Raw genomic sequence first — 72,089 nt, forward strand, 5'->3', positions numbered from 1 at the left:
GTCTCATACAGATGCCTAAGGCGGATAGATATGATACTATTTGCAAACTTTAAAGTGCCTTTTTTATTTAAATGCACACCGTTATTTGCTATCAGTGATTCAGAATCAGACCACATGCCTCTATGATGCCAAAACGATAATTTGTCTATATTCTTTATGATCAATTTTACATGTGTATTTACTTCATTAACACTTTCGTTGTAATTATATGGCCGATTCGCATTAAAACGGTGAAAAAGTTGACCGACAATAACATGTTTTACATCATAACCATCAATGATAAACTCTGAAAATGAAGTTATATCTCGAGCTAATAGCTTTGGGTCAACACTATCATGCTTAATATCATTACCCCCAACTTGCAAAAATACAACATCGGGTTTATCATCAGCTATAACTCTTAATAAGAATGGTTGAATCATACATTTTGGACCTTGACGTACAGTGCCGCCACCAGAACCAAATAAGTTTACTAACATATCTCTTTCATAAAGAGACAAATTTGACCAGCCAGTGTGTTTATTGCATAAAACAAAATCATTTAACCGACGAATGAAAGAATGGCCAAAAACAACTGCACATTTGTCCATAATGTAGCAAAAAGTGAAGTTAATTTAATTTAACAACTCAAATTATAAATACACAAAAATATGGTTCGCCTTTACCTCTAATTGCTGAAACAAATCAATCCAGGCTGGAACTTCCAGAAAAATTTGAATTTAACACAGATAAGTTCAAATTATACACAATATTGATTTAAATTTCACTCAATGTTTTAGAATCACAAGTTATCAAGATGAAAGTTCGTGATAAAAGGAAGTGCACACATGGCACGTAAACTTGTGTTGACCCCGCAAGATCATTGACCAATAAGAAGTAAGGAATCAACTCACATGGTTTTCTACACGTGAAAAAGTGTTATACAATTTAGACAATTAATCAAATAGCAATGTTATACAAATCTGACCCACTGGTCACTTCAGAGACATCGTAAAATTTACAATATAAAGTTCTCATTCTTTTTATCAGTTAAAGCTATAAAACTACAAAGTTAATCTTCCCTGCTGTCTTAAATTATTTTATTCCGCTTCTTAATTAGCAAATAAAATTGGTTATCCCAGGAAGAGATAACCTTAGTCGTCTTTGACACAACTTTTTGGAATTTTGGGTCCTCCATGCCCTTGAACTTTGTACTTGGTTGGCTTTATTACTATTTTGATCTGAACGTCACTTATGACTCTTATGTAGACTAAACGTGCGTCTGGCGTATTAAATTATAATCCTTGTAACTATTGGTACATATATTTTCTTATAGAAAAACACAAATAAAAAGACTAAAAAACGAGAATATCATAAACAAATATTTAACAAAGAAGTACAAAAAGACATATATCAAATTTAACAACCTCAATCATTGCTTTCTTATTTTTGAATTTTATTTACGTTTGTTAAATCCACCCCAAAGACTCAATTGAAAAAATGATTAGAGAGAAAATGTTAAAAGAAGAAAACCCTTACTTTAATCTTTTTGACATAATAATTGTTGTCTGGTTAAAGAAACACCTGTACAGAATTGCAAGAAACGGAAGCTAATTGCTCCTTATGATTAATTTAATGGAAAATGTATTACTTTTTAACTATTATTTCATGCTTCAAATATTACATTTTGTACATAAAGTGAAACATAAAATGCTCTGATCCGACTAATTATTACTCAGCGTTCACGCGAACTTAATCATATATACCTCCATATTATGTAAGCATTTGTCATGATACACTCTCGAAGAAAGTATAAATTGTCGAGCAGGTGGTGCAGTTAGCTAGAAGTAACGATTTAGATAATATCACTAACGTTCTTTCTGACAGAACTCGAAGAATATTCATAAAAACCACACTTTATATTTATATATACAAGGTGTTTTTGAAAGAATGAGTTTAGTTTGATTCTGATACCAGACATATATTTTTTAAGGATGGACACAATTTTCTTCTACAAAAGACTTATCCATGTTATCATTGACACTCGAATCCGAACAGTTTGTTAAAAAATAATTGTCGTGTAGAAGATGCCATAAAAATGTCGAGCACGATAATTTTCTCAATCAGACTCATCAAAATACTAGATTTTATATATCGAGTTCGTATGTTGAATGAACTCTGAGTGTCGAGTTTATAAACCAAGTATTCTGGTCTCTCAGCTTTTGCTCCGATGATTATTTGATTTACCAGAAATCCGTATGCGTCTTAACGGATGAATAAAAACTTCCAATGGACCCGAATACAATTATTGTATGCAGTTTGAAAGCCGAAAACACCTGAATTGCACAACTGGTATCAATCGTAACTACTTGGTCATTCTCGTTACCCAACATTGAAGGCGTAACTAGAATGGCTGAGAAGTTAGGATTGTCTCATTTTATCACATTACATCAGTCTTTTTAATTAATCAGCATGGAATGTCAACAATAATATGGTTAGGTTTTGCGTAAGGATTGTGATGGAAAATAATATCATTTTAACTGCAAATTCTGTAACAAAAACATTGTCTTAAAATAAATAGGGAAAAAATGTTCAATGACAAAGTAATTGTTCGTCAAAGTACTGTTATACAACACGTTTCAAGTAAATACAAAATGCGGCATTTAACACTGTGTTAGTTAGCTACAAATAAAAATGAAAATACCGAACTCCAAGGCAAGTTAAAAAGTTCACAAAAACTGATAAAAAGTAAATGCTATCCATCAATCATGTTGTTGATATCTATCCCAGTCTTATAGATGGATACATATTCTAATGCAACATCGCTTGCGCCAATGACATCAATTGGTAATTTGATGGTCCTAAATTTGTTTTTGTCTTTGATCGCAATGGGCAATGAACATCTAGAAGAAATCATGTGAAAATTAGTTTTCCTTAAACGATTGGTGTACTTTTAACGTGTTTAAGCTTAGTTAAATAATAAAAATAGAAATATTTAAGGAATGACTGTAATATTTTTTTCTATCTATGAAGAAATAACATAAAAAATTTGGTGCACACAGAATAACACGCGTAGAGGGTTATTCAACAGTGTGCACCACGATTGTTATGTTATTTCGAATAGACAGAAAAAAATATTACAGTCATTTCTTATAATTTAATTCTAAATTCCATTTTAAACCGTAGAAAACCACCAAAGATGTTGATGATGTCACGGTCACATGACTAAATTATTTCTATCGGCTGATAACAAAATAACGTCAGCCAATCAGAAGACGCGTTACGTCCAAAATTAAATTATATAAAAATATTTGACAAATTGTTTACATGTCTGTTTTAAACATACATATGATCCCATTTGATTATGGACTTTCCGTTTTGAATTTCCTCGGCGTCCGTTTTTTTCTTAATTTTACTTTTTATTGTTGACAACGTCAATTATATCATCTTCTATCAGAGCGATAAGGATTGCAAAATGCAAAATAGTACTCTTATAAATCTACGAACAATTTATACATTTAAGTGCGAACGGGAAAGTTCAATTGTACTATATATTTGATCCATATAAATTCCATTTCCATAAGATAAGATAAAGATAAATAATAGTTTATTAAAGTGTCACATATTGATCTACATTAAAATACATAAATACGATAACATCATAAAAAAAAGGATCAATACCCAGCCTATAAAGACTTACGAGACACTGTATATACAAATAAACAGTTATACTGAAGGAATATGTTTTTATAAAAAGGCATAGTCATGCATTACATGATTTAAAACTCATTAAATATGTACACACAATTATAAAATATCTATTCATGAATGCTTCAAAATAATAATGTAGAACTTACTAATAAAAATGAACAATAAATACAAAAGAAGTATAATTACAGTTTAGTTCGCATAAGAAGTCTTTTACAATACGCTGATTGATGACGTCATAACAATAATCTAAGGTAAAAACAGAATTTTGCTTCCTTGATTTGATAAGGTCATTGTGTCAGTTTGACATTGACAACATACCGTCTGTATCCTTTTATACAGGATCTGTTACCCTTCCGGAGCACCTGAGATCACCCCTAGTTTTTGGTGGGGTTCGTGTTATTTATTCTTGAGTTGTCTATGTTGTATCGTGTATACTATTGTTTGTCTGTTTGTTCTTTTCATTTTTAGCCATAGTCATAGTCATAAATTGATATATATAAAACCAGAAACGAGAAACACTACATGTAATAAACCACATGAACAAACGACAACCACTGATCATCAGGTTTTTGATTTAAGACAGGTGCACGTGCTATCAAATGCAGCGGGTTTAAATGTTTTAATAAGTACCAACCTTATATGAATCAAAAGTGTAACATCACAACATAGAAAGGCACACTATTATATATAAATTGAAATGATATAACTCAATCAAAAGAAAAACGACAATTATATTTCAATTATTGGTATATTTGTCTTCATCATAAACTATTTCCCAAAATATATTAAGATAAACAAGAACATAACAACATAGTGTTGTTGAAAAATGGCGTATATACACGTGTTAACTAATGGAACTGAACAGTAGTGTTGTTTAAAACATAAAGAAGGGAACTAAAACGTGAAAAATAGTTTTGTACAAATGCAGCATACACCTATACACGAATGGAACTAAACAGTACAAGATAGCGTTGTTCAAACATATTTTAAGCTGTGTTCGAATGGAATTAAAAAGTACAACTTAGAGGTGTTTAAAATATTACGTTCATGTGTTCACGAATGTAGCTAATTAGTGACTAAATATGTTTAAATTAAACTAAATCGTAAAACATAAATTTGTTCAAAACATAACGTTTCCGTGGTCACGAAAAGAAATTTAATGACTTGAAAGTAAGAAGATGTGGTTAGAGAGCCAATTAGATAACTAATCAAACAAATAATTGCCACAGTACAGTTTTCAACAACGAACAAAACACACATGATACTCTGATTTTGAACGTTTGTAAACTGGACTTCCTATTTGATGTTTGAAATAGAAACAAAAATAAAAGGAATACAAATGTTATTTCTTTCAAATTTAGGAAGCCAAGGATGACTACACATGCAATCGGAGCCAAAACCGATGCTCCTGCCCCGAGCGTACACCCACATGCCCTGTCCATTACGTCATAATGCCACTCCCTATATATGTTTGAATTTTTTCAGAATACTACGTAATTAGATGCTACTGTACCTGTTTTACACTACTAAATATGTCTGTTTTTAACAGTCAGGGGCATTACTTAAACAAGTAACAATTAAAATTATAAGTAACTTTTCTAAATATTGGTTTTAAAGGTGTCCAATAAAACTCATTTAACTAGCTTTAACAAATTTTCTCAGTCGTCTAGTTATTTTTCCCATAAAATATAAAATCTAATCCTTCTGAAACACTTCTTGGTCTAAGACTGGTCTCTTGGGACTATCAAATTATCATTTTCATCCAAAAACTTAAAGGTAGACTGATATAAATAGATTTATACTTGTGAATTAGTTAAGAGTTGAAGTTATCTATAATTTATAACCAAAAACAACTAAAGATCTTCCTTAAATAAGTGTGATTACTAGTTCTTTCAAATAAAAATAAAAATGATTTAATCAAGCAATTTTTTTTTGTAATTATTTCCAAAGAAGCCCTTTGTCTTTTTACTCCTCTCGAATCTAATAGATTCATTATTTTATGATATAAAAAAAAGGTTAAAATTGATGAAATCTACATTTAGTCTATGATTCTATTGAAATTTAAAATAACTCTATTAAGTAATTTTTTTTTTTAAATAAAAAAATTACCTATATAAGTAACTTAAAAAAATACTTTTTTAAGTAACGCCCCTGGCTGTTTAAAGAGACACGTGACAGGAATTAAATGGATTATAAACGGAAACTATATACTGAAAATGCGTTGGTTTATTTTATGCGATATATTTCAATAAATATGTTTTATAGAAAATACAATGAATCTACTTTATCTTTCAGAATGAAACCAGTTTGTTCGTTCATGTTAACTTTAGCTGTTGTCAGTTTTGTCATTTCCCAAGGAGTTTTAACACAAGAATTATTTCAAAATATTCTAGAACTAGAAAGACGTTTAATATCAGAAGAATTATTTAAAAGTGACAAAACATATGCAAACCATGGAAGATTTCATACAAGTAAACGGATTTGTCGACTGCTTTGTGACCTCTGTACAGAGCAAAGCCGAAGACTCGGTACTTTATGTGTCCATCAGTGCCACAGACCAAAAAGAATTGATGACGCAATATCTATATGTAGAACACGTGTTTCCGTTTGACGTTTAAATAATGTTTTAGAATACAAAAAGCGAAACGAATTTGTTTCCGTTAAATAGTTTTTCGTCGTCTGCGAATAAATGAGTGCAACGGATTGGAATTCATTTTAAAGTATATAAGGCTATGTTTGCCAATTTGCAGACATTAAGAATAAAATGTTGACAATCATGGACTTACTTAGTGTAATTGAAAGAAGAAAAGAACTTACATTATTATTAATAGTTAACGGTATTGTAGCAATTATTGTAAATGTGTGTAACTATTAATCGATCGACAAATACGATAATTAATTTTATAACATACATGTACATATCAATTATTGATAAATAAAAGGTTTATGCATTTTAGTTTGGGGATTTATAAACAATGCACATACGGTATTATCCTGCTTTTATCAAAATACCCAAAAAATTCGTTTAATTTTCTATAAAACTGTCATTGAGTATTTTTTTCAAATTTCAGAATCCTGTAAAGTAGGTCAAACTTTTGAAGTAAATTGTTTCAAATGTTATTGCTCTACCTGTTAAACCTGAATAAAATATTGATACACAACTGTCTAATGGATATATTGATAGAAAATTGATGTTGTAAATGATTTACAATATTTCTCAATTCGCTTTATTTTTAACTTCATCATAACCCATCTTCTTTTACCCATTCCCTCCCCACAACAAAAAAGAATTATATCTTCACCAAGAAAAGGAGACCTCACACGTGTTTGTTTTGAGTTTTACTTTACCCATTTGATTGAGATGCTTTGAAACCTTCTGAAAGGTTGGACTATGTAGTTTTCGAGGGTATATTACGACGATAAATCTAGGAACAGGAAGACATCATGACAGTCTCCTTCGACTCCAATATTGATTTTTTAAGAAAATAACGTCCAACTTCCACAAGCAAATATGGCTTTGGAAGAATGGATAGTTGAAAATCCGTTTTGGTCATATAGTCCTTTACATGTTTAGGTCTTACACATTCTTGGATTTAAAGCTTTTCGGGCATACGAAATGAATGAAGTGCTATTTATATAAATGCATATTACTAAATCATTACATCAACCCTTTAATTGCCATCCTATGTGCAATAAACTCATCATAGATACCAGGATTAAAATTTCATATTTACACCAGACGCGCACTTCGTCTACAAAAGACTCATCAGTGACGTTCAAATCCTAAATGTTGAAAAGGCCAAATAAACTATGAAGTTGAAAAGCATTGAGGTCCAACAGATCCTAAAAGTTTTGCCAAATACAGCTAATGTAATATATTCCTGAGGTAGACAAGCCTTATAGTATTTCAAAAATTCCAAATTTACAATGTTTGTTTTCAAAAAGCATCAGAACGTAAGGATGCCGTTCTTGTTAACATGTTGTTTGTTCTAAAAAAACAGTCATGCAAAACCAACTTAAATTCACTTTTTTCAAGGAAGGGCGAAAGATACGAGAGGGACAATCAAACTCATAGATCAAACACAAACTGACAACGCCACGCTAAAATGAAAAAGACAAACAGATAAATAATAGCATATATGACACAACATAGAAACCTAAAGACTAAACAACACAAACCCCACAAAACACTGGGGATGGTCTCAGGTGCTCTGGAAGGGTGAGCAGATCCTGCTCTACATGTGGCACCCGTCGTGTTTCTTATGTTATTACAAACTACATATACAGAGATGTCTGAACCAAGTTAGGAAGATAACAGGTGTTTTCCATTCGTTTGATGTGTATGATGTGTATGATGTGTATGATGTGTATGATGTGTATGATGTGCTTTTGATTTTGCCATTTGATAACCGACTGTTCATTTTGAATTTTCCTTGTAGTTATGTTATATTACTTTTTCGTAACATTTCGAAGACATGCATTTAGGTTATTACAGATACCCTTTAAAACAAAACATGACAGTTCATTTACAGCATAGAAAAAATAGTATTCTTGAATAGTTTATTAATATACACAAGGAAAAAAGTATTGCAACACCATGATTTTTTAAAACTTGAAAAAATTAGCCTCTCATTTTGGATGAAACATGATAAAGTATTTGTAAAAAAGTATTGCTCTTCAACTTTGTACTTGTTTGGCTTTATAAATATTTCGATATGAGCGTCACTGATGAGTCTTATGTAGACGAAACGCGCGTCTGGCGTACAAAATTATAATCCTGGTACCTTTGATAACGTAGTTAATGATAATATTGGCATTAAAACGAACAAAAAATGTATGAAAAAAATCTGTTTTTTTTCTAACCAAAATTTTTATAACAAAATGATGTGTTTTTTGTACAAAAAAAATCATTTTACAACTTTTACTGCAGGCGAACTTTACAATGTCAGACATTTCAAAATTAATCTTTAAATGATTGTTCACAACATGGTTGATCGTTATACGCCAGAGAATAACCGCTTCTTAACGTCTTCTGATTACTGCCATAAGTCGACTAATTTGTTGCTAAGGTAGCAGCAACCATTCCTGACGAAGGGTATTGTTTATTTCATGACGTGTTTGTACTTGGATGTCATTTAGTGCACTTTACGCCCAATAGTGACTCATATGTGCTCGATATGGTTCCAATTCGGGATACGATCGAGCCCAGGAAGATAAACCGAATTCCATTGGAATAATGGATCTTCCTCCACGATGCTAATTTCCAATTTTGGCGTGCTCTGCACAATAAGGGATACGAGCAACTGTGTGTCTGTTCGTAGACAAAGGTCCCCGAAATGGTCTTATCGCATGATAATCAGTAGCGATGAACCGATCTCGAACAGTTCTTGTTTAAAGTGTCCTGTATGGTCATCACTCTCTTTTTAGGATTGTATTGTTTGCAATGGGGTTCCTTCTGACCAACCTTCATTATGCTTGATTTTCCCTAGCAGATGTTATAGGGGGTCTTTTTTTTTTTTTTTTTTTTTTTTATCTCGGAAGGTCTATAACATCGTTTGTTGCCTGATTTTAATTCTCAAAACGACTTATAGTGGAATGGTGATGACCAACAATACGTGCAATTGTCACAGGGGAATACCTGCTTCTCTCATGCTGATTATCTGCCATCTTGCTGCAGTTATGAGTTGTGGATAACCAATTACAAGGTGTCAATCACATAACTTTATAAACTTGGTTATTTAAAGTGTTGAAAACACTGAGGATAAAAACATCTGTTTTATATTGTTAACGAGTACAGTAGCTGCATGTGCAGATAAGAACTTATTGAGTCAATATTTATTGATTAAAATCAGGTGAGACTTAAATAATATTTAACTAGTTCTATTTCAACAAATTTTAATTTGAATTTCAATTTGGTGTTGCAATACTTTTTTACATGTGTATATAAGAACTTTAGCAGTATGTCTACAATGACAGAAAACCTTAGGATAGCAAATACAACTGGTGATGATAGCGATCTTTGGTGGAATGACTAAATAATTTTTTTTAAAAACAACACGTTTAATAATTGCAATGCGTCCGAGGCGCTTTTCTGGATTTACCTTAATTAGGAACGCTGAAAGCCAATCATTTGAAATCCGAGGATGTATAAATACCGAAACCGTCAAAGAGCTATATGACAAAAATAAATGTTGCGAATTGGTTTCAAAAATAAGGTACAAGCAGATAAAATACAAACACACATATTCCCTAGTACTTCCACGTCATATCAAACAAGAATATATTCCTGCCTAAGTGCTTTTCCTTATTTTTACGACTGTTGTGATGAAAAAGAGATGTAACCACGAATATTTTGTTCATATTCGGATGGATTTCAAAACAATAATATAGCAATTAGAGAGTTGTGGTTATGATATACTACTAGTAATAAGAATTTATACCATTTTTCTGAATGCTAGTATGCCATACTATGAAGCACGCCTAAATACCTCCCTGCCCAGTTGAACTATATAGATATTATACAGTAGACCTTTGATTTAACATTTGGAGGATTTTATCAATGGGGGATAAAGGAAACAAGGTGAAAAGAGAAAACCGCTTCCTTTGATCTTTTTGACATAATAATTGTTTTTGGTTAAAAAATACAAATGTTCAGAATCGAAGAAACGGAAGTTAATTGCTACTAATGATGAAGAACTGTAAATTTTCATCTATTGGAAAATGTATAACTTTAATTTTTAACTACTTTTCTTGTATCATATTTTATCTTACCTCCTATACATTTCTAGGAAAGTGATTGGTTAAAATCGCCATCGTGGAGACGGTGTATATTTGATATTAGGTTAGTATGGAGGTGGGGCTTATCTCATACACGGTTAGTAGTGGAGTTACGTCCCTTTATTCCATATAAGGTAGTAGGGAGGCGGGGCTTATTTCATTCATGGTTAGTAGTGGTGTTACGTCCCTTAATAAAAACAAAACGGTACTGAGAAAAAAATCGTAAAGGTTCAACAGACGAAGAAATTGATGATTAAGATTGAAATAAATTCATAAAACACATTTATTGTTGGTATCTGTTTTTGTATGATCAATGGAAGTGGTTTATTAATGCTAACAGTATTGAAGACTTGCTCATGTTGATAGGTCTAAATTTCACACGTTAAGATATCCATAGAATTTTGGGAACTAATTCACTACTTTACAAGATGAAAATAAATAGCAGTAACATATGTACATTTTGTAAAGAAGGACCAGAGACCATAGAACATTTATTTTGGAGCTGTCCGATGGTTGCCAGTCTCTGGCATGCACTTAACATCTGGATTTTTGAATAACAAATATTGAACTGCCTTTGAATATTATGATTATTTTATTTGGTATCTACGAAAATGTTAAATTGAATTTTGTTAAAAATAAGATTATTCTACTTTCAAAATACTACATTTACAGAACAAAACTACAAGAAGTTTTGCCAAATCTAAATGCTTTAAAAAACCATTTAAAGGAACACTTGAACTTAGAAAAATACATTTCATTTAAAAACCTCTCTGTAGAGGAATATAACAAATACTGGAGTCCCTGGGCCCCTATCATAGAATAAATAATAAATGTTAAAATTTGATTGAAACACCACTTATGTATATTGCAAGAACACATAAGATTTCAATGTTATAAGATATTTATTTATTTTCAACCTATTATTGCACCATCATATATATTCAATTGTTGTTTTATTATTTAATACTTCCTTTGTGTGAAAATGTCATTCTGTATACCTTTGTTCATGCATGTTGTGCTAATCTATTTGTTACAATAAAGAAAATTCATTATAAAAAAAAAGATAAATTCGTAACATAGTGTGCTAGTGACCTAATACGGTATATATGGGTCAGTAAATTCCATATGTGGATTCGACCTTCGCTCTCACCCCATATGGAATTTACTGACACCATATATACCGTATTAGGTCACTAGCACACTATATGTAGCTAATAATATTTTGTACAGTATGAGGAACATAAAATGCTCTGATTGTCTTATTCATTACTCAGCATTTATGTGAACTTAAACATTCTTATTATGTAGGCAATTAATATACTCTCGGAGTGATTATTACTTGTCGAGCAGGTGACGATGCTAGATAGAAGTAATGATTTAGATCAAATCGTTAACGTACTTACTGACAGAACATCAAGAATATGACTAAAAACCATCAAGAAGGGAGTGAAGCGAGAACGGGAAGAGGATTTTATACATGTAGCTAAAAAATATGTATCCAAAAAGAGTTAAAAAAAAATATGTCGAAAAAAAATTGAAAAGGATGAAATATGCCTGGTTTTTCGTTCCTTTGGAATATTTACCACTGCACATCAAAAGGAGCATGATACCGTTTCACGCAACATTGTTTATCTGAATACTAAACGCATATATTAGTATGGGTAAACGAAACTTGTACGTTTCTATCTTCTATACATTATTTAACGTTCATTTTCACATTCATTCAACAATTTAGCTTAGCCCCGATAGGTAAACTATTCCATTCTAGACATTTATTCCTAGGCAAAACATACTGTTTTTTTGTGTCGCACAAATGACGTAATTTAACGTCGTTTGAAGCCAAAGGGTTATATAACGGTTGGAATGAAGCAGCATATTCAGACATTACTCCCACCATATAGAATCGTAAATTGTTTCCATCTCAGCTATATAGCCATTACGAGGTCTAAGCATGACAAATAAATCACAAGTTGTAATGACGGCATCTGTTACATCCCACCTGAAAATAACCAGATGCTGTTTTAATAAAATTCCATAACTACAGATTATGTGTGACTAAATTACTGTACGTATTATAAAAATAATCAGGTGAAGAAAGTGTTCTTTATATCTGTTTTATTTCCTTTTGTTGTATGCCTATTTATACCTAATTTATCTATTTCTATCTTGTTTTTTTTTACCATGAATTACTCCTCGAATAAACAACTGCTTGGTAAATTGACACTTACTTTGTATTATATGGAAACGGCCGTTACCGTATTTTTAACAAATACGTAGCGCCTCTCTTTCGTTTCGAAATAAATGTTTTGTTCGAGATCTAGGCAATTTGAATTTTACTGTGTATTTACTTACAAATAATTTGCGAAAGAAAACTTTGTTAAATAACTGATTACTGAATGAAAACTAATCAAAACACCATCTCTCTCTTTGCGGTTTGTATAGGCAGGGAGAAAGTATCTCTTAACTTTTTACACACAATTCTAAAATTGAAAGCAAAGTCGGTAGGTGGTATTGAATTATTAAAACAGGGATTGTTTTTAAAGACAAAAAAGTACATTTAGGCATGTTAGACGTACATAAAGTTATAAACATTTGCATCTCGAAATATTTCAATAAATTTGCCACTTTTATAGAAAAATTGAATTAATGAGCTTCGTAAATTCGTTTATGCAATTCAAATTAGAAATAATTTCTCAGTTGTAATTCAATGTTTTATTTTCGCTATGCCATTTCTTTTATAACATTTGCATAAGACAGACGTATTATAAACATATAAATTGTAGAATAATTATCACTAGCTTTCTAAACAATTAAATATAATCTATAGGATATTTTTTTTCTATATAATTATACATGTATTAAAAGGTTTTTTCCTAACGTTTGTTGACTGCTTTTTATGAAAATAATAAAAACTCCAATGCAATCAGTTTCTTCTTTTGTAAGTAGGTTATATTACGGAACACTGATACTTTAAAGAACAAGAGGGAGATAAAAGAATAATGGGTAGAATGCGAACTGTTACATGTAGTCAGACTTCGCATTCAAAAGAAATGAATTTAAAAACCAAAAAACTAAAAGCAGCATGTGGGGTCTTTCATTTCGTTAGTCTTTATTTTTAAGACCATGTTCATGTATGAATAATTTATTGTGTCTGTTGTATTCCAGCACTATATTTGTTCTATTCTGTACTGTGGGCTTATCTTTCTGTAGTCTTTATCTTTTATACCATTTATACTGTACATTTTGAAAGGTAATAAATAGACATGTGCAGCAGGATAAGCTCACCATTCCGGGGCACCTGATTTCAACCAAATTTTTTGGTTGTGTTTTGTGTAATGTTTTGTCTGTTTGTCTTTTGGAATTTTCAGTTTATTTTCAAGTTATGACTTTAAATGTCCCTCTGGTATCTTACGCCCCTTTTTTGTTTATTATTGTTTTAAAAACCAATCAAGACCATTATGAAAGGACAAAACTACATCAATGAATTTGAATTTGCAATCATTTTAACATCATGCATTTGTATTTATGAATGTATTGGTTCTGTTTTAAGTTCCTTTAATTTTCAAATCAACAGTCATTGTTTCTCTAAACATGTAGTTTGAGGTCTGGTATGAAAATTAGATTAAATATTGCATGTATTTTACCAACATCTCTGTTGAAATCTCTACTTAAAATGCCTTAGTAGTTCTATTCTACTGATTTCATTTTTTCTCTTTTCCCTTGGACATTGCATTTTGAGTTTGTCGATTCTTTAATAAAATTTTAAGATTTCAATTTCTAAATTAATCTTCAATGAAAAGTCATTTATGTGTAGCGTTGTATAATGCAAGGACATTCATCTTGTTCACTATATGATAATAACATGAAACTTTGAAAAAGAGAAAGCTATAGTAACAAAGAAAAAATCCCGATATTGAGGCACGAAAACAAAATCCAATATGGCCGTTAAATTAAAGATGACCGATATATGGTATTGAAAAAATTACACCATACACTTGATTTGTAAATACAATACTTTCTTCTTTTTCAAAACTGAAGCTACAGAATGACACGAAGCGAACGAGACGGTTGAATATCTATCAGATGTTTGTGCTGCTGATTTATGCCATAACATTATTATAGTTAAATGATGAAATATTTAAAGTCTTTGACAGATATAGTTTTTCAGTTTATGTATGTGCTGTAGGGGTAAAATTATCTTTTTTTCCCATATTTCAATTACAAATTTCGGTGTTTATCAGAAAGCTAACACAGTGTTTCTTAGATTTTAAACCATAAATATAAATTACTAGTACACTGTACAAAGTTTTATGCTTCTACGATGAAGTGATCAATTATTCTAATATATTGGACTTTCATCAAAAAAGATAAAGCTTCTGCGATTGGTTCATAAAATTCTACGAATGTTTGAAAAAGAAAATAATATCTTGAAAACTTTAAAATCAGACAATATCTACTATTGATTACAAAACTAAGTTCTGTTTTTAATAAATACGGGAAATGAGGAGAAGTTGTAATAATAAAGAAATATCAAACAGTAAACCTTGAAAAGGTTTTAACATTAAAAAAAGCCTTGTGTCCGTACGGCATGTGCATGCTGTTAAAATATAACCCCATTTTACTGCTAAGTTAATAAGGGGACACAACTCTTATAACATTTCAATGATGATCATCACCGAACAAAAATAATTATAATTGTGAATAACAGTTGTGTTTAGTAAAAAAAAACTTTTTCTATTTACACAATTTCAATCTAATTCAAATGTATGTTATCAAATAGGAAATTTGATTTCATACATTTGAATTAAATTAAATTGATATAAATAGCAAAAGTATTTTTACTAAGCGAAACATCAATTATAATAAAAAAATCAATGTTATGTTATGGTATTCAAAACAGAAAGATTAGGGATAAAGAATTAACCGACTTATTGCAAATAAATTAAATGTTCGTCAGATTTTTTCCCTTTCAAGTGCTAAAATGTAAATATTTTTATACTGTAATCAGTCTCTGAGCTGTCAAAATCGTTTATTAAGTAAGAAATCGTCAGTTGTTTGCACTTTTTCAGTTGGCTGTTTACCTACAATTTTGTAAGTGTTTACGAGATTATTATTTTTGTAATGTTTTTTCTTCTGTCGAATATTATGCGATGAACAATCACCAAACATACAATATATAGAATTTATTAATAAGAATTGGACATTTCTTTTTATAATTTAATAGGGTTTTAAAAGCTTTCGCATATTTTGTTAAATAAATAAATAAAATGCGCTTCGGTCAACATGTTATTCATAAATAAAGACTAGTTAAAACGAATATATATCACTTTGAACCTATATATCATAGTTTGTATGATAATCAGACAACTTTGTTCTCTGCACATTAATTCTTCAATATTGACAAAGGGTAACCGTGTGGAAGATGTGTGTTCTGATAGAATCATATCATATAATTGTCAATAAACATTTTTACGGCAAATAGAACAGTATGCGTGAGGTGAAATTACAATATGTAGGATGTTTTTGATTAGAAAGAATTGCAAGTTGTTTATTCAAAAACAGTGTATGAATATTTTTTTTTATTCTATGAATAATTTTAAAGGCCAGTTCTTTCAATTCGATCTATTAAGATACTTGATAGTATTTGTCTCTAGTTATTTCCCGTCATATCAATGTTGTAACATTAAATCATTAGAGAATCAGATTCTGCAATTTTAACTCGATAACTACAGTACTAGTATAATCCACGTCATCTTAAGTTGATAACTGTCGAAATATACACGGTATTGTGGCAGAATTCATATTTCAACAACAGCAAACTGAAACTCATATCAAAAGCTGTAGAGAAGCAATATGAAAATCATCTTGAATAATTTGGTCATATAATTATAAATTAATAATCTCAACAATAATAATTTTGTCGCCTCGAGCCGGTACGGCGAAAGTGAGAAAAGCAGTCGAATGATAATCTGTTTATCGCTATTTTACCTATGATGTAGTATATTTCAATTACCACGTGCGCTAAAAATGTATCTCTTTTCAAAGAGAATTTTTTGGGAAAATATTCTGTCAGATAATTATCAATTAAAGTAGTAATTTTTTGGGGCCCTTTATAGAATGCTGTTCGGTGTGAGCCTAGGCTCCGTGTTGAAGACCGTACCTTGACCTATAATGGTTTACTTTTATAAATTGTGACTGGGATGGATAGTTGTCACATTGGCACTCATACAATAACTTCCTATATCTATATATACATTTTGGTCAGTCCTGCATGATATATTTGCCGCTGAATGTAAAGCAATGAAAAATCAATGAATTCTTATATATGAAATGATACTGTTTGGAAATTTTAATATTCAGGATATTTTTTATAACCAATTAATGTATATATGATAGATTAAAGATGAAGAATTAACCGATTTATTTAAAAGAATGTGAGGTAAACGGTTAGCTTATATAAGTCCTATCAATCAAACTAATATTGAAATGTCCAAAACGTGTTCGGATTGGTCAGTTCTCTACCGTTTTTATTATTGAAAGGAGAATATTATTACCACCGCAGGCGGTCTCATTGAACAATCCAATTTTATCCTGCAATTGGGTGTCCTACTATACAGATACAGCCCTACAGATATCGCTATGCTGTATCTGTATACTATACAGATATAGCTTTAAAGCTCCGCCCACTGCCGGACTGAGTATTGTTTGAACCTGTGTGACCTCAGAATGTGTATACCAGTTGCATTCCAATAACGATGACAATTGTCGATTTCAAAACTTGAATGTGTATGATTGTGTTACAAAATCAACCATGTCTATTTCAGCATGCATGTTTAGTGAATGTCAAGTCTGAAGCGTAGGACAACTCGTACACTTCTGTTTCAAATTTGACAATGTTTTGTTATTTGTTTTTACTGTTGAAATTAGTTGTTATGTTAAAATAGATAATTATTCACCTTGAGCGATGTATTATTGTTGACCATTTGAGATTCTTTTTTGCGAACCCGTCTTCAGCGTAATGTGTGATTTTGATATTACTACGCGGGCCTCAAGGGATTACAAATCGAAAATAAATGCTAAATATGTTAGTTTTTGTCTCTTTCAAAACACAAACAATATACAGAATTAATTGCAGGATAAAGACAATAACTGTTTAGTGTCTTTAAATATCAGCTGTATTTGTACTCGGCTCGAAACAGGTGTAGTAGCTCGCTAAAAGCTCGCATACACCTTGTTTCCTAGCCTCGTACAAATACAGCTGATATTTAAAGACACTAAACAGTTATTGTCTATGTATTTTTTGTAGTATTGAATGTGATATACAGTTGCTGACTGTAAAATTGAAAATGCCACGCCTTACAATATTAAATTCATATTCAAATGTAAACACTACTTCTGCGAGGCGGTCACCGACAAAATCTTATTTCTCCATATTTCTCATACGACAGATAATAACAAAATATTGTTCTTGTTCTTCTATGTTGATAAAATATAAAAAAAAAACTAATACGGTCATTGCCTTTTTATATGAAGGTTTTTACATAAAGTTTGAACTTGAAATTATTGTTTTGTTTCAATATCGTATGAACACTTTTTTTGTTAACCAATTTGACATTTTTAGTCTTAGATTGGAAACTAATGCTTACTAACACGTCCATGTTCGTGTATAGAATTGTTTTCAAGAATTGAAGTGCAATTTGACTATTTGATTTATCTTAGTTTCGATAAAATGCATTCCCAAATTTTAAAGATACACATGTCATTCTAGTCACATCAAATTTTGTAACAAAATCAAAAGGAAAAATATACAAAACCTACTCTCAGCATAAACACTAATGTCACTTCTGACATGGAGGTTTTTAAGTAGTGGTTAGGTTGTAACATGGTGAACCCGACTTATTTATTTTACCTGTTGAAACTAGTATGCGCATTGTGATTATATAAATATAAGTTTCAATTCATTGTTTTATTTTCTATCATTATTTGTTTTTGTGTAAAAAGTAATGATACTTATTTAAAGGTATCCACCATTCAAATTGTATAATATGTCATGTTTCCGATCCTATCTAGATACAACAAAATGTATTTTAACTTCACTATAAATATAAGAGCAAGGAAGAAACAATAGTTCATGTAGTTGTTAGCTCCCTTGTGCAATTACACCACAGTTCCAAGTTAGAGGAGAGTAAGCGCCTTCAAACTAGTTAAACCGCGCCGCATTATAAATGTATTTTTCCCATTTCCGGCGCCTGAAAATCAATGGTTGTTGTTAGTTGTTAGTTTCCTTCATTGTTTTGAACATAGTTCAAACCGTTATATTTTTTTTCATTTAAATGCTTTTACATTTTTCATTTCGTGTTTTGAACGCATTACAATTGTAACGTGTTATTTTCAATATCTTTGTGGTCCTTTAAAGTGGTATGGTTTTGCTCATTCGTGAGGTCCGTAGAGTATTGCCGTATTGCTGTTAACTCCTTTGTAATTTGTTAGACATTTGTGTCATTGCAAGTCATACTAAATATTCCTATTTTATAAATACCGCATGTGATGTTGTAGACTTATTATTGACGATGGACGAAAGATACCAGGAGTACATTCAAACTCATAGATAAAAAAAAAAGAAACTGACAACGACTTAAAAGAAAGGATAAACAGACAAACAATAGTTCACAAAACACAACATAAAAAACTAAAGACAAAGCAACTCGAACCCCATCAATAAAGGGGGGTGGTCTCGGGAGCTCCGCAAGGATGATCATATCCATATGTGGCTGCCGTCGTGAAGCTCGTGTATGTACAATAGTGCTATATAAAGTTGTGTCGAGGAACTTCTGAATGCTGCGGCTTTAAGTGTGTTATCCTATACCTTTATCAAATAGTCCATTTCTATGTATGTTGGCGTTTTTTTATGAAGAAGTTCATTGGTTCTGTTTTCCGGTGTTCACCTCTTATAGTTGATGTGATTCCATCCGTTTTGGTTTTTGACCCTGATTCGCTCTCCCTTAATCGATTGTACGACTTTTGAAAATGTGTATACTTCTGTTGACATTATTTACCGTTAATATTTAATCGTTATTTTGGAAACTTCTGGTTTTTTTTCATATTGCGTCAATCTTGAATATTGCTATCTTTACATTAACGTTTACCTCGTGAATGTTCTTTTATTGTATTTTAAAATCGAAACGTCTGGAAATGTATGAAAGGTTACAAAAAAAACAAATCCAGTCGAATTGCGCAATATGCTGATAAATAACCGTATCCTGGAGCATCAATTCCTAGATGTAGTTTACTATCTATCTAAATAGACTCTTCACTTGATATGTGATTACTGTACATGTGCACACGACGTGTGTCACATATACAACTTCTGGAGTACCTAAGATAACTCTGTCTATTTTGATTGAGGTTGGTCCTGTTAAGCCTTTAGTTTTATATATCAGAAAAACGAATTGTCAGTTGTATATATTTTTTTTAAATTCGTGTATTAACAATGTTCTTCAATTCGTTAAGCATACAAACCGGATATAACCAATTTTATTAATTTTGATAACCCCCAGTTTGAAAAAAATTGTCTCGTGTCTCGTGACTATTAAAAAAAGAACTAATCATTTGCTAAAATTTTATCTAATTAGTTTAATATCTTCAATAAATCAATTCTTGGAATTGACCTTTATGTTGTTATGTCTTCAAAGAAGAGATAGTATAAAGTTTAATTTATACATACAAGAAATAAACTAATAAAAAAGGATTGATTCGTTATTAAATAATGGTTATTAATAACTGTCTCGTACAATTGACCAAATTCATGATTTTTTAGCCATATATAAGACATATCCTTAATTGTAACTTTTCAAAAGAGATCTAAACATCTGTCAAAAGTATATTTATTTGTTTGATATCTAAAATAGATCATTCATTCGAATTAAACGTAATATGTTATAACAATATTTTTAACGTTTTAAAGATAATTTGTCCAAACTCTGGTAATAAAGTAACATATAATTTAAAAATGATTGATATTTTACAGTAATATTGACTTTTGAAAAATGTATGTCTCTCATAAAACTGACTTAAATCACGATCTAAATCAATATTTACGATATAAACTTCTGAAAAAAGGAAATAATAGAAGAAAAATGGGATAATATTGACAGAATATGAATATGATGATTTGGTATGACGGCCAATGAGACAACGTTTACTCTCAGTCTACTCAACAATGCATAAAAGGTTAACAACTATAGGCCAAAGTACGGTCGTCAACGCGGTTTATTTGCTTACACCGAAAAGGAAGCTTTAAGGGAGTTCGCTTCTCAGTTTCGAAGTAATTAACTTTTCAAAAGACTAGCTTATATTAATAGGGGATTAAAAAATGAATCCAACGAGCAAATAAAATAAATAGGTCACCGTGCTTGTTTTTTGAGATATAAGCCGTTGAAATTTTGGCGGAAAAATATTCTCTCTTGACTTTTCATAGCTTTATCATTGACAAGTTGAAGATCTTAAAAACTGTTAATTAAAATTTTATAAGACTTTTACAGATGGCTTATCTTTATACATGTAAAAGATTTACAAAAAGACAAATGGGGGTCACCGGGCAAAATATTTCAAGGCATTCAAATGGATAAAACCAGAGGATTCCGAAATCTGACAAAAAATTGAAAACATGTCAAGCCAGCTTCCTTAAAGAGCCCAACAATGACTAACGTAAAACAATCCAAACAGAAAAACTAACTGTCTAATGCATATAAAACGAGAAACGGGAAACACATGACGATTGACAACTATCTATCCAAGTCACAATGTATAGATAATAAGTAAATGATTATAGACCGAAATTCAACATTCAACGTATATTCTTGGCACTCACCGTACAGCAAGCTATGAAGGGCCGCATAATAACTAAGGTAAAACAATACAAACAGAACATAAATGGGTCTAATCTATAAAAAAGAAAAAAAAATGCGAGAAACAAATGACACCTGCCTCATCCAAGTCACATAAAAAAGTAAACAATTTTAAGTGAAAATGCGACCTTCAATACACGCCCATTGCATGCATCAACAATTTTTTGTTGTTAATAGTTTAAGATCTTTTGGCAATTGCATGCATTATAAATATCACACACATAATCCCAAGCTCTAGCAGACAAACAATGATCTATAATGAGTCGATAAGGAGAGACTATCAGAAATATGAACGAATGTTCAGGCACATGTACGCCCTGTTTTTAGGATAAAACTAACCAAGAAATCTAAATACAAAAAAATTTGTAACCCTCTTTTTTCATTTTACTAAAACAAAGAATTAAAATGAAAAATGATTAAAGCAGAATTACCAAATACTGTTTCTTTTCACGAAACCGTTTAGTATTAGGACATCAGTTTTTTTTTTAATTTATTGCAACGGATGATTTATTATAGTGTTAAACTAGTAATTTCTTGAAGAGATTTTAAGATATAATGGTTTATACAATTGTGCTATCAAGCAGTATCCAAATTTTGTTTCTGATGGTGTTTAAAAATTTATTTGATGATCTCATCCGTCAACTAACATACCAATCATGAACATGGATTATGGGGTAATTTAAAAGTTTGTGTCTCATCCTTGAACTAACATGCCAATAATAGAACATGGATTAGGGGGTAATTTAAAAGGTTTTGATCTCATCCGATCCGTCAACTAACATGCCAATAAAACAACCTGGATTAGGGGGTAATTTAAAAGGTTTTGATCTCATCCGTCAATTAACATACCAATAATAGAACATGGATTAGGGGGTATTCTAAAAGTTTTAATCTCATCCGTGAACTAACATACTAATACTAGAACATGGATTAGGGGGTAATTTTGCAGTTTTTGATCTCATCCGTCAACTATAATTACATGGCAATAATAGAACATGCATAAGGGGATAATTTAAAAGTGTTTGGCTTATATATCATAAACTAAACGTAAGTATAAAAAAGAAGAGGTGGTATGATTGCCAATGAGACAACCGTCTACAAGAAACCAAAATGACACAGAAATTAACAGATATAAGTCATCGTACAGCCTTCAACAATGAGCAAAGCCCATACCGCATAGTCAGCTATAAAAGGCCCCGAAATGACAATGTAAAACAATTAAAAAGAGAAAACTAACGGCCTTATTTATTTTAAAAGAATTGAACGAAAAATTTGTTTTACCATATAAACAAACTACAACCACTGAATTACAGGCTTCTGACTTGGGACAGGCACATACATGAATAATGTGGTAGGGTTAAAGGTAAGGTCTATTGATCATGAAATTTGTTATAAATCTTCAAATTATTGACCATGAAATTTTACCGTTTTTTGGTTGTTATTTTAATAATTATTTTCGATAGACACACTAAGTTGTGAAACTGACCAAAACAATTAAATCTCACATTAAGTCAGGTTTAGATTTTTTTAATTTACCCCTATTGGTATTTTAATATATTTGAATATCATTTTTACCTATTTTTCCATTTTTCCAGAAATCATGATGTAAAGAAACTGCTGACAGCAAACATCTGACCTACCGAATTAGACTCATTACTGGGTTTGTAACATACGGTTCACGAAGACGCCCACTAGTGGTGCAGAAACCATTGACTTTTGCACTTGATTTCATCTTCGATCTTTCGTTTGGTTTTGTCGGGATTTTTTTCTGCGTAGTGCTTTGTGGAACTTTGTTCGTTTCTTTTTATTTTTGGAATGATGTTCTGGATTTTTTCACACATCTTTTTAATCACCACATTGTAAGACTTGTATATAAATTAATATAAACACTGAAGATAACCTAATTGATTATTATCAGACATTGTTTTTCAAAATTTTCTCTTGCGTAAGACATGACAATCTTTATTTAAACATATTTATTTAGCTATATAAAACCCGATAATAACATGAATGATTATAAATAGAATTCACAGATTATACAATTGACATGTAATACCTCTTTCACTGTCATTCTAACATGTTTCAAAAGTTCAAGGATAAGAAATTTCCCATCTTATCTGCTAACCCATACCGAATTATATTTAGTTTAACGACTTTGATTGTTCTAAAGATTAGCTGTAAGCCAGGTAGACTTAGGTAAGTGTATTGTACGAAATAACTTGTGTACTACAAAGACGTTTTAAGCCAATTGCAAATTTGTAAATTTACGCTTTGGATTTTTTTTATTAGCAAACAGCAATAGAAAATCCGATTTCCTCAACCATACCACATTTGATCTCTGGTGGAAAGTAGTGTCATTGACAATCATAACAGATAAAAAAAAATTATTTTCTGTAGTTGATTTTTTTTCTGCTTATGGTAAGTTTAAAAGGTTATATTAAATATTTATTTCAAAATAGTGCCGTTTTTTATACTTTTTGTCCTATTTAGTTTTATCAGATCTTTACTTTTTGTAGATATTTTTGAAATTCAAACAATCGACTGCACTGTTCTAAATGTACATATGTAAATATATCTCTCAAATGTAGGTCAATCAATTTCAATTACGCTCAATCAACACTTTATAAAATATCTATACAGCATGCACACTTTTCACTCAAATTGCAATATTTTCACCAGTATGACATAAACATGTTAAAATCGTTTATACTGAGAGTTTATTATTAAATTTTCAATTGTATTCTTATATTCGTATATCGAGCCAGTTCCTTTGTACTTAAAAGTCGACTACATAATCAAGTTCCTTTGTACTACCCAGTCAATACAACATTCTTCAAAAGTTCAGAAACCAGGTTAGAAATGTGAAATCTTATCTTATTCTGTACTAAATTGGGTGTAATAATTGGATCTGTGCTGACGTAGTTAAATAACGGCAAATATAAGTAAGTGTAGCGTCCAAATAAAACATAACTTACTTAAAAAATGATCACACTTGCAATGTTTATACAATTGTATATATAACAAAAAAATAGTATTCATTGAAACAAATTTATTATTATGAATTATGTATTAAATCAATACAAAGTTCTACTAATTTGTTTTATATTATTAGTACCTGGTTGTTTTAAACGCTAGTGACTTATCATTTTTTTTTTATGTGCGATGAAACTAAGATATGCTTTTTAAGATAACAGTAGTACTAGAAATGCCTTATTAAACATTAAAAAACAACATTGTCTAAGATAAATTTTCATACGAAGTTTAGTAATAGAACGAACAGCATGTACCATCGATTATTGTATCATGTTTCATCAAGAGTAAAAATAAATGCTGTTACGTCTGAACATATTATTAACATAGTGTTTTTATTCTGAAATTTAACATTTATTCTAGTGCTGAAATCACTTTTTTAAAACAATATTTATGTTGCATGATATTTGTATAGTAGTTTGTTGATAGGAGACGTAGCACATAGAAATTTGACGGAATTTCGTACGATTGAGAGGTTTAGCTAGTCATACATCTAGGGTTTATCCACCATTTTTCATATAAGAAAATGTCTGTACAAAGTTAGAAAATATGACAGTTGTTATCCATTCGATTGATGTGTTTGAGCTCTTGATTTTGCCATTTGATTAGAAACTTTTCGTTTTGAATATTCTTTGAGTTTTGTATTTTTGTTAATTTAATAGAAACACCCAATAATCATCACTATAAATGTTTTCAAGTTATTTGAATTCTTGAAACTTATTCAGTATCTAAACTCAAGAAAAACAACAGAGAAGATTGAGCATAAAACATGATATAAACCTATAAATATTTCCATTAGAAACCAAGTCACAATGTTGTTGCCTTGGTTACTAGTACTTCCGTCACTTACGGCAGCGGTGTCAACCTTAACAACGACACTTACCAAAATGCATAATTGGGATGACAATTTTGAGGCACATCTCGTTTGGAATCTTCAGGAGGAATTGAATGGTTGGGAGGCAATCATTACTTTTGATCAACCAATTGCAAGTATAACGGTAAGATACATATGATATATATACGTATACTTTATTTGTCGCAGAATGTATAAAGAATTAACATGGGATATGTTACAAAATACAACTAGATAAAATAAACTTGGACTAGTTAAAGACTATGAAAGGGCTGAATTCGTTTTATTGTATTTGGTTTTTTAATCATTAAATTATAATGATAATTATGACAAATATTACATTTGTTATATCAATAAAAGATATAAGTCACAAAGGGGACAATTTACGATACCATACATCAAATGAAAAGAGACAAAACATAAATAAAAATATCAGCAAAAGACAAAACACAATAACAAAACACTACACAGATAATGACAGATTGGACAAAACGAGCCAGACTAACTCAAATGATCTGTTCTAAGCAGTTCCTGTTTCACTAGAAGAACCCAACGTGTTACTCATGATTGAAGTACATATTAGGTTAAAAGGTGATTTCAGTAATGGCATACTGGAGGGAAAGAGAACAGAATTATGTCCTTTTAACAGTAGATTGCAAGACCATTACAATTCTCCGAATTTTAGTATTGTGTTCTGCTCTGGCAAATAATATTGTTGAATAATCCGTTGTGTAACCTTAAACATTTGTTAAATGTATGCATAATAGATTTTGTAGCTATACGAGTTGAACCAACGTCCTTTTCCCCATTGTGACATTTTCACTGTGTATTAATTTGTATGGCGAACCACGATATGCTCACGCTGTCTCCTACGTTACCTGGGTGCTCATTTGTTATATTGAAGTGTCTCCTTCTGTTTGATTCCTTATACTTTTTAATTTTAGTAACAGCCTTGACTTATAATCTATTCCAATTTATGCATTTGTAATATTGGTGAAGGCACAAGATTCAAGTTTTGATGGTATCCCATTTCAAATATATTTTAGCTTCAAATATCTCTGTTGGATACCATGCACTATCGTCCATTATGGATTTGGTTTACGATTGTCCGATAAGACTGATCCCTTATTCCTGTTTGCAAATATTTTTTGCATATTTGTTTTTAAATGATTCTTTTACATGTTTTAACAGCAATACATGGCGGACGAGGTTACTCATTCAGCAGACAAAAAAGTGTGGACATTTGTCAACAAACCACACACTGCTATCGCTCATACAGGAGGATCACTGGATTTCAAAATTGGGGGTAAATTTAGTGGAAGTAGTCCACCAACGGCAACAGCAATTTTGAAAAACTTTGGCGATGATGGTTTCACTGTGCCACCAGTTCCTAACAGTAAGAACGTTATTTATGATTGCACAGATAGAAAAGTCTACTGAAATATTTGTTCGTTAATGATCATATTTTTCGAGATTTCATTCGATTATCTTAGATGTTTGTAGAGCCGAGCATATCTTGTTTTCTCCTTTTTTAAATTCGTTATTTGCATACATTGTACTAGATAAAATTAAAATAAAACATCGTGCTTTTCCACCTGATATCTATACTAGAATAAAAAAAAACAATCAACAAATCGATCGTAATTTCAAAACCTTAAATCATGTTTATATATTGTCTTTACACCTAGACTTTATTTTAGCTGTATTTGAATATTCTTTTGTTATTTTTGGTTTTAAATGCCCGTTAACTTCGTATTTCATTCGCCTTTTTTAAAACTTTCTTGATTCAAGCATCACTAATACTTCTTTGGTAGACAAAACATGCGTCTGGCGTACGCAATTATAAATCTGGTATCTCTGATGAGTTAATCATTCAGATAAATTATATATTTATGAGCTGATAAAACATATTTTACAGCTGATGGAACTAAATATAATTACGACGAAGTACTTGAAAAGTCGATTTTGTTCTATGATGCGCAAAGATCTGGGAAACTTCCGGCAGACAACCCAATTCCATGGCGTGCTGATTCCGCGCTAAATGATCAGGGAACTAATGGTGAAGACTTGACGGGTGGATGGTATGACGGTAGGCAGCTTTTTATTAAAAAAAAATGATAAATGCGTGATTGTTCATCTTGCTGCATCGACTTATCATGCGAAAAATTTATGATATGAAAATGGAGAATATTTAAGAGAATGATTGGAAAAAGCTTAAGAACAGTGCATATTAATGAAGTCAGGTGAAATAAATAAAAAAATGAATGAAATCTAAAATTGTTACTTTAAATCATAGGATAATTAATTAAGAAACAAATACTTAGTATCCTAAACATATTGGTAGGTTATGAAACTTCTTTTCTAGATATTTCTGATTGTAAAAAAAACGGTGAGTAAAGATGGATTTGATCTTTTACTTTATATTTTGCATTGGCATAATTTGGGTCTCAAATCGTAAGAAAAGAATCTAAAATCTGCTTTAATTTTTGTAAATGACCTTTAATATCCTATTGAAGACTTTTATGAAAATGAACAGTGTGTGATATTGGAAAAAATATTTAACTTTGTATCATAGGAAAAAGACAAAAGGGTCCGATCATCTGACGAAAATACATAAACGTTACACGAATACATCCTTAATACATTATTATATGAATAACAGAATAAAGAAGTGTCAGTGTTGTGTTGCTTACGTTTTTTGGTTGATTTATTTTGGTTACACATGGTAACAAATAGTTTTTGATGACAAATCTTGAAATGTCACCTTTTCCAGCTGGTGACAATGTAAAATTTGGTTTCCCAATGGCTGCTACGACCACACTGCTCGGATGGAGTCTTTTAGAGTATGCTGACGCCTACCGCGCTAGTGGACAGCTTGGAGAAATGTTTGACTGCATTAGATGGCCCTTGGAGTGGCTATTGAAATGCCATACCGGAGAAAATGAACTATATGTTCAGGTAAACTTTAAAAAAAAAAGTATTAACGATAAATATCGTACTTATTTTAACTTTAGTCGTTAGGATAATAAGCAAAGTTAAGAAAGTAAATAATAAACACCATCAAGAAAAGCACTTCTTTCTAGTAAAACATTACCAAAATTAACCTTATGTCTATGACATTTTGTATCAGTAGAGTAATCACAATATAATATACCATTGAAAATATTAGTTCTAGTGTGTCAGTTGTTTACATAATTACAAAATTAACCTTATGTCTATGACATTTTGTATCAGTAGAGTAATCACAATGTAATATACCATTGAAAATATTAGTTCTAGTGTGTCAGTTGTTTACATAATTACAAAATATTGTAATGGTTTCTTAACACAACTTAAAATATTATGTTATTTAAAACTCTAAATAAATATGATGTATTTAAACAAACTCGTACGAGTTCACTGATGAGTCTTATGTAGACGAAACGCGCGTCTGGCGTACTAAATTATAATTCTGGTACCTTTGATAACTATTTAGTTGCATTTCGATAGATTGTTAAATATCCGTTGCACTTCGAAAGTGAAACTTCTTAATGTGATATTTGAATGAGCATTTTAAATTAAGAGCAATTTCAGTTAAATCCCTTTGCAATCAATAATTTCCTAATACAATATTACTATTATAATAAGGTATATTTATAAGTAACATAAACCACATTTATATATCATCCTTTGTTTTAAGAAAAATTCCAGATTACTATTTTGATTATTAAATCAATATCATTAATAAATATTTTAAGTTAATCAAATTGATCTTTATCATAAACTAGGCCAATTTTAATTTGGAATTCGAAGATAAATTTGGCTATATTTAGCACTAATCACTTATCGTTTTATTATATCGCATGCATCCGAAGAAAGTATGTGACAATGATATATTGAAACCAAATAAAAAAAAGAGTAATAAATCATTTTATAAATGTATTTTCTATACTTAGACATAACTGAAGTTCAAGATTGATTCAAAAGTTTTTTTTAATATAGACACCTCTTGCACATATAATATTGTGATGAATACATCGACGTTTAAATGCGACTACAAATGTTAATAAAAGATCAGGTGATATCTGCTTACCCTTCCGGAGCACCTGAAACACCCCTATTTTTTGGTGGGGTTCGTGTTGCTTATTCTTTAGTTTTCTATGTTGTGTCATGTGTTCTATTGTTTGTCTATTTGTCTTTTTCATTTTTAGCCAGGCATTGTCAGTTTATTTTCGATTTATGAGTTTGACTGTCCCTTTGTTATTTTTCGTCCCTCTTTTATATGTACTAGAACACACCCGCGAAATCGCGGGCATTCAGAGCGTAGTTTAAAGTATGTAAAGTGTTGTAAGAATTTTGTTAAATAATGAATGACTGGAGAATTTCAGCAAAAGTATCATAGGTTATCCCTCTTCCTTTATTTCCAAAATTCCCAAAAACAATTTTTTTCTTTCAATTTTAGCATTACATATAGTGGCAGCTGAGGGTGAAACAAACAATTTTGTTTTCTCAGAATCAAAAACAAATTATTTTTTTCTCCAAAAACTGGAAACAAACTTTTTTTTCCAAAAAAAAACATAGCCCCCCCCCCCCCCGAAAAATAAATGGTTGCTGCCTTAGTGTGTTATGAACATTTAAGAAAGGAGCCTGTTACAGTAATTCAGTGGTTGTCGTTTGTTTATGTGTTACCTATTTGTTTTTCGTTCATTTTTTGTACATAAATAAGGCTGCTAGTTTTCTCGATTGAATTGTTTTACATTGTCATTTCGGGGCCTTTTAAAGCTGAGTATGCGGTATGGGTTTTTCTTGTTGTTGAAGCGGGCCGTACGGTGACCTATATTTGTAAATTCTGTATCATTTTGGTCTCTTGTGGAGAGTTGTCTCAACATGGCAATCATACCATTTTTTTTTTAAATCAATGAATTTTGCATAGGCGGAATCAGGGGGCTGGGGGGCACCCCCCTTTCGTGTGAAAAATTTGATTGATTATATAGGGAATCACTGAGTCGTTACTGGAGCATGCAGGCCCCGCTTAGGTCAGTCACCCCCCCCCCCTTTTACAAAAAGTTCTGGATATGCCACTGTTTTGTAAAAGATTTAATGACTGGAGAATTTCAGAAAAGGTATCAAAAATTCACATGAATAATTTAAGCGCTTTTATATCTGTACTATATTATGAACATTCATTACTCTATAAATAAAGTATATTTGCTTTCAATTCTAAGTTTACTAATCGATCCATGGTGGTCATTGATTTTGTATACAGACCCTCTCTATTTAATAAACTCTGTGACCGCCGTGGATAGTAAACTTGAAAATACACTTTATTCGTAGTATACATGTATGTTCAAAGTATACAGAAAAACGCAAACCGGAAGTCTAATCTAACTTAAAATTTCGTCCAATGACGGGACAATATCCGGATACCTTTTTTCTCGTTTTTCTCCCAAAATAACTCAATCTGAATAATCATATGAATGGATGACAAATGCGACTTTGCACTGTAACTATAGGACACAGTGGCGTGTTGATTAATTTATTGTGGCAAGAAGAAAAGCGACACACAAAATGAGGTCTTCTCGTTTAATAGTATAGATGATTTCCTAATACACTTGTTCAAACGAAGGTTGGAGATGGTGGCAAAGACCACGGAAGCTGGACAAGACCGGAAGATATGGGATCAGACAGACCGGCTTTTAAAATTACTGCCAGTAAACCCGGAAGTGACGTAGCCGCAGAATACGCAGCCGCCATGACAGTAGGATCGTTGGTTTTTAAAGACAAAGTTTTTATATTTATATTGCGCATACTGGTATACGTGACATGACATTTAGATAATATGCTTTAAAGCCAAAAACATAATTGTCGTCAAATCATTTTTTTTATGGGCAATACGTTACTGTCTATGCGTCCGTTCGTCCGTCCGTCCGTTCGTTCGTTCGTTTTTTTGTCCGTCCGTCTGTCCCGCTTCAGATTAAATTTTTTAGGTTAAAGTTTTTGGTCAAGATAGTTTTTGATGAAGTTGAAGTCCAACTTGAAACTTAGTACACATGTTCCCTTTAATATGATCTTTCAATTTTAATGCCGAATTAGAGATTGTACCCCATTTTTACAATCCACTGAACATAGAAAATGAAAATGCGGATGGGGCATCCGTGTGCTATGGACACACTCTTGTTATTTGTGTAGCCTTTTTACCAAAGTCAAAGTCGAAGTTATGCTGTAAAGTCAAAATTATATTTTGAAAAGAGATATCTATCTTAATATTAAGTTGTATTTTGTTGATCATTGATGAGATGTAGTTGTGTAATTGCTTTTTTTTCTATAGAAAATTAATATTTATTGCGCTATAAAGCAGTTTCTCTAGAAGAAAATTACGTAAACAATACGTAGTTACACAACATGTTTAAAGCTAGTATAACACACAATTCTTAATATGACTTTCTATTAATTGAATCCATAATACTTCTCATTTAGAGGAATTTGCTTTTCAAAGAACCAAGTTACGCCTACTCAACATTTATTTAAACAATTTATAGAGCTCCAACAAAAAAATCAAATAAAACAGTAAAGACAACCCTTACATAGCCATATTAGTGTGTATATTATTAATGCAAGACCGTTCACTTTTGAAAATATATATATATTATTTATTGGATTTTAGAAATATCATGCATATTTTAAAAGGAAAACAAATAATTATACAATGCGAATATAAGACATTGAAAAAGGGGCCCAACAAGACAACTTTAGTAGTGAGACTACGCATTAATCTTAATTGTAGTTCTATAAAGGGAGATATCAACCCTTACGTTCTGCTTTTATATATCACAATGACAATTATGTCTCTATATTGGTTGAATATGCATTTTTTACTAATGTAAACTAATTAGAAAATGTTGATATACCTTTGTGGAAAAATTACCGAGAATGTATTAGGTTATGAAGCGGAGAATTACAAATATGATATGTTTTAGACATACTGATGGGTGAATTGTAATTTGACTAAATGACACAATGAAGATATTAAATTTAGCATTCGTATTCGATCAAATTTATAACAATATCATTTAACATTTTTCAGATCCGGCTTTTTCAGCCAAACTATTGACACACGCAAAACAGTTGTACACCTTTGCTAAAACTTACACAGGAAAGTATAGTGATAGCGTGAACGCTGCAGCTGCTTATTACAGGTAAAGGCCCCTTTGAGCTAAATTTGAAGGCATATTCAATAAAAAAAAACTATAAGAGGAATATATATAGTCCATCTCTTTCCTCCTAAAACAGATAGTAATGACGATATTTTACTAGAAACCATATGGTGATTGAACGTACTAGGCGTTAGTTAAGATCATCACGAAAGGTATTATGTATTACACTATTAATATTGAGGAGGTGTCTGGTCTACTGTGTAGTATTGAAGTGTTATAACTGGTTGTTTCGGTGTTTGCCCTTGAATTGATTAAAAGTTAGTTGTTTAGAACCCGGGATTTAAAAGAATCGGAATATTATATTCTAAATATTTATGTGGTACCGAAATGCAATTTCATACAGAATAACCGTTGTCTTTCATTATAATTATATCGAATTGAGAAAAACAAATACAAACAGTTTCCGTGGTGAGAAATATTAACCCTACATTTCGTTCTCACAAGATACGAAGCAAAACAAATGCAGATAGATTTGTGCGTTGATTTGTATTTTACATAGTTATTGACTGAAAGTTCCGGTCGGTAGCTAGACAAACAAACCTAAGAAATAAAAGATATAATATAAGCTCAGAATTGCCATCAAATGTTTAAACATAAAAGCTGTGTAGTTACCTTATTTTTAAACGGAGTCAAGTTATAAAATTTACAACTTTAGAGATACCAAGTAGTTTTAAAAGAACGTCTTCAGGGATATTATGACATGCACACACATAAACATAAAGATTCACGATGCAACAGTATGTTTTTAAGGAAGCAACTGGAGCTTGAAATATAATCAACAAACTTATTCACCTAGATTGCTCTGGTGACACGCTAAATCCTTTCTAGCGCAACTTCAGCGGGATTATTTTTGTGATTTTCTCACATTGTTGATGTACATGTATTTAAGAGAGAAGTCGCAATTATGACATATTTGCTACGATTAAATTGGCGTTTTGTTTTATTTCGTGAAAAAAAAAATAATTGTGAAAATGTGTTTTCAGTAATACTTTATTCACAGTGGTATCATTCATTTTTTCATTATCGAATGCAATGCTAAAATAGGAAAACAAAGATATGTCTATAATTTTTTTCTTCATAACAATATGAAAGCTAAACAATAATATAAGATTCCCCGTGAAAAATGTGATAGGTAGGTACGATTTAATTGTTTTATTTTGCTCGGTTTTACATTGATTACATGGGGAAACATACAAATTTTTTGTTCGCAATTCACAACAAACAATGCAAAAACAGTTTTAGTCCAGAGGGAAATCCTAAACAAAAGTAGTTCTTGTGTAAATGAGGAACGACAATCCTCTACATATATATGTATCTGTTTTCAATCTAGATCCAGCGAGTTCGAAGACGAGCTTACATGGGGAGGAGCATGGTTGCATAGAGCTACCGGAGAGGCCTCATATTTAGCTGATGCCGAAAAACATTATGAAACCGGTGCTGCGTGGGGAACTTCGTGGGACGAGAAAAATGCAGGAAACATGGTACAGTTCTTTAGCTAATATTTTGCATAATGTACGTTGATCTAAATGCAACATTAATTATATCAAATACATATATTGATTATGTAATTAACATTTAAAAAATTATTAACGACTTATGTAGAAACGTCCGATGTTTTATTAAAACCTAGGTTATTTTTCTCCGTATGTGACTTTGATATTGGCTACTATGTTTCGTTGCGTCTATATATCCGATGCAACGAGATATAAATATAATATTACCACAATCAAAAGCATTGCCATTATAAGGAGGAATGCTGAACATAATCGGCCTTTGGAAATGCTCTAGATTCTACGAAGGTAGAACAAGGTAAAGGAAGATAACTCTAACGTTCAATTATATATCTGTTTTGCTTTTGGAAAAGTTAATTTCATCAAATTAATGCTTTTCTAAACATTATTGTGATAAAGAATTAGAATAATGTTACTCAAAAGTTGAGAATTTATGTATTATAATGGTTTACATAAACTTACCCGTAATATTCTTAAACGAAGGTCTATCCCTTTAGAAATATGTCAGACCTCGTTATGTACCTTGTCGCAAGGTTGCAAAAGATTCGCCAAATAGTATGGGGCAAATCCTTATAACCGTCATAAAAAGTATAGTCTGGGAAACAAATAATTTAAGAAACATAATGAATGAGTACAATGTTCTTTAAAAACAGATTTATGTCTCCGCAGTGTGTAAATCGGTTAAAGTTATATTTTCAGGTTCTACATTTTATTGATAATCAATTTTATATTTCTCATATATTTTCGGTAGATTCTTTTGTACAATATGACAAAGAAGGATATTTACAAACAAGATTTAGAAGCCACATTTACTGACTGGTTACCAGGTGGAACTGGTACTGCTGCATTGCCCTATTCCCCAAAAGGACTGGCATTTAGACTGCAATGGGGATCTCTCAGATATACGTGTATGTATAACGTATTCAACATTTAAACGAACGTCTTTCGTTTGATTTCGTCACGTTTCATGGACTTAGCGTTTTAAATGAACCTTGGAGTTCGGTATTTTTGGTTATAATTTCTATCAGTATAACTATAATTGCAATGATGTCCTGATGCATAGATTACTTACAATATGAAATTAGATAATGTTATAAGAAATTATCAAGATTTCCGATGTTCGTTTACTTGAAAGAAAATCTGATTATCCTTTTCATGAACAGAATGCTAAATTCGAACTATATCCAGATATTATAAATGATATTGGTATATTAATTTCATTTTTTACACACTTTAATCCTTATAAAACGATAGTTGATGAGTAGGGAGAATTTGCAAACTTATTTTACATGTTTTATATAATTCATAATAATTGAATAAATGGGTGTAACAACTTATCGTGTAATTATCTTACGAGGACTTGCTTGTTATGTTGTAGCTAATATGGCCTTTATGGCTCTTCTAACTGCTGAATTAGGCATACATCCAATGGAGTATCGAAAATGGGCTAAAAGTCAAATCGGATACGCTCTTGGAGATACTGGGAGAAGTTTTGTTGTTGGATTCGGAGTTAATCCTCCCACACAACCACATCACAGGGGAAGGTATTTAGTCTTCCTATTAAATTCCAACCTGTACTTTTCACAAAAAGGGTTAACTTCGATGATCATTAAAATTCAAACTCTTATCAGAGAAGACAGATTCATACTTCATGTATCAATTTTGACTTGTTACTGAATAACTAAGGTCAGATACGAAAAAGATATGAAAATCGTTGAAAATTCTAGGGTTTGTAAAAAGTTGCGTATCCCAAGGCAACGCAATCAGCATCCAGGTAACATGTTTTTTGGATATCTCTTTTTTCAACTCTTTTTTGGAAATTAAAATAAACGGTCGTTGTATCTTTACTTTATTTAAACTAACAGCACGTCAGTCATAAACCAACTATTTCACGTATTTATCTCAATGGTATGATTAGTTTGTTAACTTTGCTAGTTTTGCTTTTGATAATATATTTCTGCACCAAACTAAATAAAACGTTTTAATCCTTGACATTACTTCTTCATTATAAAATAGCTTAGAAAATGCTATCAATATTTAAGAAAACTATAAACATGTTACTATTTCTATATTGTACGACTGAAAAACCAACCATTAAATTCCAGTTCATGCCCAATGATCCCAGCACCTTGTTCCTGGGACCAACAACAACAGAAAGGACCAAATCCGCATACGCTGTACGGTGCTCTGGTAGGAGGACCAGATCAAAACGACAAATACACAGACGTCAGGACTGACTATGTAAGCAACGAAGTGGCTTGTGACTACAATGCTGGATTCCAAGGAGCTGTTGCAGGTATTATAAATATAATCGCATATATTTCATACTTCTATTTCTAAAATGTATATGAATCTATAACTACAAATACACCACCGTTTTCAAAGGGATGAAGAGGATGATCGTATTTTGCAGCCGAAAGTCCTAGCAATTATAATACGATGGTACAAAATAAAAGTTTAATATACAGTTTAGAAATTATTGAGGACGATACGTTTGAAGTTTGCATAACTGATAAAAAATGGAATTATTATTTGTAATAATTTAAAAACGGATTCTAACATTTTGATACAATATAAATAATGTATCTGTTCATATTTGTTTTGGTTAAGCGTATATAACGGATTCAAATAGTAAAAAGGGAACTGTAAATATCTGCAACTATAGTCTAATGCATGACACCCTTACACTAAGGTTAAAAAAAACTTTCATTGAAAAGTGACGCCATCGATGAATTTCAAAGAACAACGAAGAAGTGGTCAGTGCACATAAACAATGATAAGTCCTTAAAATACATTTGTTGGTTCGCTTTTAGAAAGTTGTCGATGCTTTTCAATAAAACATGACGGACGGAAAATTTAAGCTTTAACGGAAAATCTTAATTGCCAGTGTTAAGCCAAAAACATATACTCATTCGTCTAATATTTTACTGTTTTCTTTCATTCCAGGACTGAAGTCTTTACATGTTCGACATATTTTGGACAGATGATTTAACTTTTTATCAATAAATATAGTTTGAAAATGCTTTTATTTGGTATCTTGTAAAGAGATGTATCATTTGCAACCATACCACATCTTTGTTTATATTTGTTCTAAGTGATGATTGAATTAACTTATATTAATGTGGTACTTTCATGAAAAATTCCTCACATCTTATGTATGAAAGATGTGAAATGTATTACAGTTTCAAATATAATGTCTAAAATTGCAAATGCATTGTATTGTAAAGGTTACCAAATACGCAAACGTAATCTGCTCTACACGAAAGCCAATTTTTATTCATGTACTTGCAAAGACATTGTTTTTGCCTGAACTACGAAATTTTGTACTTTCACTAACTTACAAATAACTAACAGTTGAATATTAATAAACATCTAATACACCCACAGTCAATGCTAAGACTGCAATCCTCCAAACAAAAAACGATTTTTATTAAGTAACTTTAAGTAAGTAAATCTATTTGCTATGTCACATTCGCGTTACTGAGTTTCTTCATACATGTAATACTGTAATTCATCAAATACCGTAGAAGTCAGATGTAGTAAACAGAAGAAACTTACGACATTTCTCAAAATTATATGACAGTGTAAATGCTCCTTTCAGAAAAAAAGGGTTAGCCAAAATAAGTTCCATATGATCAAACAGTTTTTAATGTGTACACACCTTATACCTTTGATCCAAGTGTATTGCTAAGTAGAAGCAGTTATTTATAAATATTTTATAGAAACTATCATCACTCATGTAGCTTTGTTTTCAACGTCCTTAGGAATCTAATGTTGAGTATAATCCCAGGAATGATGCAGATCCTGTTTTCCTTCTTTTGACCATCTGAATTTTCAGTAATATGGCAGCTGGTATCTGCAGTCCGTTTGCTTTTGTGTAAGATCAGTTTTTCTTATAGTCCGTTGTTTTCCTCTTATAGTTGACGTGTTTCCCTCGGTTTCAGCTTGTTATCCCTTACTATAATGATGACTTATGTTGCCTTTATTTAGATGAATTATTTAGACGAAATCATAGTATTCATCAAATGTATTTTGTTTATCAATGATGCTATGTCTTAAGAACCGGTTAAAGTCCTTTAAGGTGGTACCTAACACTACAGGGAGATAACTCTGTAAAATCAGCAAAAAGTATTAATCACGTTGCATTGTTAAGGAAATATTAAGCTTCTCAATGATCACAATGAGTGTTTGTCAAACTGCTATATATCCAACCATTTTTTTCCGAGAAAGTGATTGGTTTAAGATTTTTTGAAATTCTTATATTTTTCTCAAAGGGTCAAAGTAAATATTTTGTCAAAATTGTATGAACATTAAACGAGCCAAATTAATTTAAGTCAAGGTGTTGGGTGCCACCTTAAGTGCACAGAAGAATAATTTTGGAATATCGGAGATATTTTGGAAAATAATCTGACATGGGTCTATTCGCAATAGCTACATTGAAGACTTGAATATAATTCATTCCTTAAATCTTTTTGATATTTACAATGGTGCCTATTTGTTCTGTTTTCAGTTATTCTCTAAATACTTGCCAAAAAACCCAAAAGGATAATTCAAGTGCAAACAATTCTAAAAGAGGACTTATTTATCAGCTGTGTTTATTTTTTTGACGATAATGTTTGCTGTTTACATGTTCTCTTTATCGTTTATTGTCTTCGCCTAACACACGAAGGACACAACATTTACTCCTATTAGCTGACAAATAAAAATTCAAACAATTTAATTGGACGAAAATAAATGTATGTTGAGGAAAACGATAATATCAATGAAATGAAGATGAGGGCGATCATATTTTAGAACCTTCTTGAAAAAAACTTGTTCCCTTTCATCATGAATGCACTGTGATAATATTTGAAGGAAATGCGCCACCAATCCATATTTTTGATAAAATAACATAGCTGTAGTATACTTTGAATTTAAAAAATGTTTTGCAGAACTGACTAATAGACTATATATGGGATACATGTATCAATATTTTGAATTATTACCACAGATTTTAATAGTTGTATTGTGAAACACGTCATCATGACATGTAAAACGGCCACTGCCACTTAACTACATGTATTTGTTTTACGTCCATTTATTTTGTCAACTTAACTTGTAAAGAAGTAGACATCTCTTTGACTCAGTATACATACTCAGACCAGCAGCTACAATCTATTTTATTCTGGAATCAATGGCCTTTTAAAATCACATATGCTAATAGTTATCAAAGGTACCAGGATTATAATTTGATTGACATTTAATCCGCCAAGAGTTTTAAATACGAACTAAATTTGATACGGTGGATTCATTTATTTCCGTGGGTACCAATTTTCGAAGATTGGGAAAAACTTGCATTTTCGTGGATAATTGATTTTATGGTTCTGCCAAAGTCTACATTCATTCTTATTTAAATTTGTAATTCGTTATACATTGCAATTCGTGGTATCCGGGTTAACACGAAATCAACGAAAATTAATATCCAACGAATAATAATGAATCCATAGTAGTGAATGGAAATATATAATATAAAATGAAAATCGTGGGCCACAGTCCTTCGCTCTACATACTCTATTACAAAAAAATAAATAAACAACCACACATGTAATTCAAAATCTTGATAATTTATTATTAATGATAAATGGAATTTAAAGAAACAATACGGCTGAAGTGGAAGTCTGCGGATTTATAATAGTCCAGTTCATCTGTAGACTGTTTCAGAGTCCCCGTTTAATGTACATGACAGGTTGAAGACACAGAAGTACAACACAGCTCTTTAGTTCTATGTAAACTTTTATTATATATTACAGAGCTTATACATGTTACAATAGTGAACTGAATAACACTTGCCTATAAGATTTTTTGACGAAACAAAATTCTAAGTTAGGAACATTATAAATAAAGGCAACAGTAGTATACCGCTGTTCAAAACTCATAAATCCAGGGAAAAAAACAAAATCGGGGTAACAAACTAAAGCCGAGGGAAACGCCTTAAAATATAAGAGGAGAACAACGACACAACACCAAAATATAACACACACAGAAACGGACCAAGCATCAGACAATATCCCACGAGAAAAACAAATATAACATCAGATTACTACTGTTCGAGTTGTATCTCTGATCTCATTTTGAACTTTGTCGGTTAGTTCGGAGTATTAGGTAACCATTGGGTGTGATATTTTGTGATTGCTCTCTAAAAATATAATTGATGATTAAATGTAAGTGTTTAATGCCAGTGTCAGTACGATTGGATACGTCATGGTTTCAAGTTTGTATTGTTGAAAGAAGTCATTTACCATCGAAGGAACCATCGATCTCTTGGAATATAAATAATTTGATACGAGCGTCACTGATGAGACTAGTGTAGATGAAAATTATAAGCCTGGTTTCTTTGGTGGATTGTTTCTCAATATGAACCATTAAGCCAATAGTTATTAACACTTAAAAAAAAAACCAATGATTAAGATTATTAACCATGGGTTCTTTTTCTAAGTTATTTTTTTTTCTCATAGGATGTCCTGTTGCAATTATGTCACAAATGTCACGTAAACTACAACATTTACGAAAGATAAAAACATAAAGATATTTACTTTTATTTCGTTTAATATAATTATATAATATCTTATTTGTCTAAAAGGTTCCTCAGATGCAGCGATTTCAGACCTGAAAATGAATTAAAATAGTTGAGTTATGAAAATATTTAATGGAAGACATATCGATAAACAAGTGTATTCTAGCGCAGTCAATTTGTTTTACCTAAATTAAAAAGAAATGTGATAAAGAAGGTGTAAGAAAATTTTGTTTTTGTTTTTGTTTTTCTTTCAATTTTTACGAGGGTACGTTTTTTTAAGTTGTTTATAGGCTTTGGTTGTAGTAACATTTCCTACCGGTTTCTATGTATGTTTGCGTTTTTTTGTTGTTCTGTGTTTCTGTTGTTCCGTTGTTTTCCTCTTATAGTTGATGTGTTTCCCCCAGTTATGGTTTGCTTGGTTTTCGCTTAATTAATTTCTGACTATTAAACAACGGTAAACTACTGTTGCCTTTATTCCCCATGTAATTGATTATAATTAGACTGTCTTCTAGTCCTGTGTGTACAGATCAAATTCACCTTTACAACCAATGCATTACAAATGTCAAATGCATTGTATTGCAATAGTCTCGGCCAATTAAACAACACAATATTAAACAATATGTTTTCAATGATGCCAACCTGTTTGTATAACTTAACTATTAAGTCAGTAAGAAAACTAACATTTATCGACATTAAGATACATACAACTGTAGGTACGCCCTCATCAGAATGATATTTAATGCAGCTCCAAAGTAGCATGTATTCTTGATTGATATTGAGTTAATGTGTTGAAATGTATTTTTAATTGGAACATGTGGAAAGGTGCAGGTTTAATACGTATGTGATTAGAATTAAGTAGAGCAAACGCTCGTATGGTCACTTAAACTACTTGGTAAGATTGATGATTTGTTTTATGACTTTACTTCACGCAATACAAAAAAAAAAACCAAACAGACTAGGCCTTATCTTAACGTAAATAACTAAGATAATTTGTTTGGTACCTGCAACAGCACCCTGGAAACCAGCATTGTAATCACACGCCACTTCGTTATTGATATAATTTGTCCTGCTATCCGTGTACCTGTCATTTTGATCAGGACCACCAACCAAAGCGCCATATAATGTGTGAGGATTCGCTCCTTTTTCCTGTTGATTAGCCCATGAACATGGAGCAGGTATCAATGGACATGAACTGAAAGTTTTGTAAGACTTTCTATTACTAAACCCTTTATTATGGCCTATTATCTGTTTTGATTCGAGCACCTCGTATATGCTTTATGAAGACGCTGCGTGCGTCAGGCGTATAAAATCATAGCCTGGTATCTTTGCTGACTATTTTTTAAAACATCCTAGAAAAATGCACGCTAGAATTCTATCGATATGTACGAGTAAATGTTCAATTTGTGTCATGAAAGATCTATTCGGTGACATGTATTGTGTATCATAGGACACGAACACATATTTTGGAATTTATTTATAAACCCTTAAAATGTCATTTATGATAGTTTCAATGATGTACATATTAATTCTATTGGTATTAATAGGAGGTTATTTTCTTTTTATTTTTTGAGGAAGCCGAAGTTCCGGAAGAGAACCATTTACCTTCGGCATGGTAATTCTAGTCAATTATGATCGGAGTCGATTGCACCTTTAGAAATTGAACTATGTAGAGCACTCGGCAACCTAGGCTACTTTTTATGTTTTCAGTTCTTTATTTGTGATAATAATTTGGTGCTGATTGTAAAATGTCTGATGGTCTTTGTTTAATTTGTTAGCTACTTTTCTAAACAATGGGCAATTAAGAGCTTGTTAGAATATTTTGACATCTATTTAGTGATAAAAACTATCTGTTTTCAAAATTCATCAGGCTTTGTTCGTTGCTGGGTTACTGAGTCATTAGCGTATTTACCACATATCCTTTTATCAAACTGAATCTTTCCTAATTTACATATATCATTTTTACCTTCAGTGCACTATTCTTAAGGCCTACTAGTATCTCTTTTCATTTAATGATTACTTTGAAAATTGATAGATTTGTAGAAATTCATAATTGTCGATCGTTTTAACAAAATATGGCATTTAATTCCATTCACGTCTCTTGATCCAGATTATGGTCATTTACCTTGCTCTATGATGGGGTTGTGTGGGTGGATTGACACCGAACCCAACTACAAAACTTCTTCCAGTATCTCCTAGAGCATATCCAATTTGACTTTTTGCCCAATTTCTATATTCGGTTGGATGCAATCCTGTCTCAGCAGCCAACAGTGCCATGAAAGCCATATTTGCTTTATAAAAAGATAACAGAATGACATGCAATTGATCATATTGATATAATACATAAATTATTACCAATGCGTATTCTTATTCAAATTTTGTTTTGGCAAAAACCTACTGAAAAAATACTGCACACAAGTTATTACCAATTTAGAGATGGAAGAGTATTTTGTTTTCTCCATTTATACAAAATACAGAAAATGATTTAATAATCCCATGCTGCTTATGCCTTATTTAGTAAGAATCTCAATGTAAAAACGAGGCTGATTATAGTTTTTTTTTAAACTTATAAGAAACAATATTACAATCGTACTTGTTTTAGAATTTAATGCTTCTTTTTTTATATTATTAGGGCGAAATCACGTTGACCGAAGACATTAGTATAACGTACAGAAGCGATCCATTAGACAAATGTGTACACCATCAACGCTTTTACAACCCGATAAGGCAGTTTTCTTGTTTTTCTATGCATTTTGTTTAACATTGTCAAAAATAGCACGTGCAGATGTTTTTGTGCTTCGTGACTGTTGTCAACCAATCAAAATAACAGATTATAATGACACAGTCATGTTATGTAATAAAAAAAATATAATCTTACAAGCGTATCTGAGTGATCCCCACACTGATCTGAAGGCGAGCTCTTTAGCAGTGTAGGGAATTCGTCCAGATTGTGTACCACCAGGTAACCAATTGGTAAATGTTGCTTCAATGTCTTGTTTATATTTGTCTTTGCTTGTTATTTTATACAACAATATCTAAATAAATATTTTCAGTTACTTCATAATTAAAAACAGGAAATGCTAATCGGCAATATTGTATTTATGAAGTTTATGAAGTTAGCAATATCCTTTAACTCTACTTTCCGCTATATAGATGATGTTCTTTCACTAAACAATTCAAAATTTGGTGACTATGTGGAACGCATCTATCCAATCGAACTAAAGATAAAGGATACTACAGATACAGTTAAGTCGGCTTCATATCTTGACTTACATCTAGAAATTGACAATGAGGGTCGGTTGAAAACAAAACTTTACGACAAAAGAGATGATTTCAGCTTTCCAATTGTGAACTTTCCATTTCTAAGTAGCAACATTCCAGCAGCACCTGCATACGGGGTATATATCTCCCAATTGATACGATATTCCCGTGCTTGCATTTCCTATCATGATTTTCTTGATAGAGGTTTGCTGCTCACAAGGAAGCTATTAAACCAAGAGTTCCAAATGGTGAAGTTGAAATCATCCCTTCGTAAATTTTACGGACGCCATCACGAGTTGGTTGACCGTTATGGAATAACCGTTTCACAAATGATATCGGATATGTTCCTTACGTCGTAACTACAATCCCCTTCCCTTTCATGAATATGACCTACCGAATTAGACTATTTACCGGATTTGTAATCACTTAAGCAACACGACGGGTGCCACATGTGGAGCAGGATCTGCTTACCCTTCCGGAGCACCTGAGATCACCCCTAGTTTTTGGTGGGGTTCGTGTTGTTTATTCTTTAGTTTTCTATGTTGTGTCGTGTGTACTATTGTTTTTCTGTTTGTCTTTTTTATTTTTAGCCATGGCGTTGTCAGTTTGTTTTAGATTTATGAGTTTGACTGTCCCTTTGGTATCTTTCGTCCCTCTTTTATGAAATATTCTTAAACAGTTAAAAGAAAAACAGAAAACACGATATTGAAAAGCTTTATAAACGTTTAACATTATGTTTAAACATAATTGAGTAATGACGTAAGCTATTATATAAGTTGTTTCGATATTCCAGACTATTCCGTCTAACTGAAATGCAATGTTTCCGAGTTGGGTTTTACCATTTTCTTTGTACCCTTGTTTTTTTATCGGATCAATACGAAAATGATTGAAAGGAGAGAACAGACAAAAAGTAACGTTAATACCGCTATTTGTCATTCTTTCCTGATCAAGACCGTAGTTGGCAATTTGCTTCAAACATATATAAACGTGTAAAATTAGGCGCCAAACAATTCTTGATTCAGTGCGATTTAAAGCTTGACAATATGTTATTTATTTTTTTAATACTGTTTAAATCCATATTTTGACCTCATAAGTTATGTTGCCATTTTTACCGATATAAGTAAGTTGCTGCCTTGTCAACTTAGTTATGTTATAATCTATTTTTTCCTTTGTGAAGATAGTATATTGGATTAATTTAAAACTACAACGATTCAATAATTGTTATATAAGTTAGAGATTAATATATCGGTGCAGTGGAAGTCTAAAGTCAACTCAGCAACTTACCAAAAACATGTACTAGTTTTCAATTATTTGACATTCATAAATTTACAATAATAGAATTGAGAATGGAAATGGGGAATGTGCCAAAGAGACAACAATAAGATTGTCATGTCTAAATAACATTTGAAATCAGTTCTAATTAAGCACAATAGTGAAAATTGCTTGTTTGTTTTATAGTGTCCTTTGCCTTGTGTGTTTCTTTTTTTTTACAGCTGTAGAAAAATGTTTTAAATTAATAAAAGATTTATCATAGTCTGTCATGAGCTATTCGTGTCACGAGCAATAAGCAATTAGCATCCAACCATATCTTACTTTGTATTTAAATGCTACCAAAGACAAGAAAGACTCGAAAGAATAATATGTATGATTTTTTGAAGTTTTAAAATGTTTAGCGCTTGTAATTTCTAAGGTAGAGAAAAAAAGCAATTACGTTGTGTAAAAAAAGACAGAATACAGCAAAGGAATAGTCAAACTTATAAGGTGAAAACAGACGACATGGAAAACCGTCTACAAAAAAAAGAATCAAAGACTGATAAACCAAAACCTCCACCAAAAAAAACCGGATGTTATTAGATGCACCGGAAGTGTGAGCAAATATCGCTTATACATGTAACTATAAGAACGATTACCATAGTCCCTGCATTCTTTTCATCCCATGACTGTCCCCATGCTGCTCCTGACAGGTAAGAACTCTCTGCATCTGTCAGGTATTGAGACGTGTTGGTGGCCATGTAAAGCCATGCAGCTGCCCAAGATAACTCATCAACATAGTTATCAGAACTGAAATATATTGTACCCTGATCAATAGACGAAAATAATTTATACATTGATAAATAGACAAAGATAGGTAATACACTGGTAAATACACAAAAGTAGATTACTAGACAAAGATATATTGTACACTGATTAATAGACCAAGATAGATAATACACTGGTAAATACACAAAAGTAGATTGTACACTGATTACTGGACAAAGATATATTGTACACTGATTAATAGACCAAGATAGATAGTACACTGATGAAAAGACAAAGATAGATAATACACTGATGAAAAGACAAAGATAGATAATACACTGATGAAAAGACAAAAAAGAGTGTACACTGATTGATAGACCAAGATAGATAATACAAATTATGATTAAAAGACAAAGATAGATAATAAACTGACGAAAAGACAAAAATAGATTGTACACTGATTACTACACAAAGATAGATTGTACACTGATGAAAAGACTCTCTCTCTCTCTCTCTCTCTCTCTCTCTCTCTCTCTCTCTCTCTCTCTCTCTCATATCAATGTTATGTTTTTCCAAAGAATACCAGAAATATCCGAGGTATCTCTCTCTCTCTCTCTCTCTCTCTCTCTCTCTCTCTCTCTCTCTCTCTCTCTCTCTCTCTCTCTCTCTCTCTCTCTCTCTCTCTCTCTCTCTCTCTCGTATATCAATGTTATATTTTTTTCCAAAGCATACAAGAAATATCCGAGGTAAACAAAATTTGTTCAAAATAAGGTATTTCTACATCCTGGTCTTTTAAATAATTACGTGTCCAATCAAAATGATTTTATCACTTACTTGTAATAAGCTGCTGCTTCAGGAACACTAGTACTGTATTTTCCTTTGTATGTTTTTGCGAAATCATAAATTTGCTTTGCATGTGTTAAAAGTTTTGCAGAAAAGGCAGGATCTATAATGATAAGGAAAAAACAGTTTCTAAATATTGAGTGCTGAGCAGAAAAAAACATCTCTTTCTTCTATTTCAAAACTATGGAAGTTTCCAAAAATAATAATGCATTTTTAAACTGTAAAGTTTTAATAGACATGGAAGACTTTATATTATTCATTCTGGACCAAAATCTGCCTATTCCTTCTGAGGTGCCGAGGAGTTAGGATATTTGATAAATTGAGGTTTACGGTTTTTTCCCTCTTTTTTGAAAACATTTGTAAAAAAAAGTTTGATACTGTAGTTTAACTCTGTATCTTATTTCTAATCTCTATTATAAATAGATCTATCAACACTTAACAATGCTGAAGTAACATTTTTTGTCGAAATACGCGTCTGGTGTAGTAAAATTGTAACAGTTGATTTTATTTAACAATCGACGTCGTACAGCGATCACATTTTCTTTGTGGCGTCGTCTATTTTCATTTGTAACGTCAATATTTTACGGGAACCTTTGTGATGTTGAGTACTCTCAGACTACAATTTTTTGTTAATACCTCTCCTGAGCATGATGGATCTGTATAATATATACATTTTTAAACACCATAAAAAGACTAGAATTGTTTCGTGCAGAAACTCTTAATGTTCATATTTGTTCGATATTAACCTTTGTCTTTAAACACTATTGAACCAACAGCCATAGCAGCAGCATACTCCCCAGCTGCGTCACTTCCGGGTTTGCTTGCTGTGATTTTATAAGATGGTCTGTCCATTTTCATGTCTTCTGGTCTGCCCCAAACGCCGTGATCTTTTTGGCCATCTCCTACCTGAGGTAAAATATACCATTGAAAAAAATGTTTTTCCATGTCAGAAACTAATTTATTTCAGATATTGTTTTCTAAAACATACAACAATTGTTTTAACTACCTTACAGGCGACTGTCATACAAGTAAGAGGTTAAGCTGGCTATAAAACCAGGTTTACTATGCAGTTTGGGCGTTGCTCATAGTTGAAGGCCGTACGGTGACCTATAGTCGTTAATTTCTGTGTCATTTTGGTCTTTTGTGGATAGTTATCTCCTTGGCAATCATACCACATCTTCTTTTTTATATTAATTTACCATTTTCTACAGTAGGAAATACATGTAAGCAGTCAGAACTATGACAGCTGCTTTCCATTCCTTTGATGTGTTTGAGCTTTTGATTTTGCCATTTGTTAAAGAACTTTCTGTTTTGAATTTCCTTACGATACGGTATTTTTGTTATTTTCACATTTTGACTAAATTTATCAAATTGATTTCCAACAAATCAAAACAAGGTGCTGTAAAGAATTCAAAATGATTTGAAATATTTATTAATCGGTTATATAATTTCAACAACGGTACACAACATGTGTTTATAAGCTACTACAACGTTTAAAATCGGAACCACACCTTTCATTAGAAAATTGTTCAACTTATCTAAAACGCATAAAGGTAATATTTTTTTTCTTCAGAATTTCGCTAGCTTATTCTATCTATCAGTTTCACAATTTTAAACATATAAAATTAATATTTGAAATATTTGATATAAGGAATATTTTTTTCAGAAATTCGCAAACTTATTATATTTATTTTTCACAATTTATATTTTACAATTTGCAGCTTATATACCTGCACATAAAGTTCGTTCGTTCCTGTATGACATTTTATCAACCATTCTAGAGGCCATCTTATACAGTCGTACATAGCATCAAGTTGTCCACTGGCTTGGTAAGCATCTTTGTATTGCAGAAGGCTCCATGAAAGTAACGTGGTTGATGCCGCCATCGGAAATCCAAATTTAACATTATCTCCAGCTGAAAATTAATAATTAGATTTAAAAGCGCAGAGAGCGCGTTTCTAAAATTACCTTTATCGGGTTTGTTCGTGAAAGGTATCTTCAATACCAACCATCAGTGTGCATAAAACCTAAACGGTCCAAGTTTCACCGAAGTTGTTACAAACTTTGATCCTTACACAAAATTGCTCGAACAGAATGATTAGGAAAAATTTGTGAAATCTTGCTTCATATATGTAACGGTCACTATCACTCTTTGTTTGACCTATATGACGTGTCGGTGTCTCAACTCACTGGCCACATGATTGTGCGATCTTATATCTTTCTATGGTATGGTCGTCTGATATATAATAATTTAATACAGTGTTTCCAATTCAAGTTCGTGACATTATGACTGAATGTAAATTCACATGGTGGATGATACAAGCATAGCAAGAGACCCTTACCCTGTCAATGCATCAAGCTTCGCTCCATTTGCGTTCATGCGATTCCCTCATTTTTGTTCCTAATCGATATACGAATTTTGAACATTGGTCATCTGCTATCGTCCCGATTAAGCATAATTCCACAATATTTTGAGCTTGAAATGTGCAGCGAAATGATTATGTATCAATTAAGAGTAGATAAGAAATACAAGTCAACCTTCTGAGTCTAACTAACGCTTATTTTTCACAGAAACATAGATATGTTTTTAATAAATCATATTGAAAATGAATTATAACACACAGACATAAAGTAATAAATAAGAGATATTGAACACCAATACAAGAAATATAATATTTTGTTACGCCGGATATACGTTTCTTCTTCATAAATCCTATCAATGGTGATCGAATCAAATACCTCGAAGGACATGCAAATCCAATTTGAAGTTGCGGAGCATTGCAAGAAATAATACAGGGCGTTAGTAAATATCCAGTACTTAAAATCTTTCCATCCGCCAGTTAAGTCCTCGCCATTGTCTCCACTGTCTTTTAAAGCTGAATCATATCGCCATGGGATAGGGTTGTCTGCCGGAAGTTTGCCAGATCTCTGTGCGGCATAGAATAGCATCTTAAGTTAGTAAATAACAAGTACTTACCATCATACCATCCGCCAGTTAAGTCCTCTCCATTGTCTCCACTGTCTTGTAATGCAGAATCACCTCGCCATGGGATAGGGTTGTCTGCTGGAAGTTTGCCAGATCTCTGCGCGGCATAGAATAAAATAGATTTTGTGATAACTTCATCATAATTATAAGGAGTTCCATCGCCTGAAAAACCACAAGAAGGAAAATTAGATATGTATAAAAAGAAATAATTTAATTTTGGATGTAACGCGTCTTCTGATTGGCTGACGTCGTTTTGTTTATCAGCTGATAGACATAATTTAGTCATGTGAACGTGACGTCATAACGTTTTTTCATGGTTTTTTTCGGTTTAAAATAGAATTTAGAATTAAATTATAAGAAATAACTGTGATATTTGTTCTGTCTATTCGAAATAACATTGAAAATGTGGTGCACACTGTTAAACAATCCACTACGCGCGTTATTCAGTAATTTGAGGGTATTACTATCTTTGTTATTAGAAATGTTTCATATAAGATAATCTGTATTTATTCAGTTGTTATATTTATTTTTAAATTATATAAATGAAGAAATTCAAAGCATTTGATCTTAAACATGTTCAAGTCATATTTTTCCCTTGATACATTAAATTTATTTATTACAAAATGTCAAAACTTATTTATTAATGGAGGTAAACCAAAAATCTTAATTTCATTCATAATCTCTGTTTTGTAATGTAGTAAGAAAAAGTGTATGGTAAACACATTTTTCTTTCTAGAATTATCGTCTTTAGAAATTGTTTTAAAAAATTTTGTCATTTAGTTTTCTTTCAAGTGTGTGATGAGATTATTTTGAGGGTAACATCCAAACAAGATATGACAGTTTCGAAAAGCCTTTAGCTTGATAACAGATGTATGTGGTGAACTATCTTTAATATTAAATACTTTGAATAACGTTATATTAACAGTAGGTATACTTTTGGAAAGGTTTTTAGAAACAAAATCTATCTTTTTTCTGTTTACACTCCGATATATCCTTTTACACTTTTTTTTGCATATCATTGAAAAAGGACTATAAAAATATGCCTACATTTTTACTTAAAAACAGAAGAGAGAAAGAATGATACCCTCAACGTATTACGTGTAATACCATAACCCTTCAGGACAGAAATGTTTGAAATATTCTAATAAAATTTCAAATCGTATCTGTTTTCAGCGAACTTTGAGGCGAAGGTAGAATAGAGAGTTTTTAAAGAGGGTGGTAAAGGGTTATTTTCGTGCAACGTGTGTTACCATTTTTATTTCACGTGCAGCAGTATTTCCACCGTGTTTCGTGAAATCGGTAAAAAGATCAACGTGCAAGAAATTTGTAATTTTTTGTTCATCGTGAAATGGCAATTTTATTTCGCGTTCCTATGTGCAGATACCCCTCCTTTACGCCCCTCTTTAAAAAGTGTTGTATGTAACTTACTGTTGATTATTGGTGGTACTGTAAATCCATCAATTCCCATATTCTTCAAAATTGCGGTAGCAGTAGGTGCACTACCACCTGCAGCAGTTCCTCGAACTGTTATATCAAAAGTAGTTCCGGCATGTTGAATTCCGTCGTACTCTAGGTTTACAATATAATGGACTTTGTTGTCGGCGGAATGACGAATTTCCGTCCCCATCCATTGCTAAAATGAAAATTAATCTGGAGATAAATATTTAGAAATATGAAAAAATTACAAATTTAGAAGAATATAAACTCCAATTTATTAGTTGATAAATTTAACAAAAATTCAGGTGATCATTTTTTTGATACTTTATAGTTGTCATGACCTCTGATGATTCTCATTTCCTACCATTCCGGTTCTAGCGACAAAAAAATCTAAGTAAATGTGCTTTCCCGGTTGAACATTTCACATGTATCAGCACTGTGCCAAGATGGGACAAATGATTGTTTTCTTGTTTTCCTGTTGACTTGCTTACACCAAATATGTTACCACATTCTTAAGTGGAGCGATCTATGATAATAAAGCAGTTTGTTTTGGTTCTTGACAAAATGTATCAATAGTCTATACTAAAAACCAAATTTACAAAACAATTTAATGAACTGAACATACAAATAAGATCCAAAACTTTCAAATTGTGATGCAGATTTAGTACCAACTATTCACTCTTTAAGAGAAATTCTCTGTAATCACAAAAATATTTCGGCACGCACTAAAAAATAATTTGTTTTAAACTTTATTAGTTCAATAGAGCTACATGAGCTTAACAAAAAATATTATTACACTTAGCACCATATGTTTACCGTTTCCTTGGTAACAGGACTTAAAGTGGCAAAAAAGAGGGAAAATGCAGTGTTTATAAATTATGATCAATCATGTCTAATAAAAAGAAAAATAATATAGATATTCAGACATTTAAATTATTTTTCAGTTTAAAAACAACAAAATAAAAATTGTGTTTAACAGTAAACTTTCTTAAAAAAAAATATTTAGCTAAAATAGGGTAAAAAGTTCAATAAAGGGGGGTGGAGGGGTAGATTCTATTTTGATCATGTGTTGTAAAAAAAATGCAGCCATTTCTTATATTGTTGATTATATGAATAGAGAGAATGGATTAAGGTTATGCAAGAAAACAAAATCAGTGGGCAACCATGACTGTGTTGGAACAAATTGACCCTGAAAAGTTGAGTTGTCCTGTATTTACCTAATCTAATTATCTCCCTTTACGGAGTTCTCTTTTAGAAAAACAAATTAAAAACAGGAAGGAAAATGTAAACAAATGCAGACAACAATGTTATTTTGCGAATTTCTTCATGATGTATATTCAAGCATAATGGGAAATTAATAGATTTGATGTCAGTGATGTTAGCCTACACTTTTATATATGGTTAAGTTTGTGTGATGTGCTCATATTTTGAAAATAATGGAACTGTGTCTGTACTTAGAAAGTGTATTTTATAGTTTATTTTTCTTACCGTAACTAACTTTTTAAATGTATTTATTTATATAATCTTCGAATAATTGTTATTAAATGTGTAGCATAAAAGATTTCGACCACAGGTATTTTTAAAAACGCTTCCATTGGAAAAAGAGACTTGTATACATTTTGTCAGAAATTTCTTTACTTACATGTAAATCTGACATTACATTGCACGTCACAACTGAGGATCTGTGATATTCATAGAAACATTATCATCGAAACAACTAACAAGAGATATGGAAGGAAAAACTGTGGTGTGCCTTCAGTAAATGTCATTTTGAAATACCATAATACTACAAAAGCAGGGGATCGACATGTTACACCCGAAATGTTTCAATGAATTGTTACAAATACGGGCATTTACATTCTTATTGGAACATGTAAGTAGATACTATTTACCTAATACCATTTTTTCTTTGAAAAAGATACAGTACTAAAGCTCTTATAAGACCAAAAAGTAAACAAAATGCAACTGTTAAATCACCACCCCCCCCCCCCCCCCCAAAAAAAAAACAACAACAACAACAAAGCCTTAGGATTTATAGTATTTACCATTTGGCAATGAACCTTAAGCTAACAATGCTGCAATGTTGCGGCTTTAAAGTCGCAAGCTGATCAGGTTGCCAGAACATTGACGCCGGATAAGTGCTGAATGATGCTGCTAGCATCATCCTTGCTACATTGCAGCGCTATTTCCTTTCATGACAAAAAGCGCCACAATGTTGCCATAAAGCACACATATATTTTTCTTATTCTTAATCTACTAAAATGATGCCAGAATAGAGCCAGAACATTGATAATGTCATGGATGATGTCATCAGTATTTGAGCTTTTTACTACAGTGTTAGAAGAGGACCATACAGTTTGTATGTTGCTTGAGCTTATGATTTTAGTGAATAATTGGGTGTTTTGTTATTTTGAAGACTTGCAAGTAAACTTGGATTAACATGATTAATTAAATGCATTATATAAAGATAGGTTTGTTTTTGCTTCAATATTATCATGTGTATTCCAGAATTCATTATTGTTCCAATTTCAATTAGTACCTTGTTTAAAATATTCATAATATTCTTAAAAAGTTTTTTTTTGTTTTTTTTTTTTTTGTTTAATTTAGGAGAACACTATAATGACTAATGAGACAAAAAATACAAAGAACAAAATTGCAGAAGCTGAAATACCTAAAAGAAAGAGGGCAGGTATAACTGTATATAAAATAGTATCATTGCATTCACTTTATAAGATGTCTCATACACTTGACTTTATAAGATATCTTGTAAAAGTATTTAAGATATCTTGTATAATATAAGATAATTACATGGCATTTTTAATATCGCATGTATTATCAGCCCAAGAACCACATGGCTTCAACAATAGAGAAAAATAACAGATTAATATATTGATCTCATGACGTGGTTCTAAAATAGCAGTTCAAAGAGTGAAAATATTCACGGACGTCAGACCCTAAATGTTGTAAATTCAATTATGAAAGCTTTCTATCATATGCCTCAACAATGAAGAAAAAAACCACAGTATGATATATTTTAATACGGACGATATCAAAATAATTCAACAATATACATAATAAACACTGTTTGGAAAAGTCAACATTTTTAAAGTAACTTTCTTAATCATGTTTAAAAATGCATTTATTTTATCATTTGTTTATTGGTTTTTTTTCCATTTTACTCCAAATAATTGTTTTGTACCCTACTTTGTAATGTTTTTCACTGAAAACCTACCATTGAGGTGTATTTTCTGGAATTTTCTGAGTATTACCGGAATGCCATGCGATAATGTTACGGAAAGGTATGTGATAAAAGTTGAAGCATGTGATAAACTTTTCATATCAGCCCGCTAAGCACCAATTCGAAAAAATATGGAATATACGTAAATGTTATGCTATTTTCATATGGTAAAAATAATATGTTATTCAGTCTTAGTATATGATAATATATTTTATATCTTTCATGAGATATCTTATAAAGAAATTTATAAAGATATCTCATAAATTTTAGAAAATAAACGATTTTCAAGATATTCAATTAGGAGCTTACTGTATCGAATTTGCAGATTTGGAGCCATCACTCATGGGTTTGATGGTCGCAAATTGAGTTTACTAGCAACATGTTAGCGGAGCCAGTAAACGGATATTTAGGACCATCAAATCATAGATTGATGGCTCTAAGTCTTCAGATTGATATATACCCTGAAAATTACGAAGTTATCCAATGAAATTTGACGTACGTACATTACAACGGATGTTGCATTAGAATGAATGTTATAAGACATCTGATATAATTCATAAGATATCTTATAAAACAATATAAAACAATTTTATAAGATCTCTTATTGTCCCCCACCAGAAGTGGATTTAGAAATACAGGTGTCCATGCGTGCGTCCGTCCGTCCAAAATCAGTTTATGGACCGTAACTTTTGAACACCTTCATATAATTTTTTTCAAACTTACACAGTTGAATGTTAATTAGGTAAGGACGATCCGTATTGATTTTGATGTTTGTAGGTCAAATGTCAAGGTTACAGATACTTAATGATGTTGAATTTTCAGCTGAAAATCGGTTTCTGGACTGTTACTTTTAAACACCTTCATATTATTTCTTCAAACTTACACAGTTGAATGTTATTAGATAAGGAAGATCCCTATTGATTTTGATGTGTCTGGTCATTCAAAGGTCAAGGTCACAAGTACTTTATTGAAATATTCTTTTTTAGCACCGGGGGGTACCCTGCAGCCTCCTCTTGTTTAGTTTAAGATATCTTATTTATTTTATAAGATATCTCATAAATTAGATATAAGATATTTCATTAACTTTATTTGATATCTTATCTTTTTATTCAGACATAGGAGCCCTATAGTAATCCACTGTCCGTCTGTCCATCACAAACAGTTTTCACAAAATAAATCAAAAAGGCTATCACAAATCAATGTGAAAGTTTGATGGCTACCTATCAAAAAGCAGGGATATGAGTAGTGAGCAATGACTCACAGCACATCTTGTTTTATATTGTGTCTATCATAATTAATTTAGTATCCAATCTTTTTTAGGCACTTGATAAAGTACCAGGGAAACGTTACAGGGTGAAGGTTGTTGACACAATCCTTGATTTAGATGTAACCAAGAATAACGAAACAATCACCAATATTAGAAATTTTTAAAACTTCAGATTTAAGACCAGTCATTTAAGAATGTGACAGACATAAAATATTGGTGAAGGTATTACTTTTATATATTTAACATAAAGAAAAAAACAGATTACAAATAACATCTAGTTTTAAACATAACACAACCACTTAAAATACAGGGTCTGGCTTGTACATATTGTATGCAGGTGGGTAAAAGAAATATATAAGTACTCAACCCTCGTCCTAAATCCTGGTTCAGTGGTTAAAAGTATATAAAGACAATTAAAAGCAATACCAATACTAAATTCAATAAGATCAGCACGTCATCATAAAACATATAAAATTAAATCATCTTAATAAAAATGTTGCGTAGAGTCTATTGATAAAAAGACCACAAACTCCTAGCTATAGACTAGAATGGATACTATAAAAAATCACGTAATTTCAAATCATCATTTTATATCATAACGACATCAAAAAATCTATAGAGTTTATGATCTTGAAGTTGGTTATTTTTTTTAAATTCCATATATATTGATAAATTTAACGAACAATAAAATGAATACAGGTTCTTTAATTACAATTTTCATTTCAGGAAAGCTTGTGACTTTAAAATCAACAAAGAATGCTGTGCAGTTAAAAGTACTCAATGGATGGACAAAGATGTCTTTTAATGACCTCATTAATCAAGGTAATTGTTTTTTCTGATTATTTTATTTACTAACTGTCATGTTCAAAACTTGAGCACATTTGTAAGACAATGATCATTGTCATATTTTATCACAACAACCGAGAAAACCAACACAAAATTCAATAAACATTGTTATGCATTATTTAAGAAAAATCTTATTATAGATAATCAGGTTGTCCAATGTTAAAAGAGAAATTTATACATGATGTATCGTTGTCCTTTTTAGGTCACCTGGCTCACTTTGAGTCCGTCTGGCATGATCTTTTTCAAAAGTCTTCTGATACAACTGGGCCAATTGGAACTAAACGTGGTAACATGTAGTAAATTTGAATTTTACTGAGATTTTTTGGAAACAATTTCTATTTTATTTATCCTGTTTTTAGGAACAGAACAGGCTTCAAAACAACAAAAGCAGACATTCATTTGTTTTATGGATAGTTGAATTCGAGAGTTCAAGAACCAGATCAGTCTTGATCAACACCTCCTTCAAGGCAGCTGTGAATATAAGCTAGAGAAAGGCCCATTAAAAGATCTGGCAAAAGTTCTATATGCTTGAAAGCTGTCAAATAATGTACATCATTGTCCTGATATGCAAGCAGTCTTACTAGAAAATGCATGTACTACAGACTTGGGTGCCAAAGAAATGTAATGGGCATCAAACAGAAAGAATTCATGACAGATTTATTTTATTTATCTTGAATTTTTGGATGCAAGAAGCAGACAAATTGGATTCAACAACACTATATGTTCCCAAAAAATAGGCAAAATAGAAAAAAAACACCTACCTTAAACTAATTTTTAATAGCTTATATCCATATTTGAAGCGTAAACAAAGCCCCAAAACATACTATGTAAAAGTTTAACACTGGAAGTATATGACGTCATGATGTTGCAATGAAGTTTATGTGCCAAAGAAGTCAACAACATTTTGTGGAATTGTTTATTTTAAGCAACTATATGTCCAAATAAAAACAGAAACAATATCTTTATTGACTATTGCATTAGAAAGGATATAACTGTATTGTATTTTAAGGTTTGTGGACGTAAATCTAGATTTTACTGTTACAAATATCCGTTTACCTAGCTCTGCAATAGGTCGCTAGGTAAACTCAATTTGCGACAGTAATATTTACGTTTTATGTCTGAAAAGGTTAAAATACAATAGTTATCTCCTAAATTACCTACACATGATTGCACCAATATGAGTTTAATATAATGAAATTCGCATGTATTTAGAAGGTGTTTTACTTGATTTTAAATATTTGAGTCGGACCAGCATTTTACCCACATTGCTTTATAAATAATACTAATATGCACAATCAGTTCTTTCTTCACTCTGTATTCAATTACAAAATTAAATCTTTAAAAATGTAAAGTTACATACTTAATTTGAGAAAGAAAAAAAAAAATGTAAAATTATCGAAATTCGGTTACCATAGCAATCTTTTTTTTTATTAAATTTCATTAAACAAAACTATTTTTCTGGACTAAAAAAATTAGCTGATTAATTTTGTTAAATTGTTAGAAATTTAATGCCATCTTTGTATTGTTTAAATATGGAAATTACTTGGATCATTATTGACTTGTAGAAAAATACAATTTACACAATTTGAAAATCTTGTGTTTTTCATTCATCAAAAATATTTTTTTCAATTATTTGCCCATTGATTTTATTTCATATTCCGGGAGACCTATATTGGTTCTTTCTAAATATACCTAACATTTTACTAGGAGACGCTGCATTTAAGAAAAAACATTCACTTAAACATCCTGTATTTACGCATTTTTCACTGAAATTCAAATTTACCATTTTAGCATATTTTTACTAGCTGGTAGCAAAATAACTGAAAATGGTAAGCGTAAAACATATGTGAATTTCAAACAACCTAAAGGTCAGTTATATTATATTATTCAGAAAAAAAGGATATGTTACACATATATCAAGTACTTAACAGTGCAAATGTTGTTTTTTTTACTTTTTCAAGAGTTAAAATATGACCTTTTATTGCTAAAATCAACCTAATTATGTGGTTTATTCCGGAACAATTTGTTGCCTGTTATTGCATTTAGGTATGGTACTGGCTATTATATAAAAGTTTCATCAAAATATGAGACCATGTGTGCCAGACCCTATTAGAATTTCTTTGGTGGTTACAGAGAATAACTTTCATTACAGTTGAATAGAATAACGATACATTGGGGCCGCCCATTCATTTTTTACGAGGGCCAAAGGTTTGTTTTAGAAAACATTGTTTAATTATAGATTTCCTGATGATTTTAAAAATTTGTTTCAGATGGGATGTGAAAAGAATTATTTGTTTTCGTTTAAGTTTAGGGTAAATTCATGCCTACCATAAACGATGAATGGTCTACAACTTTTAAAAGGATATGCTATAAAGCATGATACTTACAGATAATCCTGTGACTGGAGCAGAAAATGTTACAACTACTTCCCATCCAACGACTTCTTCCGTGAGGGCAAAGGTTAAGTGACCTTCGAATTGTCCATTACCTTGGTCGCGAATTTGGGTCATAGGTACCGATATATCTGTAGCAATTGCAGCAGACGGCAAAATTATCAGCAAAGCAAGTAGCTCCAGCATGGTGATATATAATATGTCACAACGGCGAGCTGAAAGATATGATAAAGAGAGATATTCCAAATGTCAATATTGTAAATATTTTTGTTTAGATTTGAGGTATGTTTTGTAAATGTCATTATCGAGATGTTCATTAGTGCGATGATTTGTTCAGTTAAAATGTTCTTTTTAGCCTGCAAATTTGGAACTTTTATTGTAAAAAGTAAAAAAAAAATGATACTAATATAACTATGTGTTTAATGCCAGATATGGTCTGTTGATTTCTTTAATAGTTTTGGTAATTCCTGTTTTATCGTTTTTAAAATGTATTAAAGAATATACTTTTCTGTGGTTTTTGTCTTCTTTAAAGGTCAACGGAATGCACAAGTGAAAAACAAAATGAAATGAAAAAATCCGAGATTATTGCAAAAAAAAAAAACATAAAAATTTGACTAATCTTTCCAAATTTAAAACATTATAGAATAACAAAGGTTGAAAACTTTGTATATCAATTTCTCTAACTCTTCGTCAACTTATCCCTTTCCGCGTACATTGTATAACAAAATTTAATCAACGTGTGGTTCGTTTGATCTTAGTTCTTCATTGGTTAAAATCATATTATGACGTCGAATTTTCTTGCTTTCCTCTGAATTTCCTATTGTGACGGCATGAAAAAGGGCGACCATGCCTGATGACGTCACATAGAAAGAACACATCTTTTTGCAGATCATTCGAAAAGAAGGAATACGTTTGCCTGCATATTGTTTGAAAATCATTAGAGAAATAGATTCTACCACCAAATCTCGTGTAATACGATATTTATCCACTCTCGTCAGTTAAATTTTAAATATTTAACTGTCTCGAGTAGATAAATATCGCATCACATAATCTATATTTATAGGTATACCTATATACATGTATATATATATGTGTAAAAGTAACATTATTGATATTCAAAAATGAAAGAAAAATTATAATCGAACAGGAATACCGGGTGATTATTAATAAATAAATTTCAAACATATGCTACTACCTGACTTCACGTCTGAATAATCCTGTTATCTATAGCATGTATAACTTGACTTGTCCCAGAACAATGCGGGTCACGTTTAACATATATAATGAACCTAGGAATGGCAAGGACAATTTCTATGTTCACTTTAAAATTGTTTATTGACTTTGTATGAAGAGTTGTCAAATGTATCCTTTGGCAAGCGACATAGACGTGTATATATCTATCAGTTGGTCAGCTGCGCTCTGGTTGACTGTCAGTCTCCTTTATAATCCATAGTCGGTATTTTTGTTTTGTATGAATTTAGTGTCATATTCAAATGATAAATATGAAGTTTATAGCTTGTGAAATTTTTACTTTAAATAAAATCGTTAATCAGACTGAGAGACGACTTTTAAATTTGATAAACTAGTAAGTCATCCCTTTCTTTAACATTGTACTTTATTTAGCCTTTTACACTTTTTGGGATTCGAGCGTCACTGATGAGTCTTTTTTAGACAAAATGCGCGTCAGGCGTAAATACAAAATTTAATCTTGGTATCTATGATAAGTTCATTTACATATTCAAGAAAATAAGATATGTTTAAACTAATGCTTTTCTTGACAGCAAATGTGACCTGTGGTGATTTTGCTATTATTTTCTGGCTTTGGTATTACTTAAATATTTATTTATCCTATAAAATGACAAATACACAGCAAGGATAACAGAAATCAACAGGACAACATACCAAGCATATAAACTGAATATATAGACGTTCAGACAACGCATAAGACAAACAACAATGACATCGTACAACACACGGGCCAGAAAACCTGATTTGGAACAGGTCCAAAATGTTGAAAGGATAATTGGGACTGAACCTCCCTATTACCTTTATAGAGTTTTGGTCCGAACACCTTGCATACTACAGCAATCTACTAGATGACCACAAGTTTGAAGAAGATAGAAAAACAGCACATAATATGCAGAAAACTAGCCCAGGCAGCTGAATGCAATAGAAAATATGTTAAACTGGTTGCAGAATAAGATTTCGTAAAACTCAAACATAACTGCCAATTTTAAACAATAAAACACCTTAAAAAGGCTTCCGCATTATAAGAGTTGACCGTGTTGTTTCAATATTTTGTTATAATGTGGTGATATCTAGCTACCTACTAGGTTCTATCATTTAAATATCACGAAATGTTATTTTGCAACCAGTTTAACATATTCTTTATCGCATTAAGCGTAATGTAATGACTGAATGACTAAAATTTATACTGATAGACCATGTGTGGGGTTGTGAAAAAGGACATTATTATGAATGCGAGGGGCTGAACTTTTTGCATTCACACATTTAGTAATTGAAAAAGAAAGTCTAGAAAGATTCCAAAATACATCTACTACTTGCGTCAAAGCGCAGAGGTTGCTCGACACATGGGCATTAACTGTTCTAGATATCAAGTTTGATATGCCTTGATTATATTTGCCTTCCTCAATTTGTTTTTTGGAGGTTTTGCATAATAATGCGTGATCTTTTTTGATAGTTGGTTAAAGAGCTTACCAGAGCTCATATGTTTACATTTGTAAATATGTACGCAAATGACGAATGTGAATACAATTGACATACTCTATTACTTACTTACCTTTCAAGTGAAGTCTTTAATGGCAAAGTTCACGTGTATATCATGTTGAATTATTCAAAACACATAAGTGTTTTTTTTCCCTAAAGATTGATTTGGCAATATTTTGCACAACTTTTCGCAATTAACGGTTTGCAAGCTCTTCAAATTTCCCCCTTTCTACTGTTAAAATTCGAGCGCCACTGATAGGTCTCGCGTAGACGAAACCCGAACATTGCGTTCCGTTTCTGGCTTTGATGCTCTTAAGATATTTGATATAATGGTATTGTCAACTCGTTTATAGCGTATCCTATGAAATGAATAATACACAACAAGGATGTATAGCTCCTATTTTTGTTTCGGGGTCTAATCATCCTTGGTTTTCAAATATTTGGCTTTGGGAGTGCATGATAAATTTAAATCAAGACAAGTGATGTGTACGCTGCAAATTTGTAAAGTGTTATCTCATCATAATGTTTTGACAAATAAGTGTTATGTAGTGGAATGAGTGCTAATGAGACAACTCTCCTTTCAAGTCACAATTTATAAAAGTAAACCCTTATAGGTCAAAGTATGGTCTTCAACACGGAGCCTTGGGTCTAACCAAGCAGCTAGATGTATAATGTTGGTTGTGTAAGGTAGATAGGGTGTTTTCCTCCATCTTGGATTTAGAAATACCAGAAAAGAAGGTCTAGATCTTTAATAGAATGTGCAAATTTTTAGAGTAGTAGGTAATTCATGTGTAAGAACTTCCACTTCTACATAGATAATGACATGTTTTATCATATTTATGATTGTATTTTACAAAAAACAGAAAATGTTTCTTTGAACAATTTTTTTCCAACTTTGCCACATAAGGGAATGGACTCAAATGCAAGGGCAGATAATTCAGATTAAGGTATTTTTACAATAGAATGTGTTAGGAATTTCTCTATTTTATCATGTAACAAGAAAACGGGTCCGGTGACCGCATTTTTTCTTTTTCTTAACTTAAAGCATACTATTAAAGCTATCTTCTCATATGTTATCTCAAAATTCTATGGTGTAGTTTACGCTTTATTGCAGAAAATTTGGGTTTCCATGCATAATCTATACAAAATTTGTCAATTTTGAACACCGTGTAGCATGAAAATAAGCCCGGTGACCCATTCTTTTTATAACTTTTGTTTAAAAGCATAATATAAACTTCATTTTGGCAAATTATTAAAAAATTCTATGGATTATAATTTAGACACCCAATCTACCTTAAATGAAAAACGTATAATTGAAAATAAGTACATTATTGAATACAGCTAAAAGAGGGGTTAAAGATACCAGAGGGACATTCTAACTCAGAGATCGAAAAATAAACTGGCAACGCCATGGCTAAAAAAAAACCAGACAAATATTAGTATACAAGACAATAATGGAAATGTTATCACTTAACTGTCGATTAATGTGTATTTTGTTTTTCATTTGTCCTTATCCATCAAAAATAAGTCATAACAATTAAGAAATAAAATGTAATTAGAGGTGTGCAGCTTCTTCCCATAAAAAAATCCAATAATTAGCCGATAGAAAATCTTGCCATAACAGCTAACATATTAGTCTATGACAAAAAGATGAGGTATTTAAATTGAATTATTTGATTATCAGTTATGACCAATAGTGAAGAATAAATAAAAATAATTCGTAAATGTGTTGGATTTCCTTTAAATCAAAAGTTCTTAGCAGTGATCACATTCATTTGACGCAAGCCAAGAGGATTTATTTTTGTTCGGTCGTATATCTAGATATCTAGTTTTGTTGAAAGCAGTTTAAGACGAAAAAAATAAATCGATTGATAGTTTCCTTATATCGCGCACATAATCATAGTAATTATCAACAATAAGGACAAAGTATGTTTCGCTTGGTCGATGATCAGTTACTGTAAGTTACAAATAAGCGTCACCAGCCATTTTTTTAATAAAGAAAGTGTTAAATTACAACAACACACTGACGTTACATGTTATCAGCTGACGGTATTTGGATAACTGTATGAGTTGATTTGTCATTGAGTATTGAATTTGTATAAAACGTGATTGTAGTAAATTGATGTTTAATTAAGTTTTGTTCATTAACAGCTGAAACACAAACTTCTATTTTCGATTGCACTCATTTTATCACTTTCACAATGTTTTTGTCCATTCGTTTGATATGCTTTATCATTTGATTTTGCCATTTGATTAGGGACTTTCCGTTTTGAGTTTTCCTCGGAGTTCAGTATTTTTGTGATTTTGCTTTTTTCTAAAAAAGTACTGTAATAATAAAAAAAAAGACAAAAATAGTTGTGCGTTTGAAAATCAACTTTTCATCTATGCATGTTCTGAAAACATTATTCAAAAGATAAAAAATGCATTCATGCTAACAAAATGCGCTCTAACACAGTTATTTGACAAATATGTTGTTATTGTTAATCTAATACTGTTTAGATCTTTACTACTATAATGGCCTTTTATAGAATTATAGCTGACATCAGACTCGGACTTCTTTTGAACTGAATTTTAAATGTGCGTATTGTTATGTGTTTACTTTTCTACATTGGCTAGAGGTATAGGGGAGGGTTGAGATCTCAAAAAAATGTTTTACCCCGCCGCATTTTTGCGCCTGTCCCAAGTCGGGAGCCTCTGGCCTTTGTTAGTCTTGTATTATTTTACTTTTAGTTTCTTGTGTACAATTTGGAAATTAGTATGTCGTTCATTATCACTGAACTAGTATATATTTGTTTAGGGGTCAGCTGAGGGAATTTCTCGCTACATTGAAGACCTGTTGCTGACCTTCTGCTGTTGTCTTTTCTATGGTCGGGTTGTTGTCTCTTTGACACATTCCCCATTTCCATTCTCAATTTTATTTCATACCATTCAGCAATTTTCTATTTTGTACATTAAAATCAACAACTGAAATGAATAAAAACAGACTAAAATTATCCTAATTGGCCGTTTCAGAATCTAAAGGACTATGGGTAATTTCATTGTTCGTACCCCAAAATGAAATTAACGTCATGTCATTGGATGAATTTCCATTGTTTAGAACGTTTTAACCAATCACGACGTTTTGGTGTACACTTTTGAAAATATTACCCAAAATCCTTTAGATTCTGATAAGGCGAATTGACTGCAAGCGAATGGGCTGAACATCACTGAGTTTATCACAGTGGAAGACTACAAGGCTTACTTTCTGCAAGGGCGACATTGGTGCAACTAGGCATGTAAAAGTGGTTAAGTTATAAAGACTGAACATTATGTATTGTTTGGTATTTTATCAGCAATGCAGACCAAAATGAGTGATTCAGTTTATATACAAATTTATCAGCACTTGTTAGTGCAAAAAGGCGAAAAAACAAAATGAAACATAACATAAACATAAGTCATATTAGTCATTTGCGGAAACTAGGTCTATACCTAGGATTACACTTTAAACCTACGATTACAGGTGACAAAAACTCATTTCAAAATACAAAAACAAACCAACAATACAGATACCAAATAGCAAATGGTGTCTTCTTTATAAAACTAGAGGCTCTAAAGAGCCTGTGTCGCTCACCTTGGTCTATGTGAATATTAAACAAGACAAAATTGTGTTTTGGTGATGGTGATGTGTTTGTACATCTTACTTTACTGAATATTCTTGCTGCTTACAATTATCTCTATCTATAATGAACTTGGCCCAGTAGTTTCAGTGGAAAATGTTAGTTAAAATTTACAAATTTTATGAAAATTGTTAAAAATTGACTATAAAGGACAATAACTCCTTAGGGGTCAGTTGACCATTTCCGTCATGTTGACTTATTAGTAAATCTTACTTTGCTTAACATTATTGATGTGTACAGTTTATCTCTATCTATGATAATATTCAAGATAATAACCAAAAACAGCAAAATTTCCTTAAAATTACCAATTCAGGGGCAGCAACCCAACAACAGGTTTTCAGATTCATCTGAACATTTCAGGGCAGATAAATATGACCTGATAAACAATTTTATCTCATGTCAGATTTGCTCTAAAGGCTGCGGTTTCAAAGAAATAAGCCAAAATCTTCATTTCACCCCTATGTTCTATTTTTAGCCATGGCGGCCATCTTGGTTGGTTGGCCAGGTCACCGGACACAATTTTTAAACTAGATACCCCATTGATGATTGAAGTTTGGTTTAATTTGGCCCAGTAGTTTCAGAGGAGAAGATCTTTGTAAAAGATGACTAAGATTTACGAAAAATGGTTAAAAACTGACTATAAAGGGCAATAACTCCTAAAGAGATCAACAGACCAATATGGTCTTGTTGACTCATTTGTAGATCTCACTTTACTGAACATTTTTGCTGTTTACAGTTTATCTCTATCTATGATAATATTCAGGATAATAACCAAAAACAGCAAATTTCCTTAAAATTACCAATTCAGGGGCAGTAACCTATTTACGGGTTGTCCAATTCATCTCAAACTTCTAGGGCAGATAGATCTTAACCTGATTAACAATTTTATCCCAAGTCAGATTTGCTCTAAATGCTTTGGCTTTTGAGTTATAAGCCAAAAACTGCATTTTACCCCTATGTTCTATTTTTAGCCATGGCGGCCATCTTGGTTGGTTGGCCGGGTCACCGGAAACAATTTTTAAACCAGATACCCTAATAATGATTTTGGCCATGTTTGGTTAAATTTGGCCCAGCAGTTTCAGAGTACAAGATTTTTGTTAAAGTCAACGACGACGGACGACGACGGACGATGGACGACGACGGACGCCCGACGCCAAGTGATGAGAAAAGCTCACTTGGCCCTTTACGCCAGGTGACCTAAAAAATATTTAAGCAACACGTTAAAACTCCATGCGTCCGAAGTGCTTTTTCTGGATTTACCATCAGTACCGAAACAAAGCAGAATATTTGAAGACAATGATTTATAAGGATCGAAGGTGTAGATAGGTGTATGTTATCTACAGGAGCAATAGACTTTCCCCGCGAAACAGAGTAATTTTAATGCATTGTTAGTATACGAAAACCAGCAAAAGTATTGTTCAGAGGATACTCTACAAACTGTTTCATTTGAAATAGTAATTTTAGTGTCGTTTTTGTTAGGCATGATTACAACTTTGTATTCGCAACTGTTGCCCTTCTGACTTAAATGGATTGCGATTTTGTTTAACATTTTCTTCTGGCCTGCTACACTTTTGCATTTTTATACCTTACAATCAATTGAATATGTTTGCGTATAAACTTTGTGTGGAAATGAACAAAGTCGCATTTCGAAGCCGATCAATGCTTATGAATAGGGACATATGGTAAGACCCCTCCCCCTTTATCTTGGGTTGGGACCCCCTGTTGAAAATGGCTGGATCCACCCCTGCGTTGCTAGTGCACTATATACTACAATTCCATGGGAATAGTACAAATCTTGGAACAAAGGTTCAAGTAGGGGTACAGGGTGGGTCGTAGGGGTTCTGATCTCGATATCCCGGGCTTAAAAACATGAAATTCCGATGTCCCGAATTTAAAAAAAAAAAAAATCCCAACAATCCGAAATTCGAAAAAAGAAATCCCGGATCCCGAAAGGGTCAATCTCGAAATCCCGGGCTTAAAACACCCGATCCCGACTTCCCGAAAAATGTCCTGCCCCCTTAAGTTCAGGTTTCGAGCATACCAGTCCCACCCATGTTCATGGGGCATAATTATCGACACCGCGAAAAGAAAACGTCCATACTTATTGAAGAATAGGTGTACACAAATAGTTACAACTTTGCGATCTATGTTTTTAACAGCAACAAAAAGAAAAATTGTCTTTTTTTGTGGTTGCTGTTAAAAACATAGATCGCGAAGTTGTAACTATTTGGGTACACCTATTCTTACATTTCAACTGAGTCTGGCGAACAGTCTAAATATTGATTCTTAAATTGATACCAGTGGGTTATCGTATTTTTGAAACCAAAAACGTAGACAAAAGTGTTTGTCCTATTCAGGAAAAATAAAATATTTCACGATACAAAACGTTATCCCTTGAATATTGTCCTTACATGGAATAATATACACCATCATGGATCAAACTTATGCATTGAGTAATCGGTTTGTTACAAAAAATATGATAATAAAATACACGGAAATTTCGGTAAAAATTTATATGCTTTGTAATTCCTATTTTCTGTGTCATTCCATTTGTTACCCCTCCTTATTATTATTAATAATTTATCGTTTCAGATATTTTTGCAATCAAGTTGTCAACAAAAATGTCGTTAGTGATGTCACATATAAGTTTTGCAGATAAAGTTTAAAGCTATATCACAATCATAGGAAAACCATTCATATTGAGGCAAAAATATGATCGTAACACATATATAATTTGGATATACTGTCACAACATTTTCTAGATCTGTTATCCATTGTGTGTAATTCATATCTTTGGTTTTTCCATTGGAAGTAAACCATTTGAATACGCCATGGTCACGTTTCCCACCAATCCAGATACCGTTTCCTGCAACCAAAAAGAGTTAGGCTCTTTCTTTAATAACTTTCAATGGCAGACCTATAGCAAGGAGAGCTGATTTATTTCTCCAAATCTTATTTATTCGAAAAGAAGAGTCTTTATAATTGTGTATTATAGTTTGTCTGTCTTTGTTATATTTAACCATGGCGTTGTCAGTTGTTTTTCGATGTACGAGTTTGAATTTCCCTCTTGTATGGTTTGAAAACTTTTTCTATATGCTCAATATATTTATAATGTTCGACATATTCTAAATGTCATTCGTTCTACATTAAAAGACGATATTCAAAAATATTGTTATAAGGTATTCAATCCAGGGGCGGAATTTTCAATCTGTATGAAGTACCTATTTATGTTTAAATATTCAAGTCCTTGGCACTAATATTTAATCATTTCCATTTGTATACATTCTTTTCCATGTTTTGCTTTTCCATGTTGAATCTTGTAGTTACGACACGAACACAAAGAAAAGATAACTCTTACAGGAAAGCTCGTGTTGGTTTGTTTATGTGTCTTTTATTATATTTTCATCATTTTTGGAATGACAGAACGTTTAATAATGATTAATGCAAACGGAAATTAAAATTGTTCCCATCTGTTTATTATAAGCCTTAAACATTCGAATCCCGCTTAGAAATAAGTAAACAAACCAACACGTGTGTTCCAATTCTGTAGGCGTTCTTCACCTTCAACAAATAAAATCGAGGGTTTAAGAGATATCTTTTTTTCGTACTTTTTGTGACGACACGACATAGCTTTATTATCATCTACACGTTCAAATATGATGGAGAGTTGTCTTATTTGGATATATGCCACATCTTATTTTTATAATGTTTAAAGAAGTATTCTGATTCAAACAATAAAGGAGTAGGTCCGGTAAGGACCGATTTTGGCCTCAAATTTCAGGTTCATCTGACGAAAGATTTTGACCACTTTTTTAACACTTAAGTGTCTATTTTATTTGATTCAGTTAGTTTATGTGAAAGATTTTAACTGATTTTGTCATTAAAAACGATCCGATTCAAGCTCAAATATGAAAAATCTACCAAATATGCCAAAAAATGCCACTTTTCAGATGGTTTTTGTCAAAAATGAAAGTGGCCGCATCCGTGTTCATCCTCAACCTTTATATATGTTATTTATTATCCTAAAATACAACTTACATTTTATTAATAAGGATGAACACGAATGCGGCCACTTTCGTTTTACACAAAAACCGTCTAAAATTTAACTAAAATGCTAGAACTGTGAAGATTTCAGTGATTTAGCATGACTTAATGGTGCTTGTACCCGATATATGTGCATTGTATTGCCAAAACAGCCCATATTTATGTAACAGAAGCATTCTACTGTTCAATTTATTAATAAAAGTTTACATTTTAACAATTTTGTAAAACTGCTATATTTTGGGGCCAAAAAGGGGTCTTACCGGACCTACTCCTTTTCAAATTATGTTATCAACAATGATGAACCTTTTGGTAAAATCATATTTGTTAAATTTGGCTGATTGATATTTCAGCAAACAAACTTGCAAATGGAAACGTATTGTTCTCCAATATGTATTGGCAAAATTAATTTTAATTATCATATGTACATATATTCAACCTCTATAGAACAAAAACAAAACTGCCATGCCATTTGTTTTTAATTTATTTTCGGATATGCTATTTGAGTAAAGGAGTTTATTAGATCTTTATAAAAATTATTCAATTTTCGAATTCAAGAACTATAGAAGAGAATCATTTGCAATCATTTATTTCACCTGTCTTACAATTCAATTGTGAACTGTTAACAGTAAACTGAATAATATGATACCCTTGCCCAAGTTATATTTGCAACGTATATTGTACTCGGTTACAAATGCCCTCATATTGGGCAAAGAGAGCTTAATAAAATGCAAACCTTCTGTTTGGTTACAGTAGTCAGCCACCCACCTGTCTTCTTTTTCAGAATAGATATCTGCAAGCGACCCATTCTGTTTACTGCATTGCGCCTTCAAAACACAGATAACTTACATGTTAATGTTGATACTTTTTTTAACATGCTTAAGAAATGATAATATACAATTATTGACTTTTGATTTCAATTGATACAATGATTAAGCAATCCCTAGGTATATATGATATTCAACTAGGCCAACGGCCGAGTTTGAATGACATATCTCTGTCATTGATAAATCATTTTAAATTATACTTATAGAAAATAATGGCATAATTGTACCCAATGATAAAACTTATTTGTTCATAATATTTATTCAATAAATTTGAAGAATTGCCTCAGCCGTGTGATATGACTTTTGCTATCAACTGCTTCCGTTTCATATCAACTGCTTCCGGTTATTATCGCATGCTTTGCTGTAACGTTATCGCTTGACATTTCGACGTCACTCGACAAATTTTGGAAAAAATACCTCAATTGTACGGTTTTTTTCTCTTGTAAAACATAACAAAATTGAATAAAAAGAAAATATTATGAATCAGCAAATTATATCATTTAAAAATGCAAAACAAATATTACAACAAAATCATTTTTTTTCAAAGTTTAAAAATCATTTTTGTCTGTATGTCTTCTGTGTAAGTATATGATAAAAAGAACATAACATGTCATTTTTCATATCAGACCCTTTTATCAGCCCATGGTCAAAATCATTCCTCGAGCCTGTCGGCTCTCGGGCTCATATCATGACCTAGGGCTGATAAGGGCTCTGATATGAAAAATACCATGTTATAATCTATATGTATCAACTGAAATCAAAAGTTAACAATTGTTTTATTATATGACTCTTTATCTCTCTCCAATTTTCTGGTATTTGCTCAAGAAAACTGCTCCCTGCTATGTTATTAAATATCTAATATGCTTTTGCAGTTGCTAAGATCAAATATTCAATAAAGTAAGCTAAAATCAAATACAAAGAAAAAAAGAAGAAATGAGTAAAACACACCAAAAACAAGAAAAAAACATTATAAAAACCGGGAATTTACTTGACGTCCTGAACCTATGTTATTGACGTTGTCATGGAATATCTATATTCAGATACACGGACGCTGTTCCAACTGTCTTATTATCCTCTTGGAATTTTTGCGCGTTGAACATATCTTTTTATCAATGAGGATTTCCTATGCTTTTAGCCAATGAGAAAACAGAAATATTTTAGTCATGTAATAACATATTTTATTGTATGCAAAAATATATTGATTCTCATGGACATGACATAATCTTTATATTTGTCATGACAAATATCAGACAATCTCAATTATAATTGCGTAAGTATTGAAAGAGTTTCAGGTATATGTAGGATGGAGGCATCCCGGTCACTTCAAATTGACATGAGATTTATGAGGCTTACTTTAAGCCAAAAGCTTTTTATAACCTTCGTTTATAATGCTCTTCAATTTCTTTATTGGCTTTGAATTTCAACTGTTTTGATTTGACCAACACTGTTATGTCTTATGAAGACGAGAGGTGCGTATGGTTTACTTATTAACTTGGAATAAAAACTTTCATATAGTATTTTGCCTTTTACTTTTAACCTTGCTATGCATGCTTAGATTTTGAAAAGTATGAACCATCTGGCTAAGAAAAAAGTGGAAATTCTACAATAAGAATATAAGTTATACAATATTAAAATTCTAAACACAAAAATGGGGATCAATGTTTACGCAAGCGGTAGAGCTTTCGATGCTGACTTTTTTCAACAGAGCAAGGTCATATAACTTCAAGCGGTACTCACAACACAGAGAGGACATTCATTATAATATCAAACAATTAGTCTGTAAAATTGAAGTTTAGTTTTTTTTTCTTCATAATGATACTAAAGTTTAGAACATTTAAAGCTTAAGTGTACGACATTCTATAACAGTGAAAGATTCTAACGTAAATGGCTGCTCATCCTAAGAATGGAAACGTTTTATGAAACAATCATTCAGTTGAATAGGGTATTCAATGTAGGAGTGAATATAAGCGCTGGACACAGCGCAAGGTGTGTTGTCTCGATATCTCAATAGCATCAGTTTGAATTAGGGTGGGGGAA

General features: G+C 31.6%; 3 protein-coding genes across 6 annotated transcripts in view; 1 reads left to right on the forward strand and 2 right to left on the reverse strand.

The window, feature by feature from the left end:
- The first annotated feature begins 23,458 nt into the window (after positions 1-23,458).
- LOC139500082 (endoglucanase E-4-like) lies at positions 23,459-36,984 on the forward strand. 3 transcript variants are annotated; one of them, XM_071288819.1, is made up of 12 exons: positions 23,459-23,570; positions 25,204-25,402; positions 26,449-26,653; positions 27,176-27,346; positions 28,031-28,215; positions 30,863-31,020; positions 32,319-32,432; positions 33,781-33,931; positions 34,713-34,869; positions 35,340-35,505; positions 36,067-36,257; positions 36,908-36,984. In XM_071288819.1, exons 2-12 carry the CDS (start codon positions 25,217-25,219, stop codon positions 36,946-36,948), a joined length of 1,725 nt encoding a protein of 574 aa, XP_071144920.1. In that variant the 5' UTR covers positions 23,459-23,570; positions 25,204-25,216; the 3' UTR covers positions 36,949-36,984. The 3 variants fall into 3 exon arrangements, with proteins under 3 accessions (XP_071144920.1, XP_071144922.1, XP_071144921.1); XM_071288821.1 differs by lacking the exon at positions 23,459-23,570 and adding an exon at positions 24,141-24,226; XM_071288820.1 differs by lacking the exon at positions 23,459-23,570 and adding an exon at positions 24,294-24,316.
- A 3,536-nt stretch (positions 36,985-40,520) lies between these two features.
- Positions 40,521-60,045, reverse strand: LOC139500672 (endoglucanase G-like). The gene is made up of 12 exons (XM_071289461.1): positions 59,997-60,045; positions 58,796-59,016; positions 51,049-51,253; positions 49,612-49,782; positions 48,365-48,549; positions 47,381-47,540; positions 46,626-46,737; positions 45,683-45,833; positions 43,390-43,546; positions 42,637-42,802; positions 41,516-41,706; positions 40,521-40,606 (listed from the first exon to the last, which is right to left on the reverse strand). The coding sequence occupies exons 2-12, from the start codon at positions 58,985-58,987 to the stop codon at positions 40,566-40,568; spliced, it is 1,731 nt and encodes a 576-aa protein (XP_071145562.1). The 5' UTR covers positions 58,988-59,016; positions 59,997-60,045; the 3' UTR covers positions 40,521-40,565.
- Positions 60,046-67,616: 7,571 nt separating this feature from the next.
- LOC139502053 (C-type lectin domain family 10 member A-like) overlaps positions 67,617-72,089 on the reverse strand; it is a 6,359-nt gene continuing 1,886 nt past the window's right edge. The window contains exons 3-4 of one of the 2 annotated variants that reach the window (XM_071291373.1): positions 69,962-70,052; positions 67,617-68,050 (exon numbers count right to left, since the gene is read on the reverse strand). In XM_071291373.1, the coding sequence (XP_071147474.1) occupies positions 67,821-68,050; positions 69,962-70,052 (321 nt within the window). In that variant the 3' untranslated portion in view covers positions 67,617-67,820. The remainder of the gene's footprint in view (positions 68,051-69,961; positions 70,053-72,089) is intronic. The other variant, XM_071291374.1, reaches the window with a different exon arrangement.

The sequence above is a fragment of the Mytilus edulis genome, chromosome 13 (genome assembly GCF_963676685.1).
Source record: "Mytilus edulis chromosome 13, xbMytEdul2.2, whole genome shotgun sequence".
NCBI classification, from domain to species: domain Eukaryota; kingdom Metazoa; phylum Mollusca; class Bivalvia; order Mytilida; family Mytilidae; genus Mytilus; species Mytilus edulis.

What these genes read in the sequence shown, in the direction of transcription:
- LOC139500672 (XM_071289461.1), bottom strand. Translation starts at nt 58,987, where the DNA reads ATGCTGGAGCTACTTGCTTTGCTGATAATTTTGCCGTCTGCTGCAATT. An exon ending in AACTGGCGGATGGTATGATG is followed by an intron (nt 48,550 to 49,611) that starts GTAAGTACTTGT and finishes ATTAATTTTCAG; the next exon opens with CTGGAGATAATGTTAAATTT. An exon ending in CAACCCCATCATAGAGCAAG is followed by an intron (nt 41,707 to 42,636) that starts GTAAATGACCAT and finishes CAAAACTTTCAG; the next exon opens with TTCATGTCCATTGATACCTG.
- LOC139500082 (XM_071288819.1), top strand. Translation starts at nt 25,217, where the DNA reads ATGTTGTTGCCTTGGTTACTAGTACTTCCGTCACTTACGGCAGCGGTG. An exon ending in TGTGCCACCAGTTCCTAACA is followed by an intron (nt 26,654 to 27,175) that starts GTAAGAACGTTA and finishes CATATTTTACAG; the next exon opens with CTGATGGAACTAAATATAAT. An exon ending in GACGGGTGGATGGTATGACG is followed by an intron (nt 27,347 to 28,030) that starts GTAGGCAGCTTT and finishes CACCTTTTCCAG; the next exon opens with CTGGTGACAATGTAAAATTT.